This window comes from Alexandromys fortis, unplaced genomic scaffold (assembly GCF_014885135.2).
Source record: "Alexandromys fortis isolate MF-2015 unplaced genomic scaffold, M_Fortis_MF-2015_v1.1 scaffold_72, whole genome shotgun sequence".
NCBI lineage: Eukaryota > Metazoa > Chordata > Mammalia > Rodentia > Cricetidae > Alexandromys > Alexandromys fortis.
In genome coordinates, this window is record NW_026067969.1 from 1,375,463 (window position 1) to 1,445,165 (window position 69,703).

Below are 69,703 nucleotides of genomic sequence, written 5' to 3' on the forward strand. Positions count from 1 at the left end.
TTGAGGTTTTCTTTCAGTCTTTCATGGCTGACCAGGTGGCCTCTGACCTTATACATTATGCAGAGTGAAGAGGAGCAGGAAGGCTGATGGGCAAGCGAGCCCCCCCCCCCCCGCAAAGCCCACAGTGGGGATGTGTTGGTCCTTGGCTCCTCTGGCTGGGGCAGGCCTCAGCCTACACTCCTGAGAAGACATATTATTACCTGGTACCTTACTAATGACCCCAAGAGGCAGACAGGACACTTAAGAGTAGTCATTCTGTTGGGCAATGGTAGCGCACGCCTTAAATCCCAACTCTTGGGAGGCAGAGAGAGGCAGGTCGATCTCTGAGTTTGAGGTCAGCCTGGTCTACAGGGTGATTTTCAGGACAGTCAAGGCTACACACGGAAACCCTGTCTCAGAAAAATCAAAACCAAAAACCAAAAAGAGTAGCCATTCCATGATCCGCCTCGCCCTCCCCCTTTCTAAAACAGACTGGCCTTGAATGTGTGATCTTTCTGCTTCTCTCTCCTGAGTGCTGGGGTCTAGGTAGTGCCCACCACACTCAGACTGTACAGTGCTGGAGATCAGAGCAAGGGCTTCATGTTCATTTGGCACACTCTGCCAGCTGAGCCACATACTCAGCTTTTTTTTTGTGTGTGTGTGCCAATGACGAAGACTGAGTAAGAAAGAATGCCCACCTGAAGAGGGACTCAGGGCCAGCAAAGGCATCTGGAGCAAGACTCTGTGAGACCAAGTCTGCTTAGGAGAGCGGACACATGCAAGTACCCACAACCCATGGCCGCCTTGTCCTAGGCTTGCCTGACTGTAGTGGGAAGGAGCCCCAAAATCTTAGGCCAGAAAGTGGGCAGGGCCCCCCAGAGCCCCTGGTCCTGTAGTGCCTTGCTATTACTTTAAATGAAGACAGATATGTCCATCTGGGTACATGGGAGGGTGAGCTAGTCCCACAGCACAACGGAGGCTCCCATAGCAGTGTGCTAAATTGTACCCCAAGATTTGTCCAAGTCTTACCCCAGCCCCTATTTAGGAAAGGCTCTCTGTGGATGAGATTCAGGATCAGGACGAGCTTTATCTGATGACAGCTGTCTTTAAAGGGACAGGCAGAGGAAGAAAGAGTTCAGAGAAGCACAGCGAGGCTGTCACATGATGACAGAGGCAGAGGTTGGGATGACCTGGCCAGAGTCAAGGGACAGTGGAGCCATGGAAATCGGGAGAGGCAGAACTCAGAGACATGGTCCCACCACACCTAGGCTTTTGACTTATGAGTCCAGGGCTAACATTTCCCTTTAGGTTGGGCCATAACGGGGGTAACTGTGGAGTTAGCCTCAGGATACTTCTATACAGACCTCGTGTGTGACCCTGAAACCCATGTCTGTCTCTTTTCTTTCTATTTTGATTTTTCAAGACAGGGTTTCTCTGTGAAACAGTCCTGGCTGTCCTGGAACTCACTCTGTAGACCAGGCTGGCCTCGAACTCACAGAGATTTGCTTGCCTCTGCCTCCCGTTAGTTAGTTGGGGCTGGGGTTGAAGGCGTGCACCAGCACATCCTAGCCTGTTTCTTGATCCCCACCCCCAGCCTGGCTCTGCCATCTGACTCACGCCAGCTTCACTCGGTTCCTTATCCCCGTTCCTGTCCTGACTTATGAGATCACACACAGACTTGTAGCCCCCTTGTGTGACCCCAGTGGGGTGAGCCCTGGGGGCAGAGCGGGCATGGAGATGGGTGGTCTCAGAAAAGAGCAGGTTTGCAGGGGTATGGGCAGTGCATACAGAAGAGAGACTGACACTCAGGGCAGGAGGAGCGTGCAGCAGGGACCTTGTAGTGTGCTGGAGACTTGCTGCCAGTTGTGAGCCCAGCTGCTGGCGCAGGCTGGCCTGATTCTACTTCAGATGGGAAAGACAGCAGGAAAAACCTGTGCTTATGGAAGCCGGGGAGAGGCCTTCCGAAGCCTCCCCTCTGTGTGTGTGTGTCCAGGTGGCTGGCTCAGGTAATAAGTGAGCAGGAAGTGCAACCCTGGCTCCCTGGAGTTTGAGCACAAAGTCCCCTGACCCAGGCTCTTCCCTGCTTTGCTCCTTCCCTGAGCGGGGGCCTAGGCCAGGAGACAAGGTGTGTCTGTTTTGTCCACTTGAGGATCAATGCCGATATCTTGTATGGCAATTAAGTGTCCATTGGCCTCTTCCTCCTTCCCACACCGACCCTCCCCAAAGCAGGGTGACCTGGCCCAGCCCCTCACTCCTCCAATCAAAGGAGAATAAATAGTCAAGACTTCTGAAGAGGGGCTGCAGGAGGGGCCGCCCAATGCAATCAGCCAAAGAGGCCAGAGCTTTGCAAGCGGTTAGATTAATCAACGTAATGGTTTTGCAACCTGAGTCCAGGAAGCTGGGGTTAAGGCTTTTGTGTCCGGTGCCAGTGCCTAAGCTCCTGCCCATCAAGAATGTGAGCTCCGGACCCCAGTCAATCCCACCACCTGAAACTGGAGCACCAGGGCACAGCAGTGTTGACTTTGGCTCCCGGACAGGGCCCCAGCTTCCTCAGACTCTGCAAGGCTACTCCGGACAGAGTGATTCGGGCACTTTCCTTGGGGGTCAGGTGTTAACTAGGGCCATAAATCTTTTTGTTCCAAAATGCAGACCTTTTGGTCGCTGACACCGATTTGAAGTTTAAACACAGTGGGGAGCTGTGTTTAAAGTCTTATATGATTATCACCAGCCCCCCAGCCCTCATTGCCCCTCCCCAGAAAGGCAGGGAGCTCAGCTCTGAAGGGCATGGGCTTCTCTTGGTCTGAAAGGAAGCTGACGGAGCTCTGCTGCTTAGCACCAACCTGTCCTGGGCACTGACACCCACTAGTGAGCTAAGGGCCAGCTGGCAGCAAGACCGGGAGGCTGGGGTTCATGCCTTCTCTATTCTCTGACAGCTTCATCCTTTTAGGTCCTAGCCTTAAACATGGCCCCAAGTGAGGACTGTACTTGGAGCACAGTGCCAGCTCCCTGGGTGGCTAGAGTGCTGGAGGGAAGCTACTGTTCTGAGAACTGCCTGAGCGCAGCATCCTCCTCCCCGGGCACCTGTCTGGCCCGTACCTTCTTTGCTGGCAACAACAGCTTACTTCATCTCTGGGATCGAGTTTAGAATTTTTAGACTAAGAACCAAATATCCCCTGGTAGTGAAGATCTAAAGGGGGACCCTAGACCTGTCTGGGGGTCCCTTGGTGTAGAGGACCCAGCTCTGTCCTTGATCTGAATGATTCTTCACCGCTCTTCCCTCAGGACCCAGAGTAAGCTACTCGCTTCCGGAAGAGCCCTGGCGGGTCGGACAGTACAGATTGGGCACCTTGCCTGCTTCCCAGCCCACTGACTTTGGACGAATACCGTGACCTGTGTTGAGCCGAGAGCGCCAACCTTTTCATCGAGAAAGATTTAATTTATTGGGAGCTCAGAGCCACAAATCACAGGCTTGGAGATTTATCGCCTCCGGGGGCAGAATGGACCACGGAGAGGGGGCAGTCTCCCCAGCTCAACCCACTCCTTTAATAAAGTTGAAAATGTAAAATATGCCTGCTCCACCCCGTACGGTGCTGTGGGCAGTGGGCAGGGTTTATAGACGGAAGTACAAGACAGGGCCCTCATCTCATTATACGGAGGGAGAGACGCAGCCAATGGCTCCCAGGCCACTGCCAGAGCGCTTGTGATTAAAGTGCTACCAGCCGCCTAGAGAGCCCAGCGCTGTGTGGGGGTGGGGAGGCACCGTTCCCACACCTCAGGGGCTTTGGAGCCCGGGGCTGCAGCGCAGCAAAGACAGCAGCTGGTCACCTATAAACAGTGCCAGAGAGGAGGTGACATTCCCAGATGCAGGAACCTGTGGCAGGTGGCATTTGGAGGAAGGATAAAAACAGCACTGTGGGTTTCTATGTTGTTGGGAAGATGTGGGTTGTATTCAGAGAGTCAGCTAGGTCACGTGTGAGACGCTGCACTCAAAGCATGCCCCTTGCAGTCCTGGGACCCAGTTGTTGTTTGGGACACTCTTACCACCCCTACCCCCATTCTCTTCCTTGACCTGCTGTCCTGGGTGCCTGCAGGTCACACGTAGAGTCACCTCTAATCATTGGGGCAGGCTGGGAGAAGGGGGCAGAGGTCTTTGTGTGGTAGTGAGGGGTCCACTTCCCAAGTGTGGATGCAGACTTCCCTGCTGGGCAGTTGAAGTGGGTACCCCAACCTGAGAAAGTGGTCAGTACTTGCAGGACCAAGGATAAGCTAGGCAGGCAGCGAGTGGCCTCTTCTCAAGTTGGAGCTGAGCTGAGGGTAGTTCAAGTCGAGCTACTGCCTCCAACCCAGGGCTGGACCTCCCGGGCTTGCTCTTTCCTATGGTTCTGTAGTTTTCCTATGAGGTGTGAGCGCTGGACTTCCCTTTTAGTTCTAAGTGTGGCAATGAGGTGTGAGCGCTGGACTTCCCTTTTAGTTCTAAGTGTGACACTAACAGAAGACAGTAGGTAAGTAAGCAGGTTGGGCCTAGACTTTTAAAGTGGCTTCTGGGTAATGAAAGAGATTGAACTGTGGGTGCCCTGTCTGTGGGTGCCCTGTCTGTGTCTGCCCTGTCTGTGTCTGCCCTGTCTGTGTCTGCCCTGTCTGTGTCTGCCCTGTCTGTGGCTGCCCTGTCTGTGTCTGCCCTGTCTATGACTTCCCTGTCTGTGTCTGCCCTGTCTATGACTCCCCTGTCTGTGTCTGCCCTGTCTATGACTTCCCTGTCTGTGTCTGTCCTGTCTGTGTCTCCCCTGTCTGTGTCTGTACCAACCTCCTAGGCGCAGTTCTTCCTCACTCAGGCTACTGTGGGTCCCCTCTGTGAGGTATCGGGCTACGGTGAGATGATGGTCTGGTCTCTATGTTGTCCTGGTAGAAGTCTGCTCCCTTCTGAGGCAGCACCATCCCTAACAGTCCACTCCTTCAGAGGCCTTCAAAATGGCACTTGGTTCCAGAGCCCAGGCCCCTTTCCTAGAAATTTGTCTGAAAGAGAGCACTGAGGTGTAACATGAGGTCCCTGAGGAGCAGCAGGAGAATGTTCAGACCCAGAGGATATTCAGGCAAAAAATGGGCTCGTGATTGTGTTTGTGTGTGCGTGCGTGCACAAGTGTGTGAATACATGCTTAACTGCGTATATGAATGTCTTTTTGGGTGCTCCTGTGTGTGTGAGCATGTACTTGGGCACACACTCAGTGTGAGCACATGTCTGCGCATGTGTGTATATTAGAGCATGTGTGTCCATGCATGTATCTATACACATGTATGCATGCAAATGGACAATCTGTAACTATGTGCCTGCACACACACACACACTCACTCACACTCGAGATGGATGTCAAGTGGATGTCTGCACACTCACAGATATATCGGCATTGTGTGTGTAAGAATCTCTACAAGTGGGCTCATCCTCCAAGGTCTGCTGTGCCAGGAATTCTGGGGTTGGAGTCTTGAGACCCTAGGAAGGAGATACCTGGGCTGTTCTGTCACTTGACCTGCTGGCCCTCACCCAGCCCAGCTCTCTGAGCCCGCCATGACCCCATCTCTAGCTGCATAGGTCTTGGCAGAGATGGCCTCCTGGCCCCATGCCCCAGGCAGCACTCACTCTGGCTCTGGCCCACCCACTTGTCCAGCCCCTCCCCCCCACCCAAGCACTCTACTTAATGTCTTTCTCATCAAGAGTTTTAAATTATAAGCCCAAATGAGGTCTATAAATTTAACTTCATAAAATCCCACGCACATCATTCTCCAACAGAAACAGCTCTCTAAGAAATATTTTCCCGTGACCCCCTCCCCCTGTGCAATATAACATTTATTCTAATATTAAAATGGCAGGTGTTCTATAAATCGTGAGTCTTCAGCGCTCTTCATTGATTTTTCCCGCAGCCTCCGGCCCGTGTGGAGGAGCCAAGTGTGAATATCAGTCTATTCGATTGAGATTCATACCCTATTTGGGGGTCAAAGAGCGAGACCTTGTGAGCTTGAACTTCTATCAGCCCAACGCTGATCAATATTTGGAGATATATTGGGGGCCATCCACTCAAACAGATTAAGTGGCTATAAGTACAAGACAGGGGGCCATTGGTGTCTCCTGAGGGGCTGCAGTCTGGGGGCCATGGACCAAGATGCAGGATAAGGGCCATCTGAGGAGCTGGGCTAAGCCTGGAGTTTCTTCTTGTTCACCTTGCCCAGCTGGGACATGTGGGAGCCCAAAGAAATGGCTATTGAGGCCTGCGAAGGCTGGAAGTGTCTGGGGGAAGAGAGCCAGGGCCAGACTGCCTCTAACCCAGAAGGTGGTCTGCATCTGGTGTGTGCTTCAGGACCCTTAACCCTGCCCTCCTTCTTCCTGGCTGCTCCCTTCCAAAGCCTCTGCCTCCTCTGGGCTCAAAGGCTGTCTGCCTTGGGTGTCTTTCCAGTCTCCCACTGATGCTCTCTGGGCAGCTGTCTCCCAGGACCTCTTCTGATGCTGCCGTGGATCCCACCTCCTGGCTGGCTGGACCTCATGTCCCTGAGGGCAGGCTTCCCTCCTCCCAGAACTCCTGCCCTGCTCCTGGGCTGGGCCACTTCCTTCATTGCTCATTTTCTGAGCACCTAGGCAGGGAGCCTGTGGATACTGAGCCATGGTAGCTCCTGGCAGCCTCTGGGGAGCCCTTGCACTCAGCAAGGGGTGCAGGTGCAACCCCCCACAGGAGGTTCGATCCCTATTCTATGCTGTGGAGCTGGAATTCAGGGACCCCTTCTCCCAGCCCGAGTGGGGGGGGCGGGGGTGCCACTTCCCGCTGTGCCCTGGTGCTGACTTCCACTCCTGCCTCCGCACAGCTTGCTGCCAGGGCTGCTTGAGGCCCCGACAGCTGCCGGCCTCTGACACATAATACATGTGCTCTGTTAAGTTATTGGGGAGATAAATAATTTGAACTCTGACTTTTTACCTTTTCCCCCGGTGGGCGGGCCGCCCTGAAGCCCACCTCCTAGCCCGCCGCAGGAATAATTTCATTAGGAACGCCGCGCAGCTGGCAGAGGCAACCCCATGAAGCTGCAAGTGGAAATTCTTTATGGAGATGAGAGATAGGAATATGAAAATTTAAGCCAGAGCGGATGTAATTTAACTCTGCATTATTCATCAGGGACACAAATCCTTTGTAATATTGTAGGATTTGGGAGGCCAGAGCAGGGTCACTGGGGCCAAGGGCCTCATAGCCCACCCCTGTCAGGTTATGAGAAGGCGATGGATGGTTGGGGGGGGCATTGCTGGCATGAGGTGCAGCAACAGACCATGCCCAGGCTGTGGGGCAGGACAGCTGCAGGAGGCAGGGGAAGGTACCCCGGTCTTAGGAACAGGGGGACTTCTAGGCTTGCTCTGCACCTGTGCTGGCTCACTGAGAACTTGTTCTACCATGTTCTCAGTACCAACTAGGGACCTGCATGTCCCCACACTGCTGTCCTGGGAGCCTCAACTCTAGCAGGGAGTCAGTCTGGGCAATTCAGTTATCCTGGAAACATGAAGGCTACAGTAAGAAAGGGCCACAAACTCGGCAAGCTGGACAGTTCATGTGTATTCCAGCCCAGGCTCAGGTGCGGTAAGCCTGCTCCCTCCTTGGCTCAGAGGGAAAATCGGCCCAGGCTCTGCTATACTCTGTGAAGCCCCGGGGTGGTGTCTCACCCCACTTCTGTCTCTATTCCGTGCAACTGTACCTCACTGAGTGATGGGGATAGCCTGAGACCACCCACTCGCGCTTGTCAGCTTCTGAGTCTAGCAACTGTATTATATCTTTAAACAAAGAACCCAGATGATTAAAAATGCAGACATTTTCCCCGTGGGCTTGGTGGTTCTGCTTGTAATCACTTGGGAGGCTGAGGTATGAAGATCAGGGGCTCAAACCCAGCTCAGTTTGAGGATAGCCTGAGCTACATGAGGCCCTGCCTAAAATGGGGGTGGAGTATTTAATTTCAACCAACAGATGTATTAAAAAATGTTTTTTTTTCTCTTAGATGAAAATTTCCTATTTGGCTCCTGTGACTTAGGACCCCTCCAATCTGGGGGCCAGAAATGGATGCTGGGAACTAAATTCCAGCACTCTGCGAGAGCAGCCGGCGCTCTTAGCCACAGCTCTGTACCCCTAGTTAGTGCTTGCTTCCAGAACTTAGTTGAAACTATCATAGAAGCTCATCACTTTGTACGCTTAAAAAGTTAACTAAAAATGGAAAAATATAAAAACAATAACAAGGGCTGGAGAGATGGCTCAGCGGTTGGTTGAGAGCACTGGCTGTCCTTCCAGAGGACCAGAGTTCAATTCCCAGAACCACGTGGCAGCTCATAACTGTAACTCCAGTTTCAGAGGATTCAACACTTCACAAAGACATACACACACAGAAAAAAAAAACATGAATGCACATAAAACAAAAATAAATTATGTATATATAAATAATAATAACACTGAAAAAACAACCCTCTAACCTCAGCGTGGCAGCCCAGACTTGTAAGCTAAAGGCTGAGGTAGCACCTAGGACACAGGCCATCCTGCATCACAAAGGACTGTCCCACACAGACAAAGGAATTCTCCTTTAAGGTTTTAGATTTGAAGAACAATGATAAGGAACTTTTGTAGCAGTTAAATCATTTGTTTTCTTGTTTGAGACAGGGTTTCGTGTTACCACAGGCTGGTTTCAAACTTGCTATGTAGCCAAGGATGGCCCTGAATTCCTGATGTTCTTGTTTCTGCCTCCTGAATGCTGGGATTATAGACATCGCCTCCACGTCTGCCTATTATTTCTGCACTCCAAAGAAAAGGCTCTTGGGAGGCTGAGGTGTGAAGATCCTGAACCACACACATAGAGAGAGCCCTTCCGCCTCTAAGAAACACAACTGTCAAGCAGGCGCCTCTGCTGTTGCTGAATTTGCCCCATCATTTCAATAAACACGTTAGTGGGATCTCAGGACGGCCGGCTGTTAAAGGACAAGTTCCTTTAACCCAGACAAAACTGTAAAAGAAAAACAAGCGAGGGCTGAAGAGGTGGCTCCATGGTTAAGGACACTTGCTGCTCTTCCAGAGGACCTGAGCTGGATTCCAGCACCCACATCAGGTGGCTCACAACCACCTGCAACTCCACTTCCAGCAGATTCAACGTCTCTGGCCTCTGCAGGCATCTGCACAAAGGCACACATACACACAGTTAAAAAGTAGTAAAAATAAGTCTTAAAAAATTAAACTTGAGCCAAGCAGCCAGCCTGGTCTACCAAGTGAGTTCCAAGACAGTTAAGGCTACACAGAGAAAACCTGTCTCAAAAAACCAGCAAGCAAAATACAGATTCTTTTAACCTTAAACATACAAACACCCCTATATATAATTCCTAACTTTTAATTAACATTTTTGGAGTGTAATTGTGCTTAACATTTTCTTAAGGCTTATTTATTTTTATTTTACGTGCATGAGTGTTCCGCCTGCAAGCATGCATGTCTACTTTTTGTTTGCAGAAGCCGGAGGAGTAATTTGGATCCCCAGGAACTAGAGCTGCAGATGGTTGTGAACCACCCTGAGTGCTGGGAACTAAATCTGAGTCTTCTGCAAGAACAGCAAGCACTCATAACTGTGGCATCATCTTCCCACCCCCAGAGCCAAATCACACAGCAATATTGTTAAAGAATCAATACAGAGTTGTGCTGTTTCCCCAAGATACAGAAAGCAGAATTTCTCATTGCTAACCTCCAAGGCAATATCTGACTTTCCTGTTGTAGTCTTTTCCTTGGACTGCCTAAAGGCTGGGTATGCTTAGTGGGGGCAGCCAACCCAGATTGTAACATAGCGGGGGGGGGGGGCGAACTGGGGCTCCCAAGAGCATAGAAGGAAGTCACAGTAGGGCCTTCTGCCTCTTGGCTATCCTGTCCCTCACAGCTGCCTGCGAGACTCTCTCACAGCCTGCCTGAGAGAATACCTTTTGAAAATTCCTCAGTGAGTTTGTTAAGGACCAGAAACAGGAGTCAGGCTGCCAGACCTGGGGAAGAGTAACCTGATCCTTCCAGACTAGACCCTCCTGTAGGCTGCACTCTCCCCAACTACCCACACACAAAGGGTCAGATGGAAAGCCAGATGCAGAGTGTGAGGTGGTGGCCACTACATGAGTGGTGGCAAACAGTGCATGCCTTAATCCCAGCGCTTGGGATGCAGAGGTAGGAGGTCTCTGTGAGTTCAAGGCTAACCTGGTTTACAGACTGAGTTCTAGGACAGCTAGGGATATTTCACAGAGAAATCTTGTCTCCAAACACAAACAAACAAATTGCTCCAGCTTGGTGCCACATTTCTGTCCCCCTAGGGACTCTGCTGCCTTATTCAAAGTCACATCTGGATCTAAGAAATACATTGTCCCCATAATTGCACCAGAGGACCAACACGGTTGAGCCCCTATATGTGCCCAAATTGCAGGAAGGGCCACCAGATTCCTGGACGATTCGAGCTCTGCCGCCTTGACTCCTGGTTCTAGATTCTTTAGAGAGCATCGTTCTCGCCAACTTTTTATTTTGACAAATGCAGGAACTACAGAGCTGGGCTAGGAGGTGGGGCACACTGACTACTCACCTACTTCCCCTTTTCTTTCCAAGCAATACTGGTCTTTTCAACCCTAGATCGGGAGGCCCTTTTAGGCCACCTGTTATCCACCACTAAGAAGTCTCTTCGTGGTTTGTGCAGCTTTTAATTCACCTTCCTGCAGGGTCTTTCTGAAGCCTGAGGATTTCCCCTCGGTGGCCTCAGACTTGTGGTCCCCAAGTGGCCTCAACTCTGCCATCTACTTCGAGCTGTTCAGGTAGTCCCAAAGCCAGGTGCTGTCAGACATATCTGGAGGGTCACTGACACCGACAACCAGAGACGTGATCATACTGAACATTTCCTTAGGAAGCAGTTTTGTGTGTGTGTGTGTGTGTGTGTGTGTGTGTGTGTATGTGGGGTTGTTTTTTATTTGTTTTATTTGGTTTTGTTTTGTTTTGAGACAGGGTCTCCCCTTGTGGTCCTGGTTGTCCTGGAACTTGCTTTGTAGCTCAGGCTGGCCCTAGACTCATAAAGACTGGTCTGCCTCTGCCCCCGGAGTACTAGGATTAAAGGCATGCATCACTGAGGGGGTGCCAACTCCAGGGGACTACAGACACTGAGCCCCGCCCCTTTCTTTCTGCTGCTGCAATTTGGAACTGTAGGGGAGGGAGCTGAGTGAGAGTCGTAGGCACAGAGGCCACCTGGCTCCTCAGTGTTTTGGTCCTGAATCCCTGCAGGTGGGGGAGGGGAGGGGGGAACACTACCTACCCCACCCCACTTCTAAACGCCTTGTGGTGTCTAGACTCCATGACCCTGCCAGCCACAGCGTCATCTGGGGTAGGGGTCGAAGGTCCTAGACACCAACCTCTTACCACCTGACAGCCTGACTCTGTCCTGAATGTCCTACTAATGTCCCCTGAAGGACATCAATTCTGTTCTGACCATCCAGAGGTAGCCAAGGCCTGGGATGGGTGAGAAAGGGGTCTGCCTGCTCGTAAAGCTCCCTGCCAGTGACACACCTCAGACAAGCCGGCTGGCTTTAGTTCCGCCACCGCCACCCCGCCCCCACCAGCCTCCATTTTAACTAATGGGACACTTAGTTTAATGAGGAGAGTTTGCATAAGAGAAACCTGCTAATTAAATTTTAAACCTTGTCATTCCCAGGATTAGCTAGAGGTCTGAACAAAGCCCTGAGGGGTAGGAGGGGCGGGAGGGGCGGTCAGTACTCCCCAGAGGAGCGAGGTGGGGGCTCACTCCATCCCACCAGACACATGGAAGAGGACATGGATCTTGGGAGCAAACTTGCTTGGAGGATTAGCTCAAACAGGAATCTTCTGGAAATTATAGAAGCCCCACATCCCCCAATTCCTGAGGCAGTTTGGGCCATGCCTGGCTACAGGTGCTATCCTGGCAACAAGATGGTCAGAAGCCGGCTGACCAAATCCTCAATCCCGGATGTCCAGGTTCAGGTTCCCTTCCAACGAGATTGGCCCCATGGTTTCCGGTGTCTTCAGTGAGCATTCCATGGTGAGGGTCCAGGGAATGCCATCCCTTGGAGCAGGTGGTTGCCATGCCCACCCCTCCAGAGGGTGGATGCTACCTGTTGTTCCCTAAGCTAAGAGAGAAGATAGGGAGGCAGCAGGTGAAAGAGCATGCGTCCCCATATCAGAACTCAACCTCTGACCTGTGAGAGGTCAGATAAGGTTAGTGACCAGGATAGGCCAGCAGGGGGACAATACCAGGGGACAGAAAAGAGCCACTTTATAAATAATCACTAGGCCATTGGCCTAGGGGTCCCTTGGCCCTCCTCACCAAGAAGGGCACTCCAAGGTCAAGGCAAATCTGTGGGGACTCTAGCCTTCCTTTGTGAGAAGAGTGTATATCCCTTATACTAATGGCTTGGAGCCTAGGCCCAGGGTGATGCCAAGCAGGCTGTGGGGAGGGCCCCTGAAATAGGAAGAACGAGTCCCCTGTCTGCTTCCATAGGGCCCAGGTCCACCTTAAGGAGAGGCTAAGGTGGACTCTGCAGATCGCAGTCCCCCCAGTTTGCCCATCTGTTGGGGGCCAGGCTCCCATGGCAAAAAGAGGGAGCCTTCCTTTTAAAAGGAGGTAAGAGCCATGTAACAGCATCAGATGCTGTAAAGTGAATGCTAAACTCCCTCCCCCACGCCGGGTTCCATGAAATCCCATCACCCAGAACAGAACCTATGTCCCTTAGCCTTTTTTCCTGATCTCAAGTTTTACTACCCTGGGGGTCCTCCTTGGACATTGCATTAGATCTTTTGATCATTTCATGCTCTCATGTGATGGGGGTCATGTGCCTTTTCCTCTTCCTAGGTGGACCCCAAGCTGCATCATTCTCTCTGTGCAGCTGGGAACATCCCCTCGGAGATGAGGACCCCGGTTTGAGTTATCCATTCGTTGACTGGTGGCTGCTTCTGTTTGCCCACAGTAGATAGTGCTTGCTGCATCTATGGGCAGGTATCGGCTAGGGTTCTTCTTTTTCAGTTCTTCAGGTGTGAACCTAGCATGGACGAGACGTGACTTACTTGTTTTTAAGGAACTTCCATACTGTTTTTCCCGGTGGCGGCACCATCTTTTTTTTTTTTTTTTTCATGGCAACTGCACACAGGGGCTCAATTTCCCTACATTTGTGGTGGTTTTGTTGTTTGCTTTTGCAGTGTTGGGGATTGTACCCAGGGTGCTGAGCTTACTGAGAGAGCACTACGCTGGGGTGGGGGTTGGAGAGATGTCTCAGTGATGTCTAGCTGCTCTTCCAGGGGTCCTGAGTTCAATTTCCAGCAACTACCTGGTAGCTCACCACCATTTGTAATAGGATCTGATGACCTCTTGTGTGTATGAAGACAAGCATTCTTGTACATAAAATATGCAAACAAATACATCTTCGGTGTGCTACACTTTAGAGAGCTACATTACATCACTGGGTACAACCTCCACAGGTATGGATAGCGTCCTGCTGTGGTCTAGTTTGCTACCAGCTTGGCCCAGTGGCTGCTGGGTCTCAGAGAGGACCAAAAGCGAGCTGAGACCCAGAGTCCTCCATGAACTACTTCCTCTCCTTCTCTAGGACTTCCCCTGATCACACATCTGCATCCCCTCCCACACAAGGGAAAACCTGTCCCAAGGTTGCACCCTGCAGCTGTATGTCCAGCTCCATCAGTAACAGACCCTTGGACATGCAGGGAACCCAGGGCAAGTCACCCTGCATCTAGCACCCCACCCCACCCCTCTTGCCCTGCTCCAACCCTGAAATTGTCTGACTCTTGCAGTCTTGCAGAGATACCCCCCACCCCCATGACAGCGGGGTGGGGGAGAATTCGTACTTGAGGACTCTGACTGAGTGTCCCCTGTGGAATGCATCAGGGTAGCTCCACTTCCATTACCTTTGCAGGACAGCAGAACCCGCACTTTTTCTCAGGCAGGATCTTGGACTCAACCCATAGCCCCAGATATGGTGGCTGCTTTCTGGTGTCAAACACACTTTTGAAATGCCAAGAGGGGGGATCACAGGTCAGGATGGAATATTTTTATGATAAAAAATGAGCCGCAGTTGCATCTGCTTCGGGAGGGTGGGAGCCATCACCTGAGGTCGCCCAGGCAGATGGATGAAAACTCTGCTTATGAAGTCACTGCTCCCCTATTAATTAGGGGGGAGGGGTCCTCCCACATTGAAGCAGACCTCACCAGTGGCCAAGAGCTTGTCAAAGTTTTCCACGGAGAATGAAACTGTGAATAACTTTCAGATCATTCACTGTCACCAAGGTATGGAAGAAGGTGGCCATACTGGGTGCCATTTATCTCGTGGTGGATTTAAAGAGCTTTTTTCTATTAAATTCCCTAAAATTAATGTTTTATGTTGCTCAGAGTAATTTGAACAATTATGGGCTTAAAGAATTGATCATTACAGCCCCTGGGACTCAGCACTCCACACTAGAGCCTTTGAAAACCCTTCTGATTTATCGTGGTGGCTGCTCCACAGGGCCAGCCCTGGAGCTGGACTCTCCCCACTATACCCATCTTGAGCAGCCTGGGGGTTGATCCAGAGGCAGATGGTGGGGAGGGAGAAAGGGGAGGAGTATGTCCCCAGGTGCCCTAGATTGAAGGGGTCCTAAGTCATGGGAGCCAGTATGAATTTCACAATGTAAGAGAGAGAAGCATTTTTTTTATGTGTCTGTTGGTTGAAATTAACTGCCCCCACCCCATTTAGGCAGGGCTTCACGTGGTTCAGGCTATTCTCAAACCGAGCTAGCTTTGAACTCCTGATCCTCATGCCTCAGCTTCCCAAGTGCTAGGATTACAAGCGGTGCCCAAAACCAGCAGCTAAAACAGCTGCTTTCCCCTACCCCAAATCATTTGGGGTCTTCCATTTAAAGAAAAACTACAGGTGCGAGACCAAAAGTTAACAAGCCCAAGTGGGTGATCTCAGGCCACCCCCCACTATGCCATTCCTTTGACACCCCCCCCCCCCGCAAAGCCCATGGGACTCTTGTCACGGCTGATGAGCAGATGGGCACGGGGCTGACCCACGCCATCCCTGGGCAGGGGCGTCTCTGCGATCAATCAAGAGATACATTCAAAAGGCAGGCGGGGATGCACAGGCAGGGATGCGGGGACCCTGCACACTCCCTTCTCGGTTCCCTCAGTCTAGTCCCTGTCTGCAGCTTTTCCTCCAGCAGGGTTCTCAAAAGCCCCTAAAGCCAGAGTCTCCTAGATGACAAGGCCCTGGGGAGATGGGGTGCAGGGATCCCAAATTTCAGATGAGTACCTCATACACTACACTACCCACAGTAAGTCCCTGCAGGTCTATGCCACCTGGAACCACCAGTCAGGGCTTCCTCTCTTCCTGCCAGGGCCTGAAGACAGCTGGTAGCCCAAGCTCTCTCTCTACCTCAGGTCTGGAACTTCCCGGGACACCTGTTGGGCTGACAGGGTGAGTTGGGGTTTAACTGTGAGGTCTGAGTCTGGATTCAAATCACTGCAGTTTGATGAGGATGGGGTGTTGCGGGGGGGGGGGGAAGAGGGAAGCATTTCGATCCTGGCTACTGCGCTCTCAGTAGCTAGCTTCCAAGCCTTTGGGGGGCTGGGGAGGATAATTAGATAGCAGTTCTGATAGGGATGTTCAGGTAGGGAAACTGAGGCAAGCAAGATTACTCAAATGAGCCCACTCAGGACCTGCATAGGTGGGCCATACCTCGGCCGTTGGCCCTCAGCACTGCCCCTTTCCTGCTCCTCCGGCGCTAAAGTTATCGACAAGGCCAGCTGGAGAGAGCCAGCGGGGTTCAGCAGACGAGAGAAGGGCCCCCAAGGGGACGCTTAGCACTTCATTAACCTGTCAACGCCTAAAAGGTCCCAAGCGGCCCTGAGAGAGGGGCTGTAGGCTGGCCAGATGGGCGGGGCTTGAGGGTCTGACTGGAGAGCAGCCTCGTTCATCTATCCTTTCCCCGGTCCTGGTCTTGAATCAGACCTGGGCTTTGAGCTGCTGTCTCTTCGGTGGGCATCATCCTAAAAAAAGAATTTAATTTTTTCTCTTCCAAGCACCTCAGTTTTCTCCCTCCTCAGGCCAGCACCGACCGGCTACTATGCTCTGCAGGATCCCGGAAGTGTGTGCCCCCCCTCCCTCCTAGGACACAAGTACTTCCTTAGAAGCCCTTCTTTCAAGCCAGGTGTAGTGGCCGCGCACCCTTAATCCCATACCTAGGGAGGCAGAGGAAGGTGGACCTTTGAGTTTGAGACCTGCCTGAGCTATAGAGAGAGATCCAGGACTGTCAGGGATACACAGAGAAGCCCTGCCTCCGGATGGGGGTGCGGGTGTGGTGGAAGCCTTCTTTCTTGCAGTCTACTGGATGGCAAGGTGATACAGCCTCTCCCAAGTCCCAGGCAGTTCAGGCTAGAGCTGCAGGGCTGGGGAGTTCCACTGGGTAGGGCTCCCTCTTCCCTCACCACAGCAGGTGTCCCACCAAAATAAATCCTTTCCACTCTGGGCCTCAGATTCCCTGTGAGCCTTGTGGATCAGTGAGAGGAGGAAGGGTTCAGGTACCCAGTATAAGAAGAGTTCCCAATCCTGGCTCACGACAGTCTGTGAATGCCCTGTGAATGCCAGAGGCTAGCCCTTTAAGATTCTTCTCATCCCCTTTGACCCATTTATCAGGTCACTCCCCATGCCTGTCTCTCCGTCCCTCCCTTTTAGGGCTGTCTCCTTAGTGAGAAGTATGGGTGCTGGAGACACAGACAGGGTGCCTTAAAACACCCAGTCTTGACAGCTTCAGCTGATGCCCCTTCAAGAGACCCAAGGCTCAGGAGTGAGGGAGCCTAGCTAGGGAGCTCAGGTCTCCAGTTTCAAGCAGCTCCCCCTGACCACACACACCAATAATTTTCCATACGACGACAGCCACTTGCTCAGCCCTCATAACAGCAACCAACCTGGCTTCCTCCTCCTCTGAGAATCGAGGACGCTGTCCAGACTCCAGTCCACCTCATCTGGAGTGTGTGTTCCCAATGCCGACCCCGCCATTAGCCTCTGAGGAACATAACCTGACAGGCTGGAACACCAGCCTTGATCCTTACTTGAAATATCTCTTTCAAGAGTTTTGTCAGTCAGGTGGTGGCGGCAGCGGCGGTACACACCTTTAATCTCAAGAGGCAGAGGCATGCGGATCTCTAAGGCCAGCCTGGTCTACAAGACCTAGTTCCAAGACAGGCTCCAAAGCTACAGAGAAACCTTGTCTTAAAAAAATAAACAAACAAACAAACAAAAACCTTTGTTATCTCTGTTTAGGGTTCCTAGAAGTCAAGTCCCTGGACTTGTAATGTTACACAGCACATTAGCGTTACACAGCACATTAGCGGGGCAGTTAGGATCGAAATCCAATTCCCTGATGAGGCTACTTGGACATCCCAGCCTGGCCTGAGATGGTAGAGACCCTAGGGTTCCCCACCAATCCCACCACAAATGGACAGACAATCCCATGCCTATTTCCAGGGAGACAAAACTCAGGGAGAACAGAGGCCAAATTCCTAGCGAGGGCCAGTCTCAGCGAGTCCTTACAGCCCCTCCTCAGCCCCTCCAGCATGGCCACACTTCAGGTTTCGGCGGCCATCCTGTCCTCTACTGCTGCAATGCCCTGGGCTGTACCGTCCAGGCTCACCAGAAACACAGGCCTTCCAGCACTGAAACTGACAAATTTATTGAAGTCTTGGAAAGAGCGGATCACCAAAGAATAAATAAAAGTCACAGGACATTTACAGAACCAACAGGTGGCCAAGGTCCTGGTTGGTTTTCAGGAATGATTTTGACTTACACACGGCCAAGCTTTGTGTCTGAGACAGACTGGATTCCCAGGACCCCCAGCCCAGCCTCCTCCAGTCCAGGAGACCTCCCAGTCTGGGCTGGCAGAGTCATCCCACCCCATCCCGCTGCACAGGGTCACAGTCTGTTTGGCAATGATATCTGTCATTGGCGCGCGACTCCCGTTCTGCTCCCGAGAGAGGATGTGCCTTAGGAGAAGAGGGAACTGCTCTCACATTTAAAGACTCCACCCTGGAGAAGGGACTTCAGAAGGATCCTCTTCCTCGACGCATTCCAGAGTAGAAAGATCTGGAGACTCCAGGGAGGGAGAGCTGTCAGCCGAGGTCTGCTCCCAGTTTTTGTCAGTGGCAGGGGAAGACACAAGCAAGTTCCATCAAAGCAATGAAACAAGTTGTCACCATTGTTTTCTGCCAGGACTTTTAGGGCCAAGGCTTGGGTCTCCCACCTTGTCGGAAACAGTAGCAAGGGCCCGGTTAACTGGTTCATAAAGGGAGAGAAATGCTTACAAAATGTGGTCAAGAGTCACTGGCCTGTGGGCAGCCACCAGGCAGGCCACCCTTGTGGCCAAGGAAGGGCTAAGGAACCCCTCAGGCCCAGGGAGGAGCCAGGGAGCCTGGCAGTAGGGCAGTCCCTAATCTCCCTCTTGGGAACTCTGTCCTTCCCTCAGAGGTCCCTGGGATGGACAAGATGAGGTAGGGCTAGCTGCCCACCCAGAGCCAGCACCAAGACCCCTGGATTAGAGCCAGGGGAACTGGGGGCCTCGGTCAGAACTGAGCGTGATCTACCTCATCCAACCAGGAGGCAGGGCTAGCGGGGAAGTCGGGGTAACCACCGCTGCTCTCTGTGGACAGATCAGAGCTGGGTCCATTTCCAGCCAGCACCCTCATGGGTGGGGGCCCACCTGGGGGCCCTGAGGGGACAAGGCCCAAGTTGGTGTCTGGGTATACCAGGCTAGAGAGGAGAGGCTGGGGACCGGAAAGATTCTGGGGGGCTGCAGGAGATGGGGGGATGCCATAGGGGCTTCCTGGGCGCAGCTCTCTGTACTGCTCTGGACCTGGCAAGCCTCCGTGTTCCAGCGCAAAGTTGCCGAGGCCTCCTCCTACAGGCCGGCCTAGGGTAGGGGTGGGCTCTCCGAGGCTGCTGTACAGGCCATTGGCAGGCCCCATGTCAGCCATGGACGGCTCATCTGCAATAGAAAAGAGAGCTCGGGTGAGAAGCTCAGCCCTTGGTCTGAGGTTCCTGCAGTGTGCTACCCGGATTGAGTAAGGGAGACTGTCCTAAGTAAAGAAGGTAGCGGTCAGAAAGTCTCTCCAGCTCTGTTGAAACTCCGAACAGCCTTTGGCTCCTCCTCCACCCCCTACCAGGAGCGCTTTCGGTTGCACTCTCCAAGGGAGGCTTTGATCTCAATCAGAGGCTTGCTATACCAGCCAGAACCCAGGGAGGAAATTTAGGGCCCCAGGGCCTGTGTTAGTAACCCGAGGTCACAATACAGCCCCAAACAGAAGGGGATATTAAGGGATAGGAACAGTGTTCTTGGTGTAAGAAATAAGGTTGGGTTCCACAGACGAGGGTGGAAGTTTCTGACCTCCAAAGTTGCAGTCCGTTGCTTCAAGAACAGCTTAGATCCTCCCCAGGAAGACAGCCGAGGGGTGGGGTGAGAGTCCCAGCCCACAGCTAGTTAACGCGGAGGGCTTACCAGTGAAGGAGACCTCCGCATCGCTGTCCTGTCCCTCCTGGAAGCTGTCCTTGTCGGACTTAGAGCTACCGCGGGAGCGCTTCATATTGCGGAAATACTGTCCCCAGCGCTGCCGGCCCGCGTCTTTCTTCAGTCTCTTTTCCTTGGCTCGGCGGTTCTGGAACCACACCTGGGGGGTAGGGGTGGTGAGTGGCCGCCCGGCTGCCCTTGGAGCGCAGGTGGCTCTTCTCTCCTGCGGGCCCGGGAGGGGGGTGGGGGACTCGGCCGAGTGCTGACCTGCACCACGCGCATGTCCAGGCCGGTCTCGGAGGAGAGCTGCTCCCGCACGTGGCGCGCCGGCTTGGGCGAAGTGTTGTAGGCGCTCTTCAGTGTCTCCAGCTGCTTGGCGGTGATGGTCGTGCGCGGTCGCTTGGCTGTGGCCTCGGCTTCTGCGCGGGACAGACGGTGAGGCCGGCCAACCCTCTCCGGTCGGCCGCACCAGCCTCACCCCAAGAGCCCCGCGTCGCTCTCCGGATGCCCATGGTGCCCTGGCTCCCAGGCAAAGGCTGCCGGTGGCCCCAAGTGCTTCGCTGAACGCGGAGCGCCAGCAGATGGGTTCTGTAATAAGAACCCGCCGTGGCGCGCATCGCAGCCAGACAAGGTCCTTACCCCCCTTATTCTAAGAGTTTGTGTGAGTTAGGCCTTCGTGGTCAATGCTGCTAATTCTTCATGGTCAAGGCTGCTAATTCTCCCAAAGCGGGCAACCTCCTGTTCCCGCCGACGCGATTGCTACTTGGGCTCAGGGAGCCTCCTGCTTAGTGCCTGGGACTTCAGGTCGCTCCACCTCCCAGCCTCCAAACCAATTCCCGTTTAGCCTTGGGGACTGAGAGTTTCCCTCACCTGCAGTGAGGGCCATTCCCGCCCACTGACCTCGCTGCTTGGCTGTTTCGTAGTCCGCCTTGCACACCAGCCGGCTGTCTTCCATGAGGTAGAACTCGTCCCCCGTGGCCAGCTGCCGCTTGCAAACCACGCAGGCAAAGCAATGCAGGTGGTACACGAAGTCCTGGGCGCGGCGCACCACCTGCGTGGGCGGGATGCCCATCTGGCATGCAGCGCACTTGGTCCCGAAGCGCCTGCGGGATGCACAGGGTGCGGCTCAGTGGAGCTGTACAGCAGCTCCTTCGTCCGGAGCGGGTCGCAAAGCCGCGGACGGCCAGGAAGACTCATGCATCTTCCGCGGAGCCACAGCACCCTGGGTAGCCTAGCCTGCTCCCTGCTCTTGGGAAAGGTCTGTTTAGAGGGCCATCTCCTTACCTGGGTCAGTACCCTCGGCTCCAAGAAGCCAGAACTTCCAACTCCCCAGATATTTAAAGAACAAAACCACATTTTAAGAGGGAGTATGTCTCATACAATTCTACAATTGTATTTGAATTATTCTATTTCTTTTTTTAACTTAACAACTGCTTTTCAAGATTTGCAAAACAAATTACCCTAAAAATTAATGCTGGGGTTGGAGGTTCAGCTGGGCTGGGTTAAGAGCACTGGCTGCCTTTCCAGGGGACCCGAGTTCAGATCCCAGCACCTACACAGCAGCTCACAACCATCTCTAATTCCAGGTGCAGGAGATCTGGTGCCTTCCTCAATCTTCTGAGGGCACCAGGCATGCACGTAATGCATAATTCGTACATGTGGTCTGTTACAATACAATAAAATAAAAAAGATTTTTAAAAATATCACGGGGAGCCCCATCCTGAGCTGAGCCAGACCGCAGGGTGCCCTACCTGTGCAGGGACCTAGTTATCGCGAAACTTGCTCCCAGCCTCTTTTCTGCCAGCAGTGCCTCCCTCTCCATTCCCCCCATGCTGAAGAGCAATTCAGCAGGCAGCTTACTTGAAGAAGTCATCTTTGCAGTAGACGCTTTCCCCGCGGCTGAAGCAGCGCTCAGCCAGAGGTATGTGGCAGTCACTGCACTTGAGACACTTGCTGTGCCAATGTCGGTCCAGAGCCTTAAGGATGAAGCGGTCCAAGATGTGCTGATCACAGCCAGCACACATCGGGATCTCTGTGGGTACAAAAATAACCCAGGTCATGGGACCACAAAGATGGGTGATGGCCCCTTCACCGGCTGGAACCAGCTGGCAGAGCTGCAGACTTCAAGGGCTGCACACCTTCCCCTACAGGCTATCCAGGGCAACAGAAGGATACTGTATCCTGCGGCACCCCTAGGCCTTGCTGCTGTCAAAGAAAACTGAAATAGGCTTAGAAATGTGTCTATAACAGGAGAACTGACCAAGCTGTCCCCTAAAGCCGAATGACCATTCCTCAAGGTGTCCCCAGGACCAGACAGGGGCATGTCCATCTCAAATGAAAAATCCTGCCCCTTGGGTGATCTGGAAATCTGGGACAGAAAATAGGAAACATTCTTACTAGCAAGGGCAAAAGGCCACCCACGGGACTTTATTGTCTTTGTGACTTTCTCAATGAAGAGCCTTGGCCTCACTCCACAGAGTTCCAGCAAGTGAGGCTGTCCAGCCCAGGCCCCTGCCTGCAGCCTCTGAGGAATAAACAAACACTGGCATCACCCTGAGTGGCTGCAGGTGTTTAGGAGTGACTGGCTACGTTTTTATGAGTAGGTTTGCTGCTCTTCGGCTCAGGCGTGAGTTAACTTGCATAAGGTGGCTTCACCCTCTACACCATCAGTTCCTCCAACACCTAAGTTCTCCTCAGTTCTGATCCCCGACCCCCACCAGACTTCCGGCCTCAGGAGAATCGGATTGGAGAAATCCAAAGCTGCTTTTCAGGAGCCAGGGAAACCCTGCGGGTGTGTGTGTGTGGGGGGGGGCTTCTTCATTTTCATGGGATGAAGAGTCCCTGATAATTTAGGAACGGTTTCTAGAAGGGAGAACCATGTGCAGGACCTAGGACCCACTCATAGAACCGTGTCACACCACCACGCCAGTGTCCTTACCTCTCTGACTACAGACAGCTAGCTTCAGACTGGCCTCCAGCTGGTGGGAGGGCTTAGAAAAGGAGGAAAAGTGTCCTACCGCCCTCCAGCACTGGCCACGAGCCTGCGACGGATGCTGTCCCGCATTAAACAAAACCACATATCCAAGAGTGGACATGGAGATCGTCTATAGTATGTCAGAACCACCACCACGAGAACCATCATAGGGCAGCAAGGATACCCAGAAAGGAGTGGGGGTGGCGGGACAGGCACTGCCTATTCAGCACCCAGGGACGGACAGCGCCTCGGCCGGCCAAGAAGCCCACGGCCCCGCTTCCTACAAAAGCCATCGCCCACGGTCAAGCCCCCCAGAGAAGCCACCCTGGACCTCCGCTTGCTTACGTTGCATGGCGACTCCAGCCTCCGCACAATTTCCTGCACAGAGCTGGAGGGCCCTGTGGAGCCTCCGGAGCCACCAGCGATCTAGCAAGCCTCCCAGAGCTTGGGAGCCTTGCTTACCAAGCTACCCTCCCTTTCTCTTCCTCCCCTCCCACCTCTTCCTCTCAGCCCCTGCGGTCAACCCCTCCCATAAACCATCGGAAAATAAAGAAGCAAGTAGGTCATATCCAACCCCCAGACGGGATAGAATCCTTTTCCCGCCTGCTCCGACCTTCTGCCAGTCTAACTGCCCCTTTCCCCATCCTGTATCCCATTAACCCGAAAACCCGGGAAGCGCTCCTATTCCCCAGAACCAAAGTCCTGCGAAGAGATTTGGTACCACCAAAAAACTAGAGACCCGGACAAGTCCCACTCTCCCCTGTAAACAGGTGTTGGCCACCTGCCTAATTTGGTAAGCTGCGGGTGAAGCCACCAAGACCCAAATCAGGGGAGATGTGCGGTTTAGCATGACCTGGCCTGATCCCTCTGAAATGTGGGGAGGGACTGGGTGAACGCAATTCCCTTGGAGACACTCTTGCTCCTTTATTCCAGGGCTTCTGGAAACTGCTTCATATGCTCTCTCCAGCTCAAGGGCCTCAGCCAGCTCAGAGCTGGGTTCTCCTAAACTGTTTCTGAGTCATCAAGGCTCCCGAGCCCGAGGACCAAATGCCAGGACAACACTGTACCAGGGGGCCCCACACACTTTGGAGGTTGAGGAGCCTTTGCCTAGCCGGGCCAGAACCCTTGCCCGAATGCCCTGGCTTCTTCCGGCCTACCCGCACAGGCCAGAAAAAAAGAAAAAAAAAAAAAAAACGAGGACATCTGAGCCTGTCGGTGCAGCCGCTCCGTCGGGCACCCACCTCGGCGCAGGTCAGCCCTCCGCGCCAGCAACGCCAGCAGCAGGTCACCGCTTGCCGATTCCCGGGCCGGGTCCAGCTCCCCTCGAGCCTCCATGGGGCCGGGGCCGGGTGCTGCTGCCTTCCGACCCTGAACTTCTCTTGGGTCCGGCGAGGCCACCGCTGCAGAGACTCCGAGCTGGCGTCGGAGCGACTCGTGTCGCTGCTGGGCGCTGTGCCCACGGGAGGCCTCGGGGCGCCAAGCCACGGGCCCGCGGAGGGCGGAGCGGCGGGGGGCGGGGCCGCGGGGCGGGGCTGGGCCGGGGTCGCAGAGACGCTCCCGAGGCCACTGCAGGCTCTGTGTGCCTTTGAGCCCGGAACCCGAGGTGCCCAGAAGCCGAAGGGCTTGCACTTCCCGAGGATGGACACAGCGTTGTGACCCAGTCAAGGCTGCTTTCCACAGATGCTCGTCCCTGCCCCGAAGCAAGTTCACTAAGGCTCCAGGAGGGCTGAGGTCCTGAGAGAAGGGTCAGGGGGAAAACGCATTCTCCTATTGCTCATGTTTAGTCTCTCAGCCCGAGTTGGAAAGCATTGGGGACCACACCTGGTCAGCCGAAGGGCAACCTGATAACCGCCGAGGGAATAAGGCTACAAAGAAACCACAGTAGAGCTGCCAGGATCCCGACTTGACGCCCCCTCTCCACCTCTGACACTTCCGGACCCCACCTCTGGAACTGCCGACCGGAGCTAGTGCAGGGAGAAGGAACGAATTTTAGGACCTCAGGCCTGGTGTTCCCTGTGGGAACACAGAGCCAAGGCTCTAGGAAGGAAGAGAGCTGAGGTGTGGAAGCCTCACTGCTTAGAACAATCCCTGCTGCTGGATTTCCACATCTTGCCCCATCAGAACAGGTGAGCCCACCAGACCCCATCCTCTCCTTGCATGTACCCTCACTGAGGACTCACAGGACCTAGTCAGGAGACAGGGCCGTGCAGTCACCAGCCATAAGTAGAACCCAATAGGTAGTAGGACCCTGACGACTGTCAGGGACACCCAGAAAGTGTTTGAGGAATCAGCAGGTTCCTGCCACCCTCCAGGTTCCTCAGCTTGCCCTGCTCTGTCTCTGTCCCTTAGACTGTGAACTCTAAGAGCCCGGGGTAGGAAGGATGAGTGCAAGAACCCAGGATTTCCCACCTGCTCCCGGCAGCACACCTGCTGCCGCGGCAAGAGCCCCATGCCTGCATTCACCCCTTCCTGTTGCTCCGTACTTTTTATTCCAAGGAGGTCAGAGACCACCAGCTTGGAGTAAAATGGGCGCTGGGTGAACTGGGATGTGAGCCATTGAGTGTCAGCTGCTACAGAGGCTGTGGGGCGGGGGCCTGTGTGGCTAGACTAGGGAAAGGGCGGCCACACTGCTGGGCATCTGGCTTGCCTCCAACAATGCCTCCATTATTTTCTAACGTCCATGGCAATGAAATGGCCCTTGGGGATCAGAGTTCAGGCGGAAGACTTGGCCTGGGGACCCCTGCTGTAAGCCAGAGCAGTTCTGGGAGCTGAGAGACATTTGATCTCTAGGGTCCTTGATGTTCTTTATTCTGCCCCTCTTGACATCACTTCAGACCAGCCCCAGATATTCCTGGGTCACTCTTTACCCTGTGGCCTCCCTGTACCCCCTGCCAGTTATCACCTTGTACCTTCTTTCTCTGCAGTCACTCCTATGCTACTCCCTCCTAGCCCCTCTTCTGAATTCTGTCTCTTCTCTCCTTCCCGCCTCGCATGGAGGCCTCTAGGTTGCAATGACTCTTACCTCGAGCCCTGCTGAAGGTACAGAGGGCAGCAGCTCCGGGGGCACCAGGCTGCTCTCGGTCACAATCAAGTTCCGCTTCTAGCAGCATGGCAGTCTCTAATCCAGAGGTTGATGCAGGGTGTTCCCTGGAGGGCTGGATTTCTTTAGGGCCTTGGCCCACGCACTGGAAAAGCGCTGTCCGCGGTGCTGAAGGAGGCATTAACGTGCTGGGCCCCCTCTCCAGCCTGCCCCGCCCCTCCTCTGTCCCCGCCCTTAGCCCCTTTCAGGTCTGGGCAGGCGGAGTCAAGCTGGCGTCACTCCAGGGCTGGATTTGACCAGTCTATGATATGTGGTAACCCTTTTCCAGGACCTCCCTTTACCTGCCACATAGTAGCTTAGCGGCTCCAACTTGCTCTGTTCTATGCCTTGGCTGGAGGCACAGAGTTCGCAGTATACGGGTTTGGGATCCTCAGGGCTGTTAGCTTGGAGCTTTGTCCTCTGATGGAGTAGACTCTAGGCCCAAAGGCTGTCTGCTACAGGCACAGGTCAGAGGCCTCCAACTGCTGCTGGTGGCCTTTTGAACTTTCCATACTCAACCACCTGTATCCAGTACTCTGCAGGCAGATTTTAGACCCTCCTCTCCAATTCCCACCTCTAGAAAACGGTCTTGTGTGCAAACCCACCTGCTACTGCATGGCTCCTCACAGAAGCTCCCAGATCCCTGCAGGGCAATCTCCTATCCACAAGCTGCCCCAGGATGACAGAGCAGGGACAAAGAGCAGAAGGGAAACTTGGTGAGAGCCTCAGCAGCTCCTGGGTTGGTTGGTCCCCCCAGGCTCTGGCAGCTAGGAGCAACTCTGTGGGTTCAGAATCAGCGTGAGGGTGTACATGCCCTGATCTCTGTACTTTGTTAACAAGGATGCAGGATCCGCAACTCTCAGCCACAGTACATTCTCACTCTTCATTTCTTCTTGGCCTCTGAGCTGTCTGCCCCAAAGCCTCTAGCTTTTTTACACAAGAAATTCTAGAATTTCAGAGTTGGGACTGCAAACTAGAAGGGAGCAAAGGGCTTAGAGCCCTCCCTGAATTCACTTAACATAAAGCTTCTCAAATTAAAAAAAAAAAGTATAACAGCTTCATTAAATGTCAGATTTCTTTATTCTTAAAATGTGCACAGTAGAGTTTACTTAAATACAAAATGTACCCTTTCTTTACAGGTAAGAAATTTCATTGACATTTTCATGCCAACTGGCTTTTTAATCAAAATCTTTGCAATAAAAATAAATAAACATTTAAATTACTGAACTACTATATCCATTAATTGCAATACATCTCTTAATACTTCAGACCGTAGAAGAACAGACCGTACACCTGGTCTAAAGGTAGATCCCAGGGCTGAGCAGGGTCCTGGAGGAGAAATGCAAACCTTCTCACTGCAGAATGGACAGTCCAAACAGGGATGTATGTGGCAAGTTTGTCCCCCAGAAGGGATGACCTGGGACTCTACAAGAGCAGCTGAAAGTAGGCTCTGCCCAGTGTGGGCTTCTTCAAACATCAGCATGTCAGGCCTTGTGTGGTACTGTGGCAGCCCTGGGGTCACAGTTAAAGAAGTCACCCTCAGCAATGTCCCCAGATGCAGTTTAACATGGACTCAAAGTATTTCTCTTTGGAGCTGTGCTTACACAGGCCTGGTTTTAAAGCTGACAGACCAATGGTGTCCCAATAACCTAGACACACAGCTACCAATACGGACAAGCTCATGTGTTTTTTTTTTTTTTCTTTTTCATTTGTTTGTTTTTTTAAAAGCACAGGATTCCAGGTTTCAAAGAAACCTCCTGCCACAGGGAAGTGAAGCAAAAGGTTCAAGTGGCTGGACCTAGGCTATGCCTGCCCCAACAGGGAGGCCTGGCTCTCAGAACTGATTCTCCCATGTGATGGAAGGAGGGTAACAACAGACCAAGGAGACAGCTGTCCAATTTTTTTTTAAGTGGCAGCAGGAACATTGATAATACAGGGTCTTAAATGATACCCATGTGATCAGCTGTCATTGGGGAGGACGCAAATATAAAATATAGAATATGCAAAGTGGAATGTATATTTAACTAACCAAGTCACACCCTTGTGGGTTCACAGAGGTACACACATTCATCAAACACACACACACACGCACACACAGAGCTAGCTTGCTTTATCCAAATAAAAAGAAACTCCTGAGCCATGACGGGTCTCAGCAGGAATGTCTCCATAAATGTAGTCTTAGTCTATGTTTTTAAAAAAGTCTTTAGGCACAAGTTTACCTTTCAGTGTTTTGGGATTTTACAAATAATATATTTAAATAGTTTAATTTTAATTGGTTTGTTTTAAAGTCACCCTAAAGGCCAGGAAGCTTTGTATGCAGGGGCCATTGCATGTGCCCAACATCCTGTGCCCCCACCAGTGCCTTCTGCAGTGTACATGAGACATGACAGGGGCTCTAGAGGCTTCCCAGAGATGAAAACTCTCCCAACAGACCAATACTCACCACTGTGCTTTGGGCAGAACCCCACCATGTAGGACCAGAATTATACTACAGCCTGATTGAGACGGCCCTCCTATCTACTGTCACCACCCTTCCCTTTCTGAGCTTCTAAGTGTCTCACTCCCAACCTTATTTCGTAAGAAACAGAGAAGCTACAAAACAACTCAGTGGCATCTAGGACATGAATCCCACAAGGTGACCAGACCTGGAGCACCCTGAGCTCCCATGAAAGCGCCTGAGGCTTATGAAGGAAAAGCTACACAGCTCACATCTGTGGCAGGGTGTGTGAAGTCTGGAGGCCTCTGTGCTTTGGCTGTTCATCACTGGCCACTGTAGATGTGAGGCCTCATGAGAGAGCAGCAACGTGGATGGCTATGTGCTGGACCTGCCTCCTTCCGGCCTACAAGGGCAAATACACACAAGGCTGACATGGAGGCTGGGAAGGTGAGGACAAGGTACCAGCAAGGCAAAATGTTCCAGTCAAAACGAAACGAAACGAAACGAAACGAAACAAAACAAAACAAAACAAAACATGCTCCTCCAGGCACCATGCTGGGCACATTTCCAAAATCCCTGATCCCAACATTAAAGCTGCAGGTACACGGGTGATTTCAAAGGCTTCTTCTGTGTCCATGGCTGTCCCAGGTGCTCTACACAGCTGGGTGGTAGAGCCGAACTTTCCATCGCTTGGACCTCACTCGGAAGAAGAAATACATAATCATCAGGAACAAGGAGGAGGCCACATAGAGCACCACACAGAGGCTCATGTCCAGGCTGGAGAAGCCAACCCCAAGGAAGGGCACAGCTGCCTTGGCTTCTTCAAGTGCCTGGAGCCCCTGGGGGCTTTGGAGTTTTAGATCCAGCCTGTGGTGCAGGCTCTTGGAAAGGTCAATTCTGGGGCCCAGCATGTGGGGTGGACGGAGACTCTCAGCATCCTGATGTCCCCAGGGCTTCCCTGAGGGGTTAAGACCTTCACCCTCTTCCTGCTCCCTGTCACCAGGCCTGCCCTGGTCCACAGAGTAGGTATCTACCAGGTTGCCCCTGCTGTAGTGCTGCTTCAGGAACACAAGCACCTGGTCCTCATTCCAGCTGTCCAGACCTTTAATTTCCTCATGGCAGGCTGGGCAGAGGTCTGGAGTAGGCCATGGAACCTTTGGGAACTTGGGATCCTCGCTCAGATGGCCTAGGTGGGAGGCAAGGAGAGAACCACAGAGAAACCTTTCAGCCATAGGATGCTAGGCCTCACCCTATCCACCACTAGCTGTGTCCCTGTTTCCCTCCTTCCCCTGCTCCTGGGTACCCAATGCATGCCTCTTCTCTCTGGCAAGTGACCACATCTGCACACAAAGGAGGGACCCTGCATTCTGTTGTAACTCGCCTAGACCCTCCCTCTTTCATGGGTCCATGAAGTTCTACCTTGTGTGTCTTCCTCCCCAACCCCTTTGGTATTTTCAAGACAGGGTTTCTCTGTATAACAGCCCTGGCTGTCCTGGAGCCCAAACCCCAGGCTGGTGGTGAGACCGAGGAGCAGGTGAGGAATTTTATGAGCAACATCACATCAGACTACACAGCCCCTTTCCACTGTGGCCTCATGATGTGGGCACTCGGGGTTGGGGACAAATGACAGCAGGGCCCTGGACTGGGCAGGCCCAGCTGGTGGAGGGGTGGGGGGGGGGAGCTGGGAGGGCTTAGGGAGAAATCCCTTTACAAGGGCCACGCAGCAGCGCCTTGAGACAAAGCAAATCCGCCACACGAAAGGCACCGTCTGCTTCTGGTGCCAAGAAAAACCAATTTTCTTTAGTGCTTTAGTTGTAATATGTTTTATAATACAGCGGATTAAACAAAAACCAAGAGTTTAGCGACATTTTCCGTTCATCTCTATTAAATTCATTTCTCAGTAGAATTACTCTTAAGTCTAATTTTAATCTGCCACTGATTTTGGAATAGAAGGAATTACTTAACTCTGACAGACTACAAGTGCCCTCTATTTAGTTTTCTTAAAACAAAATCACTTTGTGAGGTTTGCTTAACAACTTGAGACTTGTGTGCACATAGACATGACTGTGTGTGTCAGTGTGTACACATTCTGGTAGAAGGTCTTCCTCAACTACTCCCTGAGGATCTTAGGTTCTGACACAGGGTCTTTCACTGAACCTGAAGTTTGCAGATTTGATTGGGCTAGACTGGCCAACAAGATCCAGGGCTGTCTCCTCCCTAACTCCAGAATTATAGATGTGCTGCTGCGCACAGCTTTTAGTTTTGTGAGACAGGGTTTCTCTGTGGAGCCCTGGTTGTCCTGGAACTCCCTCTGTAGACCAGGTTAGCCTTGAACTCACAGAGATCCTCCTGTCTCTGCCTCCCAAATTCTGGGATTAAAGATGTGCACCACCTGGCGCAGATATTTTAAGACATTGACTAAGATCCTCGTGCTTGTATAGCAAGAATTTTACAAGTTGAACTAAATCTCCAGCCCCTGGAAACATATTTTAAAGACACTAAAAATGTTTAGTAAAATTTCTATAGCTTTCCCCCCACCCCAGAGTTCAGAATTACTGGTGGTAAAGTTGGGGAGGGGTAAAAGAGAGGGGGAGATATGGTTGAAAGAACCCCAAAGCCAACAGGACACAGTGGCATGAGACGCCCAGAACAAGCAGTGGCGAGAGGGAACCAATCTTACTCTACCCAAATACGCTGATCAGGCACCCTTGGCAGCCTTGAAGTGGGCTGGACCCTCCAAATCCAGGCTCAAAGTATGTGCTGGCTAGTGTCGGAATAGCAAGGAAGTGGCAGGCCTCGTACCTGCCAGGCGGCTGTTCACCATGTTGTGCTTTCTCCAAAGCCAGAGGACAGCTTGGTCTGGGGTTTTCACAGAATTCATGGACTCCTTAGCCATTTCCTCAAAATGCTCACCACATTCTTTACACCCAAAGAACGTGTGAATGTATCTCCTTATGGTCTGCAACACAGCCTGGGGGTCATCTTCAAAACCTGAAGAAGGAAGAAGGCCATCAGTGATGCAAGCCTACAGATTACCAAACCCCGGACCTGTCACATGGCTCAAACAGGAAGACTCAGGTAGCATCCAGGAACATGGAGTGGCTCCAAGTGTCCCCACAGAGGACCCATGGCATGGGTTTCCCGATACCAAAAGGCAACTGGGAGTGTGAAGTCTGCTCCCACTGCATGAGGAGAGTAGAAATCACACCGGGCATACAACGCTAGTATGGGTGCCAATATCGAGAGAAACAAGCCCCAATAATCCAGACGTCTCAATCCCCATAAGCCTTAAAAGGGATATTCTAACATTCCTCTGCCATGCCTCTGGTTGTCTCTGCCCTTGACCTCATGACCAAAGAGCAGCCTAACTCCAAAGAGTATGTTTCCCTTAGGATCTGCCGAGCTGACAGCTGTCAGCACTTTCCTGCTTTGTAACCCCTCCAAGAGTTGCTTGTGGAGATGAGGCTGTCACTCTGAGCCCAGGGCCATCCTGCTTCAGAATCCACAGAACCAGGCCCAAGAGCAAATATGGCTAAGTACAATCTTCCTTCATCAGATGGGCAGCAACAGTTACCAGGTGGCCAGCTGCCAGGGCTCCCTTTTGGAGGACGAACAGGGAAACAGGCTGGCAAAAGCTGCACTCTTTCCACAGTATTGAGCCTCTCCAAATGGTGAGTTTTATTCTTTTGTTTGTTTTGATTTTTTGGAAACAGCATCTTGCTATGCCACCCAGGCTGGCCTAGGACTTGCAAAAGAGCTCAGGCTGGCCTTGAATTCAAGGCTATCCCCCTGCTTCAGTCTCCTGAGTATTGGAATTAGAGGATTATAAAACCACCACATCTAACTGGTAGAGTTTTTTGTTTGTTTTGTTTTTTTTGAGACAAGATTTCTCTAAGTAGTCCTGGCTGTTTTGGAACTTGCTCTGTAGCAGGCTGGCCTCAAACTCAGAGATCCTCCTGTCTCTGTCTCCCAAATGCTGGGATTAAAGGTGTGCAACACCACCACCCGGCTGCTGGTGGCTTTAAAATACAACCATCTAGCATCTAGGGCCATAGTTCAAAGCGACACAGGGGTTTCTAGACATAGATAGAAGCAGCAGATATGAAGGGTATACAGCATTTTCAGAAAGCAATTCATCCTAAAGGCAGAAACAAGCAGCCTGAGCCAAGCAACCCAACTGTATAAGGCTGGGCTGCATCCCAATGCAGATGAGCATAGAACTAACAGACCAGTATCACAGACAGGAAGGACAGTGACTGAACAGAAAATGCATTTCCCACTACGGAGGGAGGCTTTCCATCTACAGCAGCCTGCATGGATGTCTGCTTCTCAATAGGCGCTGACCCAGGTGTCTGTCAACAAGAAGCTCTTGGACAACGGGGAGTTACACTAGAACCTTTGTATCTGGGATGTACAAATCAGCATACCACTGTTCGTGCTGGCTCTGAATATGCCCATGGGTAGCTGGGCAATGCACGGTGTGAGAGCCATTACTGCTCTTGTTTCCTCTCCCCACAGATCTCCAAACATCTGCCTCACATCACAATAATCCCCCCTCTTCCCACCAAACCACTGCTCACTCCAGTCCTAATCTTTAAAGTGGACAAGAACCATAAACCACTACCTGGGGGAGGGTTAGACCATGTAGTCAGCACTTTAGTAGACGGGTTTAAATCAGCAGCGAGAAAAGAAAACATCGAAGACTTAATCCTGCTCCTCAACTGACCCAATTCCATTGGCAGGAGACTACTCTCCTCAGGGCTGCGTCAGGCTGTGTCAAGAGGAGGAGAGAGTGCTGCAGATGCCTGCCTGAATGTGGTCTGTCATGCAGACATCAAGCGTGTGTCTAAGGGCCTGTGTCTCTGGCTGTCTCAAAATGTCTTGAAGCATCCTTCCTTGAGCAAACATCAGCAGTGCTCTGAGGAGCTAGCATAGCAGGAGCACGACGGGTCAGCACTCACTTCCTTTTTCCACAGAACTTTCTCCAAATAGACAAGAGATCTCTGGAGTCAGCCCGTTTTAGTAGTCCTGAAGCATTAAATTACATAGTGCCCTGGGTCTGACCTCAGTGTCTGGACTGCTTCTGGGGTTTCTCCCTAGTGTGTGTTCCTCTTTCTCCTGATTCCCATGGGAATGTGACTGAGACTAACCAATCCTCTCCTCTCCTGGACATACCCTTTTGCAAAGTGATTTAGATGCCTCTGTGATGAGGTAGGTCCACTTCCCTATCTCTGAGTTCAGTCTGTACAAACAGGATATGGCTCAATGACAACCTGCCAAGGACTTTAGGGTCCTTCCTGATCTTGGCACCACCTGCTAGAAAGCTGAGTGTAGGAGAGAGGGCAGCTTGTTCATCCTGGCCACCCAGAACCAAAATAATCACACAGTAACTGTATCAATGAATTACTGCTTGGCCCATTAGTTCTGGCCTCTTATTGGCTAACTATCACATCTTGATTTAACCCGTTTCTATTAATCTGTATATCACCATGAGTTCGTGGCCTACTAGGAAAGATTCGGCATGTCTGTCTCTGGCGGCTCCATGGCATCTCTCTCCTGACTCTGCTTTCTTCCTCCCAGAATTCAGTTCTGTCTTCTCCGCCTACCTAAGTTCCACCCTATCAACTAGGCCAAGGCAGTTTCTTTATTCATTAACCAATAAAAGCAACACACAAACAGAAGGAACTCCTACACCAGCTGAGGGTGGCCTTCAGGAGTGAGTTAATCCCAGCCCCCTGCCCTGGATGGCCAACTACCACTAGACACCCACACAAACAAGCCCATGCCTAGAAATAGAAGACCCATTCAAACATGAGCAAGTAAAACGGTGGGTGTTTGACCACACCGCAGTTTTAAGAATTTTATGAAGCTATTAGAAGGCATATTGGAGCCAGAGCCCACTAAGGTTTAGTATCAGCATGAGTGACAGTGTGGACCGAAGAGACTAAAGCACCAGGGCTGAGAGGCAAACACTGCTCCACAGCTCCAGGGCTCGATCCACAGGGGATGTGAAGAGAGCAGATGTAATTCTCATCTTGCTCTGTTGTCACTGACAGCTAGCAGTCCTTATCCTCAGGTTTGTAGTTTTCAACTCCGTGTGGCAGGCAGCCTTTGGGACTGTCCCTGGTCCCTGCCTCTGAGACTCAAGCTCACAGGTTCTTGTTCCCTGGGGAGCAGAGTGGGCCCAGTGAGACCAAGATGACAGAAGTGCTGAGTGTCACTTCTGCTGGCTCCCTTCTACTAAGCCAGTTGCCAAGATTTGAGCGGACCTCAGAGGAGCAGCCAGCAGGCAGGCACTGAGAAAGCAGGGTAGGACCGCTATCCCAAGTTGAAATGGGTCTTATTATCCTGAAGCTAAGGATCCAGGTTAAGCCACAGTCAAATTTCCTGACCCACAAACTATAAGACTATGATAGTAGGAGTTTGTTTGTTTTTAAGATTTATTTATTTAATGTGCACTGGTATTTTGCCCATATATACTCTGGAACTGGAATTACAGACAGTTGTGAGCTGCCATGTGGGTGCTGGAAATTGAACCCAGGTCCTCTAGAAGAGCAGCCAGTGCTCTTAACTGCTGACTCATCTCTCCAGCCCCAAAGTAGGATGTTTTAAGCTGCTAAAATTGAGGCTAAATTGTTCTAGAACAAATGACAAATAATATACCGCACTAAGCAGGGTTCACTTGCCTAATTTTCCTGAGTAAAGTAAGGTGAGTTTACATACAAAGATTCCTGGCTGGTCTGTCTTCTTAGTGGCTTCCGTTTATTTATTTATTTATTTATTTATTTATTTATTTATTATGTATACAGCATTCTGTCTGCATGTATCTCTGCAGGCCAGAAGAGGACACCAGATCTCATTACAAATGGTTAAGAGCAGGCAGTGCTCTTAACCTCTGAGCCATCTCTCCAGCCCTGGTTTCTTTTTTATAAAGCTGTTGTAGCAAAAGGTATAGAACTCTCCCTACTGCCTTCCACACAGAGGCAGGTTGTGCTCATGGTGTCTAAATTCTGAGATGCTCACCTCCAGACTTGGCATGTTCTCTGCCCCGACATCTCATAGACAGCAAAGCAAAATCTTGAAGGTACTTATGGTAGCACATGCCATGCACTGGGACTAGACAGTGAGTAGAGAAGGCCACTTATGCTAGCTCGGTTAGGCAGATGTTACCTGTGCCAACCAGCGCTTCTGGATGGATGGAGGCCTGAACCGTCAAAGTGTGAAACAGTTTCCAGAGGGAGCATGGGTAGCCCCTCAACTCCAATCGGCTTCCTTGACATCCCACCCACTTTATGTGGCTGGTAAGAAAGATTCCAGAAATCTAAAGGGAAAACATCCACAAAGAATACAAGACAAGTGTTAAAATTAACACCAGTTGCAGGATGCCTTGGGCCTTGGTTAGGGAGATGATCATACAAGGGTATGTATTTATCAAAGCTTCTTGCTGCATGCCTACAATCTCAGCACTTAGAAGGCTAAGAGTGGAGAATCTCAAGTTTGAGGCCAGCCTGGACTACATGAGACACAATCTCAACAAACAAAAGAATCAAACAACAACACAGAAACCAAAAGCCCTGGGTGCTGCACTGCTTGAGGGCAGCACTCACAGTGTGTTCTTGGCGAGCTGCCCTAAAACTGAAGCCTTCAGAATAACCTACCAGTATTACTGAAGTAAGAAGTGGACATAAAGTCATCACAGAAACGGGAATAGCAAAAATCATGAGGCATCTCTACCGAGGGATGGGGGCTTCTTTACCTAGGGACATGAGGCTCTCCACACGGGCTTGTCTATACAGGGAGAGGGGCTATCTCCAAGCAGAGAGACGGGGCCTGTGCTGTGGAAACAAGCACTGACAACAAAGCCAGGGAGACCCCACAGGTGAATAGGTTTACTCTTCCTTTCTGTAGACTCTGGGTCCTAGGCCAGAGCAGGAGGAGGAGACTTGCGAGGTGAAGGAAAATGGCAGGATTTATAATAGCCATGGCCAGGGCTGGGACTTACCCGCATTTTGTTGTTGACTAGGTCTAGGATGGCATTGTACGGAATCTTGTCCAGGGGGAGGTTGGCCAGCCACTCCTGTAGTGTCTCCAAAAGCTTCTTGACTGGTGGTCGGCCGGGGAACAGCTAAGAGAAGAAGAACCCATCCTATAAGATGTTGAGAAAAACTGCCACTACCTCCCAAAGTTTGAAAGCAGTATGGCGAGCTATGACCTTGTGGCAAAGTCCACAAAGCAGGGTCAAAGCCCCACACCACACATGCCCTGCCTCAGACAGTTCCTTAAGGAAAAGGATTCAGCCTGAGGGCCAGCCGAGAATTGGGGGTTCTTCAAGAACTAGGGGGACAGCAGATGGCTATTTCACAATGCCAGACAGGGGGTATGGTATATTACCAAGCCATCAAGGGCTCAGTGGCCCTCCAGAAGGCACCACCTGCATACTTATCCTGTCTTTCTGCAATTCTTCAGTTCCAACAGTTTCTCTTCTTGTCTCTAACCAACTGCCCTACAGATGTGTGGGAACAGAGACCCACCACAGGCAGTGATGACATACAGGAGCCTGAAAGAGAGTAGCTAAGAGAAACCTGGTGGTTTTGTTCTCTTTGGATAGTATATTGTTCCCTTATTACATGTGCAAAGATAAAGGCTTCTTTGGCTATACTTTATACATTGTTTACAAAGTAACAAGATCAGTGAAGCAGCATTGAATTTGTTCTTAGATGTTAAGTAAATTTTACAACTGTAACTTTTTGTCATGATTTAAGGAACTGTCACCATCATACCACACATCTTCAAACACCAGAGCTGGCTGAAAGAAGGGCAGAAGGGCAATATGCAGAGAGGCATACCCATTGAGACAAGGTTAATTCCTGTAAGCCCACAACTATATGCCTGGGTGAGTCTTCTGGCTGCAAGTCACTCCAGGATAGCAGGTCTAGTGAAACACACAGTTTAGCTTTTTGTTTTGAAGACAGGGTTTTCTCTATGTAGCCCAGGCTGACGTGGAACTCAAAAGTAAACTATCCTTTTTAGTTTTTTATGTTTTTTTTTATTTTTTTATTTTTTGGTTTGTTTTTCAAGACAGGGTTTCTCTGCATAGCTTTGAAGTCTACCCTGGAACTCACTCTGTAGACCAGGCTGGCTGCAAACTCACAGAGATCCGCCTGCTTCAGCCTCCTGAGTACCAGGATTAAAGGTGTGCACCCCCACTGCCCGGCTGACTAGACTGTTCTTAAACTTGCATAGATCTGCTTGCCTCTGCCAACCGAGTGCTGGGATCATAGGTGTATGCCACCAAACCTAGCTGGACACACTTTTAAAGAACAAAGTCATCCAGTGCCATCTCAAATCCTGAGCAGCACAGTGGGCTAAATACCTAGCAGTATTCACCGAAATATCTGACCCATTATTCCTTGAAATAGAAACCCTACTTCCTTTGTTTTTCTGAATTACACTATAAATGTAAATGTTTACAATCTAACTAGCTAGACAAAAGCAGTCCTATCAGGGACTTTTTTTTTTGGTTTTTCGAGACAGGGTCTCTCTGTAGCTTTGGAGCCGGCCTATGGAACTTTTCATTTAGTGAAAGAAGGCCTATAAAACACCTTGCTTCATCTGTACACAGTACAAGGTAAGGTGGGTCTAATACTGCACTTGTGCCAATAGTGGTGGTGGAGGTATATGAAAGGCCAGAAAGCAGCAGGACCACAGCCAGACCAGACGGGGCTGTTACAACCAACAGGAGGACTCATGTTCATTCCCAAAGGGCAGGGCAATCCTCCTCTCCAGCTCTGGGCACTGAAGATGAACATTTGGCAGGGAACTAAGCCTGACACTTCTCACCCTCCTGCCAGCTACCAAAGCATTAGCCTGTACTACTCAACACTAAAGGTGGAGGTGGTCCCAGCCCATCTAGGAGGTCTTCTGAGAATGTCAAGCATGCTGCCCTGTCTTCTGGAGTTCTACCTGCTCCTTCCCACCCCGTACAACATGAGTCCTGTTCTTCAGGAGCCAGTCACCTGAAACTAGTAGCTCAGAATCTCTCTTCCAACCCCTTGGGAGCCCTCCTACCAGGGCTGAACAGCCACAGAGTACACACCTAGTGGCCTTCCTGCATTAGCTCTGTTAGGTGTCCCTTCATCTTCTCTTTAGTCCTGTTCAGCACCTATGCACAGAACAAAGTTCCTCACATGACTTCTGGGAGACTATGGCTATGCTGGCTGCTCTTCAACCTGACTCTGGCATGGCAGGACCTAGGCTGTGTTGTGTCATGACTTTCCCTTTCCCTAGACACCTGACTCTCCTAGAACCCCATTCTGAAGCTGCCTAGTAGCAGGTACCCACCTTTGCTGTCTGTACAATCCACCCATGCCTCATGTCTCACCTACTGTTTCCCTCAGCCTGCTGACTGCCCCAAGCTAAGTGGGAAAGTCGGCACTCAGTGTGCTCTGCTCCTCTTCTCAGCCTCTTTTCCCCTCCCTCACAGGCAAATACCAGTCAATACCAGGGGGTCTAGGCTAGCCAACCATAGACAGATGACCCAAGTCCATACTAAACGGGACCTCGTATTACCGGCTGAGCAGAACTAGCCGCACCTTGGCAACAACAGTCATGAAGTCCTTGAATGTCTTTAGCTGAGTTCCAGCCAGGGACTTGTGGGCAGCCAGCTCTACTCTCAGCAGGTAGTGAAGTCCTGACTCCAGGTCTGCGGAGTACAGCTTGGCCCTGAGAGGAACAGTGAGAAGTGAGGAAGGATACGTCCTGATTTCCTGCACAAGGCCTCTCTTGTTTCCACCACCATCCCCAGGTGGGAGGCAGATTAAGGGAGCGGCCCCAGAGGGTAGCCTCTCAGCTGCACCCAGTCCCACCCATACTTGCCTGTCAAATTCTTCCCAAAACATAACCTCTGAATTTTCTTCTTTGTTGGGCTTCTCAGGCAAGGAAAGTGACTTTTTCCTCACATCTGGCAAAGATTTTAGATAAGAGGAGAAAAATGATCGAAGAGGCTTTGCGCTGTGAAAGGAAGGAGGGGATGATTTTATGGCTGTCCTCTGAGACCTTGCAGTCTCTCCAGGCCATAGCTTGGAGGAGAGCTGTTCAAGCCTCACATGCTATTCACCCTGTGCATACATTGACAGAGGTGGTGAAGGACACTCACCTCAGCTGGGCCTCAGGAGCTACCCTCCCATCTGAGAAGACAGAACACCAAATCCAGAGAATCACTGATGTAGCTACAGTAAGTACCATAGCTCATCCACACTTTCTGGGACAGCAAAATGCTTGTAAAGCTGTTTGAGCATCTGCCAAAACGAGTTTCATCCCAGCTATGATTCCACTGTGCCTGAGGGGCCTTCATGACATGCTTGCTCAGCCAGCTGAACCATATCTGGAGGCCAGGCCTGGGATTGGCCAATCCCAAGCTCTCTGCCATTCAGGAGCCACCCAGAGCTCAGTGTCATTTCCACAAAGAATGCAGTCATGTTACCAAGGCTTTGTGTGAGAGGCTACACATGTGACACTCTTGGTGCTACATGTACATACATCTGTCTTCAGAACCCAACTGCAGTTACTGGGTAACTGTGAGGGCAGCCGAGCTGCTCAGGGCCCATCCCAAGTAGCTCCATGACCTTGGGTGCCCTGGGTTTCTAATTTTTTCTTTTCCTTTTTGAGAGAGGGTCTCATGTAGTCCCTATGTAGCCAAGGATGACCTTGAACTTCTCATCCTTCTGCCTACCTCCCAAATGCTGGGGTTACAGGTATTGCCACCATGCCTAGTTATGCAGTGATAAGATCAAATCTAGGCTTCCTGCATGCTAACCAAGTACTCTGCCACACAACCCTTCCTTCGCACAGCTAAAGAATTATGACGCGTAACTGAGACTTTGGGAAGGCTCTCCTGCAGCCTCAGAACTCTGGTTAACTTTCTCATCTATTTTGCTTTCTGAAGCTTTGTTCATGGTCACTTTATTGACTGGGTATCTAGTGCACACCCCCACCTTTCACTCTAAAAGGGGTTTGCTGGCTACAAAAGACACAACCCAAAGCCCAGACTAGCATAGAAGGACACCTGTTGCACTTGAGGTCTGTGCAGAAACCCACAGAAACAACCAGAGGCAATGACCACCCAGATCCTGGAGTCTGGAACATGGTCACAACAGGTCAGGAAAGGTGGCCTTGCATCTTGGCCACCTAATCTGTCATGTGGACTCTGGGCCTTTATTCAGTATGCCAATGAAGTATGAGTCTCCACAGACCTTACTGAATGATCATCTATTCATTATATAAACTGGCACTTACACATTAACCAGTCCATGAGACCCATTTGGGTAAATCAGGTAACAAGAAGGAACCGAAGAAATGCCAAGTGTCCCCAGAAACGCTTTGTCCCTATCCAGTGCTCGGCTCACCACGATGTTTTCATATGGAATCAAATCTAAGATCACCTGCGGAACAAGAAGTCATGTTACCTTCATGCTTTTCCTGGAAAACATCCCAGAGTATGTAGACCCACACTTCACAGGCCACCCCTCACCCAGCAGGTACTGAACTACTCAGAACAGACTGTCCACCTGGACACACAGCTAACAGCTGGGCGGTGTGACATGCGGTGCTGTACCGATTACACAAGGCTGAGGCACAGTACCAGTCAGTCTCATCCATCCCTCTGCAATCAAAAGCATCCTGCGCACCTTAACTGTTATTACATTTTAAGCAGCTCTTCAAGTCACACGCCCACTCTCATTTAGCAACTTTGCAAAATAATCAAAAATAACATTTGTTGTTTGTGTGTGTATGCATTCATGTATATGTATAAGTGCATGTGTGTATGTAGACACATGTGGAGGTCAGAGGACAGCCTAAGGTGTCATTACTCAAGTACCGTTCACTTTGTGTTTGAGACAGGGTCTCTCATTAGCCTGGAGATGTGCCTACCCTGGCTACTCAGCACTGGGATTACAGTATGCCTGCCGCTTGGGGATGGAACTCAAGTCCTAAGGCTTTCAAGGTAAGCACTTTATGGGCTGAATCATAAAGTTACCTAGACCCAAAGGTAACATCTGTTACCAGACTTTACCTTTCTGAACCAGTTTGTCTGCTATAGAATCTACATGAATTGAGTAAGTACTGCCACCACTCATCAGCTACAGCCCTGTTTTCCCAACACACTGGGTATTGTGTGCCCACATTTCTGGGCTAACTGGAAACTCAACATCACTCCAGCTCTGAGCCAGGAGGTTTGGGGTGGCTCCTACAGGTGACTTGTAACCTGTTGCTTAGGCTGAAGGAGCTGCAGTGGGTCTTAGTGACTGAGAGACCATAGCTATGGCATTTCAATGTCTAAAATGTGCTCACCACATGGCAAGTGGGTGGAGTCTGTCTCTACTGCTCTTAGATGTCAACAAAGTCAGTTCCTTCCAGGAATGAGGAAAGGATTACATGTGCAGTGGATCATAGTGGTGGTGATGACAGTGGTGGTGGCTGTCCTTTTGTTTGTTGCTGTTGTTACTGTTGTTTTTGAGATACTTTGTAGCCTTCACTGGCCTGGAACTCACATGTAGTCCAGGTTGATCTTAAACTCACAGAAATTTGCCACTGGGATTAAAGGTGCGTCACACCACACTGGTCACAATGGTTCTTCTTGATACTGATTTTTAGGACACCCTTGGTTACAGGTACTACCCAGAGAGCCAGGCCTTACTGATCCCAAAGGCACTGATGTGCTGGTACTTTGGGGGCAGGGTAACTGGCAAGAAAATGGGCCTTCAGCCATCTTCTCAGGGACGAAGTCCTGTTTTTGGTTTCTAAGTGTTTAAGTGTACATGTGTACAAAGGGCACAGGGGCACTGCCCGGAAGATCTGGCATGCAGTGGCTCTGGGCAGTAGGTAAAGGTGGTGAGGGAGAATTGTCTGTATTCTGTCTATCATGTTATAAATAAACGCCGATTGGCCAGGCAGGAAATATAGGCGGGAAAACTGGACAGGAAGTAGAAATGATGTAATGATAACAGGAGAATTCTGGGAAGGAGGAAGTTGATTCCTCCCACTCCTGCCCAGACCACCAAAGCAGCAGGATGTGATCTGCCCCACTGAAAAAAAGGTACTGAGCCACATGGCTAACATAGATCAGAAAAATGGGTTAATCAAGATATGAGAGTTAGCCAGTGAGAGGCTAGAGCTAATGGGCCAATCAGCTTATAATTTAAGGAGACCTATGTGTGATTGGGGCTAAACAATTGTGGGGACCTGGTGGGAGGACAGAAACCCAAACAAGCAGGCCCCCAGTTCATGTTACAGAAAGGAGCTGGGCATGAAGGAGTTCTGGGCTCCACTGCTTCTCAGTCCTTTGACCGAGAATCCTGCCAACAATTGATAAGATGTATCACCAAACGTGGAGGGAGGACAGTAAGGTCCTGGAGGGCAGCAGGCACATGAAGTTGCCACACTGTTGTCTGGAGCCTGCCTCACACCCTCCAAGGCCTCCTGAGGGTAGTACTATCTCCTCCTTCCTGAGCTACCCAGATAACCTGGAGAACTGCACTCAAGTGGCAGGAGGGAAGAGCCCAGGGGTCAGTGCTGAATTCCCATGTGGGCTGGGAGGCTTCCTTCTTGTCTTCAAGGGATCCTGGTATTACCAACTAGGTCTCTGGTACCTTGGTTTGATACTTAGCCAAAACCAAAGGTTTCTGAACTACCCACATGACACCAACATCTTACAGAGAAGCAAGGTCTTACAGACTCTTGATGTGGTAACACAGGAGATCTGTAACAGTGCACGGTAATGGCACTGATGGAAGACAAAGCTATGGCTGGACCCTCAAAGGCAAGCCCTGTCACTCCAGCATTTTTTGCTATATACGCCAGTGACTTGGGTCTCTATAACTAACAATAGCTCGAGGCTCACTGGTTGTTGCTATCAATGCACTAGCTACAGCCTACCCTCACCGCACTAACTACAGCATACCCCCACCACAATAACTACAGCCTACCCCGACAACACTAACTGCAGCCTACTCCCACCGCACTAGCTCCAGCCTACCCCCACCACAATAACTATAGCCTACCCCCACCACACTAGCTACAGCCTACCCCCACCACACTAGCTACAGCCTACCCCACCACACTAGCTACAGCCTACCCCCACCACACTAGCTACAGCATACCCCCACAACACTAACTATAGCCTACCCCCACCGCACTAACTACAGTCTACCCCCACAACACTAACTACAGCCTACCCCCACAACACTAACTACAGCCTACCCCCACCATGCCCCATGCTGCAGCCCCAGAACATACAAAACACAATACCTCTCGTCCAACATAAGAACCATTGCTTTCAAACACAACAGCGTGGTATTGGCCACTGTGGCTGTCCATGAGGGAAAGGATGTCACTGGGCCTGTCAGGAGAAAGCAAAACGTTCAGTGCTTTCCATAATATTCAGATGTCACAGCATGCACACACCCTGGTCACTTACACACAGATTTTAAAAACCATGCCCCAGTATGCACCATGCAACTTGGGAAGAGGTATGAACTTCCCACTTGCTGAGCTCTACCACCATGATGCTCTAGGCCCCATAGGCCATCTTTCAATGGAACTACTCACTGAATAGGGTCCAGGGGTGGGCATGCAGGAGGCCGAGTGCTCTCTGTATGGTTCTGCAGGAAATCAATCATTGTCTGCCTGACTGTCCGCAGCTCCCTGTCAGGTCCTACAAAAGCAAATCTAGGTCATGGTTGTGGCTGCGGGTATATGTACCTCAGCAGCCATCCCAAGCCCAGAGCCCAAGGACAGTGAAGGCAGCAGCACCATTCATGCAACCCTGTGTGTACAGCTGCTCACTGACAGGTTGTAGCGTGATCAGTAGTAGGTGCATACAATGGGAGATCACACAGTCCAGAGCAAGTGACAGGCAACAGGATACCTGGCAAAATGACAAATCTCATGCTCATGGTGGTAAGAGGTGGCCAGGCGCATCAACAACTTCATATACACTGCTAACACAGGCAAACACTACTCCTGATGCCAGAAATGGCAGGTGTCTCCCAGGGGACAAGCCTGTGAAGCAGTCACCTGGTCTTCACTAGGGCACTGCTTACCTGGCCAGGCTCACACACTAAAATATATGAGCTGAGCCCTGTACGTGTGTGTGTGTGTGTGTGTGTGTGTGTGTGTATGTATGCTCCACTAGACACTTTCTCAATAAAAGTTGTTACCACATGAAAGTGAGAAAAGGACTGTAAGTACCGGGATAGGGCTGGAACGTGCAGAGCCAGAATGGAGGATATACATGCGTGAAATAGCCAAAGGACAAGCTTAATAAAAATTGTAGTAAAAAATTTACTACTAAAAAAAAAAAAAATTTACTACTAGCTGGGCAGTGGTGGTGTATGCTTTTACTCTCAGAATTTGGGAGGCAGAGGCAGGAGGATCTCCGTGAGCTCGAGGCCAGCCTGGTCTATAAGAGCTAGTTCCTGAACAGCTAGGGCTGTTACACAGAGAAAGAGAAACCCTGTCTCAAAAATAAAATAAAATAAATAAGAAATAAAAAATTTACTACCACATTTCCCAAGAAGGGCAAAGCACAAAATGAAGAATTTTCTGTGGCTGGAGAGATGGCTTAGTGGATAAGAGCATGTACTGCTCTTCCAGAGGACTGAATTCAGTTCCTAAAACCCATAACAGATGGTTCACAGCCTCCTATAATTCCAGTTTCAGGGGGTCTGACCTCCAAGGACAGATAGGTGTGCACACACAAACCACACATATAATTAAAAAAATGTTTTTAAAACTTATTACCACACAAATTATTAAAACTCTGAGCTTTTAATAGAAAGTCAGGCAGTACTGGTGCAAATATGTTGACTGCAGAGAGGAGGCCCATGGGCTCCATCTGCTGGGACCATATTCAGTTTACCGGGTTGATGGAGTCAGTCTATGGGATGAGAATAGAATACTGCATATCTTACCTTTAAAATTTTCTCCAGTTGTAAACTCCTTTGTAAATGCTTTAAAATACTAAAGGAGAAACACATACAAAAATAAGAAACAGCTTGGGGGAATTGTGCATATACTTAAACAAGATGACTCAAACAGGAGCTCTGGTCAAGCCCCTCCTAACGTTACACTGACTGCACAAGACATGTTCTATGCTTCCATGGACACCAATGTTCCTGTGGATGCGTGAACCACTGTACTAAGAACCAACTGGCTTTCACTATGTCATTCTAGTCCAACAGGATCCGAAGCAAGACAACTCACTAGGGCGGGATCCTTACAAAGGTGGTATCCCTTGAAGAGCAATTTGAGGGCACAGGTTCTAGGGAAGAGGAGCTATCCAGAGCCTCTGAGAAGAGGAGAGCTTCCGACCAGGGCTGCCCCATCAGAAGCACATCACGACAGCAGAGGCTAGGTAGGATTCCCAACAAAGGCCACAGGAGAAACAGTGCAGAGATGCAGAGGAATCCTATAACAGTGGAGGGACGCAGACGCACTCAAGAGGAAAGTGACAGATATCTAACAGTTCCTCAAGAATAAAAAACACAGACGCACTTGTCACCAGGAAAACAGGGAGCACAGGCACTTTGTCCTGCACCATGGGCAGATGCATCATGTTGTGGGAAGGGCTGGCCCCATGGAGTCTTCTGGCCTTCTTCCCAGACCCAGCCAGGGAAACTTGTGTGTATGAAGGCGGTAGGGGCCCTCACTGGTCCATATAATAAAATCCAAGAAATACCTCAACACTCAGCAGAGAGGGCCATCACATTCAATGAGACATTACTGCACAGCCAAACCCAATGAGCCACAGCAGTGCCCAGCACCATGGGCAAATCTTGGCAAAGTCATGTGAAGTATAAGAAAGGCCCAGACATTTCCAACAGCACTGTTTAATAGAGGGTATGAAGTTAGTGTCAAGTAAGAAAGAGATACATGTGACATTATCAGCCCAAGGCTAGAAAGCAAGAGAACAAGCAGCAAGGGCCTGTGAGGTCTCTGGGGCTGGTACCACAGAGCATTACACTGGGAAGCCAGGTATAGCATAGGAAGTCATAGGGAAGCAAAGCCCAGTCAATGAATGGGTGGGGAAACACAGGGGACACCACTGGGCTGGGTCCTGCCTCTGAAAGTGCAAAGTACTAGCAGGACTGAAGTGCAGAGATGGAGTCAAAGGTTTTTTAGAAATTATCTCTGCGTTGGGTAGTGGTGGCTCACACCTTTAATCCTAGCACTCAAGAGGCAGAGGCAGGTGGTCTCTGAGTTCAAGGCCAGCCTAGTCTACAAAGTGAGTTTCAGGACAGTCAGGGATACACAGAGAAACCTTCTGTCTCCAAAATAAAGAAAAAAGAAAAGGAGGAGGAAGAAAAAAAGAAGGAGGAAGAGGAGGAGGAAGAGGAGAAGGAGGAGGAGGAATGAGGGGGGGCTATGTGGTTTTGGAGATGCCCATGAATTTGAGATGTTCAAAAGCAAGCATGTGGCCACACAGTCATGCACACACTAAGCAGACAGACCTTCGGCAGGTTCTCAGGTAGTAACTCTGCCCTCTAGTGGAAGAAATATGTACAAATTTGGTGGCAGGCCCAACTGCAGCCCAGGCAGCAAGGTGCTGAGGAAGCCACTTTCAACACTGATGGTGCCTTCTGCCAGTAACAGGACCAAGCAGCGTGATATCACACAAAGATAGGCACCCAACAGGCTTCTGTGTGTGATCAGGGGCTTCATAAAGCACCTGGCTCTTGATCAGAGCCTTCTGCGACTCAAGATGAGGAATAAAGGGGCAGTGTGCTGGGCAGTGTGAATGCAAATTCGCACAAAGTTTTTAATGATAACCTAGGAGTTACTGGTACAGGAATTCTGCCCCAAAAGCCCCTTGTAAAAAAAAAAAAAGCAGGACTGGAGCAGAGTCAAGGTTGCTGGGGGCTCACCCTGAAAGTGGGGTAGAAGTGGATGTCATATGTGCGGCATACGTCTTGGTTCTTTTCTTCTGCACAGTCCAGAGCAGCGACACGGATGGCAGCACTCCAGTCTACAAGGCAAGAAATGGGACCTTGAGCACCACGTCATCCCATCCTAGGCAGCATCTGCATGAGCACCAGTCGCCGCAGTGAAACCACCTGTGTACCTCCTCCCTTTAAGTGTTTGTGAGCCTGTGCTGAGCTGGGAAAACAGAATAACATTTTAACCAAAACAAGAGGTGTCTTCCACCACTGTTCACTGAGAAAACTGATTTTCGTTGAATTTTCAAATCACTCAGCAGCTTGCTATACACCATTTCCTATTAAAAGACACCTGATGGGTGGAAGTGTAGGAACCTGGAAGCATTGTCTGAAAGATGGTAATGGAACACTACAAGAGATACCAAGTATAGCATGCATGGTGATTAAATGCCCTACATGTGCCTTGTCTTGGTGTCAGTAATTACCAGCTCTTGTGAATGTTTTATCCCAATCCATCATAAATCTTCCTGTCTTTTTCAGTTCAACACACCACCATGGCCATAGCAAATGACGCATGCTCCTAATGCCATTAGGCACCTAGTTGAACATCTCCTCCCATCCTGCCCACATTCGACACTTTCCCTAGAGCTCCTTAAAAGAGGCATAGGTAGAGATTTTTATCAGGTTCTTTTGCTGGGATTAGTCTTAATAAGCAAAATGTAAGTCGAAATGTAAGTCAGGTGCGCCTTTAATCCCAGCACGCCAGAGACAGAGGCAGGTGGATCTCTGAGTTTGAGGTTAGCCTAATCTACAGAGCAAGTTCCAGGACAGCTAGGAATTTAAAAAAAAAAAAAAAGCAAAGTCTGCTTCTGCAGGAGCATGGGCGGGGGGGGGGGGGGCTTGGCACTTCCATCATTTTTAGAATAAATACACATTAAATCAGGGCTGTAGCCTCTTTTCTCAGCTCTCACCCAGGGGAGGGACATACAGAGATAAGTGCCTAGCTCTCTGCCTTGCCCTCTGGTCACTAGCATCAGGTGTACCTTTAGGTGACTGCTGGGGGTCCTTCTAAGAGCCGTGCATTAATATCTCCAGGGTATTAAGTCACATCATCATGCATACTTCCCAGCATCTGGTCCTGCAGGGGTCCTGTCTAGGCCCAAGCCCAAGAAGTGCTGAGCTTGCTTGGTGGCCTGTGCATGGTCAGCAGCACAGCACAGTTCACAGATACACAGTGCTGGCCGGGGGAACAAGCATGAGAGACAGTCAGAAGAGCCACCTGGGTGACCTTGTATAAGCTGCCTGGAAGTTGCTTGATTTCTGGGCAGGAGCTCATACAGTTCATACAGGCGATCAGCATGTTCTGTGTTGCTAGTGTTATTCTGTCACATGAAACCATTCCTCTGAGAACAAGTAATGTTCAAAAGCCTCAGAGGCTGCATATGGGGATTAACTTGAGCTGAAGGGACAGTGTCAGAGGACACTTACACCAGGTGCCAGAGGTCAATGACTGTCTTCTTTGTGAGCCACCCCAGTGTCCTTCCTACATACCACCCTGACTTGTATTACACACCCTTTCTTTATCTTATTAAGAATAAGAAAGAAGAATAGGTCATCACAGATACTAACCAAATAAATACTGTTGGCTATGGAAAGCCAGCTCTGCCACAAGGCCACTTTAAAAACGTAGAAGAGAACTCCAGTATTTCTGAATCACAAGCTTAGCTTCCTTGGAGTCTCAAATGGCACAGAACTGAGGAAGAACAGTTAATACTCCCATCCAATTAGGGGCAGATGGCACAGAAGGCACTCTGAGGCTCAAGGTGCTTTGAGGGCAGATTCACGCCCTGCATTTGGCACAGCAGCTCACTCCCACCACCCTGATTTGACTCACAGACCCAACCAATTCACTCTGCACACTGAGTGTTCCCACCCACACTTTCCTTCAGTGTTCTAGAAAAGCACCTTCTGCCTGGAAAGAGTGTAACAGTGAAAAATCTCCACGAGTAAAATGCAGGAACCAGTCTCCCAGCCAGATGAAATACCAAACCCACCCCGAACTGGGATGGATGCACCTAGCATTGCATGGTGGGGTCTGGTCCTGTTTTCATTTTTCAGATTTTTCTTAAGCATGCATACTCAGGAGAACTAAGTGTAGGTGCTGGGGGCTCAGGGGCAGAGGACATCCCTAGGCTGATCCTGGCACTGCAGCAGCTGCTTGCTGGTACTGGGTATTAGCTTTGTGTTTCTCAGATTCTGCCTTCCAGAATCTGAAGCAGAAGGCCACTCCAACACAAGGCACAGGAAAAGACAGTTTCCCAGTGCTGCAGGGGACAGTGCTCAGCAAGACAAACTACAGAGCCAGCTTTGCAGTTTGTCTGTTTGTTTTGTTTGCTTTTGTCTGAGATAGGCTCTGGCTAGGTAGCCCAGGTTGGGCTTGAACTTGAAATGCTCCTGCCTCAGCCTCCTGAGTGCTGAGATCATAGAATGGCTGGTTAATATGGGCCAGCGCTAGAGACCGAACACAGGAGCCCTCCTGATATGGCTCGGCATCTAGAAGACTGAAGGCACTGAGAGCCTAGTCCATTAGGAATGCAGAGCAGCGTTCGCTGACAACTGCACCCTGGCTCTCCATCAGAGCAAGGCCTCATCGCTAATTCACAGATTTCACCACCACAGTCGGCTCTGTCCCCAAACACACGAGCAACCTCCTTGCCTTGCAGCATAACCAGCACAGAACACTGCTGTGGGTTTTTGATCCACACTGTCTCAACCCGGCCCTACTCTGTACTGAGGACACTGAATTCTAAGTACCCACATGATAAGGAAGAAAGAGGGAACTCCAGAACCAATTCTGACAAGGATACCAGGACAGAGACAAGGAAGGAGGGCATGTGGGGAAGCTGATGCTTCTGAGTGCTAATCTACTACCTGGGCTCTGGGAAGCAGCAAGGCACAGTGAGCCATACTATCAAGATGGAGGGAGACTCTTAGCTCAGCTGTGCTCCTGAGAACAAGTTTGTATAGCCTTGTGCAAACAGTTGTAGGAGCTGACGCAGGACCTCACAGAACTCTGTGGCTTCAAACCACAGTCTTTACAGGTCCCCACGGTCACACAACACTCTGTCAGATCTCTCGTCCTGGGTTTGAACCCCACTTGCTCCCTTGGCTGGGTCCTCTTCCTGTCTCCCTCCAGGTCCCTGAGGGGATACCACTAAAGCATCCACGACACTCAGGTGCATGAAGGTGAAGGTGAGGACCACGAGCAGAGCAGCAGTCATCAGCCGGTGAGCGCCACAGACTATCCCAAGGCCATGGAAGCAAGGCTGAGACCTCTCTAGGGCCAGAGAAAGGTCTTCTTACCAAGCATCTGTAGAACACTTACTAATGACAATGCCCTCTGACCTCAGAGATTCAGAAGAACAAATTCTACCACACAGTGCATGTGCATCACAGACAAGGGCCGGGAACAAGTCCTTCCCATGTTGCTGGGGCAACGGGACTGACGCACCACAACGTCCACTTCTGGCCTGGCCCGCTCTGAGCCCTGCCTCTGTGGTGACTGCAGCTGGCTGTCCAAGCATTTCTCCTGAAATGCCCTGTCTTCCTCCTCAGTTCCAACTGTCACGCATAGTTACAATGAAGACACCACTGGCTCTCTCTTGTTCAGCCTCACAACAATCATTTCAATCATATGGGATCGGCTGCCTGGCCCCACATGGGGCAACTGTTGGCTTGAAATGAGAAAGCCCTGGGTGGCCCACACTGTCTCAGCAGTCTGGTGACTCATCAGCATGGTAAAAAGCCATCGCTGCAGCACTAAGGAGCAAATGAGCGTGGAGCTTATCTCCTTCAGACAGGATCAGTAACAAGGTCATCTGCCAGTGATGGAAATCTTTGCCATGAGTCCACCCTGGAGCACCAAAGCATAATTTCCAAAGAATAAAAACAGACTCTCAACTAGGTGTGCTGGTGCATGCTGTAATCCCAGCATTTGGGAGGCAGAGGCAGGCAGATCTCTGAGTCTGAGGCCAATCTGGTCTACAGACTGAGTTCCAGAATAGCTAGGGCTAAAAGAGAAACCCTGTCTCAAAAAAACCAAGAGAGAGAAAAAAGAGAGAGATAAAGAGCAGATTCTCATTGAGGGAACCCATGTCACCATGCTAACAATGTCCTTTAGTAGATCACTGAAGGTGTGGGCAGAGGAACACTGGAGGATCAATCTACAAGACTACTAGGGACAGTGCGTGGCTAGGACAAAGCTGTTTCAGTGCTGACCTACCCCATCAGCATCTTACTGACTGGGTATGGAGTTCACATAAGTAGCCAGGGCTAGTGATCAATGAACAGCAGCCACACAGACACCCTGAAGTCCTAGTATGAGATGGGAAGGATCCGAGGCCCACAGTGGCTGAGGATGAAAGCAGCCAGAAGGCGGAAGCTGACCAGGCGGGGAGCATGACCATACCCTGGGCTCAGATGTGATGGGTCATTAAGTCTCCTTGTAAGAATCACTCCTTACTCTTGCCTCAGGGTAAGCACTGGCCCAAATCTATCTATACAGTTGGTTGGGTATATTGGTACACACCACACCTGGAATCCCAGCATCAAAAAGCAGAAGCAAGAGGATGGCAACTTTGAAGACCTTGCCTCAAACAAATCATCCCTCCCTCTGCGATTAAAAAGTGCAAGGGACCGTCACGAATGTGCCTTGCCTCTGCTCTGTCTACAGGGAACATCACAGGCCTGAAAGGGCTGCAAAGCCCCTGAGCTGACCTTAGAAGGTATAACTTTCTTCTGTTTCCCCACCACCAACCAGACCCTTGGCTGTGGGGGTCAATGACCCTACTGGCCTCTATCAATAAGGGTACGAAGAGTTACTTTGCCTTTCCTAGGGTTCCAGTTTTTTTCTTTTACCCAGACCTTCTCAGCAGTCTGCTCTGCAGTATAAAACCATGGTTTGTTTTTGGTTTCTTGTCATTTAGGAGAAGGATGGGCAGTTGACCAGGTTACCACCCTTTTAATGTCCTCTGGACCTGGGGTCCTGCCTGGGCTCTCTGTCCTTGCTGTGGCCAGTCAAAGGGACAACTCCTCAGAGGGCACCAGCCTTCCCCAACTGCCAACCCAGCTTCTTTAGCACGGACAGGTTAGTCCTACAATTACTTTCTCGGTACTGCATGTCCCTCTAGGAACAGGGCCCTGCCTGCACTCCCTTCAGTCTAGCGGTGCTGGGTGAAGAGTGTGAGAGTTAGCTCAGAGCCAGCACTGCCAACTGCTAATGCTGTAAGTCCAGCTCTGTGCTTATGCGAGCACCACCTGCCCAGCTGCTTCTCCAGATCCTGGTGAGCCGATAAGGCACCTGCAGAGCCACACTTGGGTAAAGTGCCCCTTAACGGAGGGCATCCAGAGAAAAGGGCCTGTGTGCTGGTATCTCATGAGGGAAAACCCAGCTGGGCTTGTGCACCCTGCGGAAGCTGCAACAGACGGCAGTGACAGTTAGAAACAGTGAAGCCTGAAGCCTGAGGCTGGCAGATGGACAGTATTCACAGCAAACAAAAGACACAGCACCTACTTCACCAAAAATGGGATTCAGAACCCTGAAAAGGCTGGCTATGGGGTGTGTGCCTCATTCAGCAGTGCCTGCCTTGCCTAGCCAGGACACCATACTAAAAGAAACCGAATGCAAATTGCTTGTTTGCACCAGCCAGGCTGTCCCTGTCCCCTCCATTCTGTGGGAACGGGGCCCCCACTGGAGGGCAGAGGTTGTGAGAGGGAAGGATAACTAAATTACAAGTGATTTCTGGCTTGTACTCAGCTTAGCTATTTTAGTACTACAGGCTTAGAAATATCTTTGAAATAATTATGATACACAGTAGACCAAGTTATTTCAAATTTATTTGACAAGTAATTCTACTGCTGAATGAACAGATTTAACTTTCCCCATCACTTGCCATGTCTCAATGGAAAAGCAGAGGAAATCTTGATTTGTGACCAAATATCATTGGTTCTAGAAAATGATTACAAGTGAATTAGCTCCCAGGTTCAAATACAAGGCAGGACTGTTTTAGCTCTCTTATGGCTTCTTCACCCTCACAAAATGCTGAACAGCCAAGTCTCCAAGCCCACATTCCAGACTTCCTAGAACCTTCTCTCTGATACTTGCTACCCACCAGTACCCAGGACCAGCGTGGGAACGAGGGCATCACTCTTCCCCAGCCTCACTGGGAGTGGCTGGATCTCAAGGTTCTGCATTCTCAGCACTTGGTTTATTTAGTCTTGGTAAGCTGGAAAACGATGTGGCCCTAAGCATTCAAGGGTGTACGGGGATGAGGGCAACAAGCCCTGCTGGTGAGATGGTAAAGCACACATTGGAGAGACAAGGCAGGAATTGCTGTGATGACTGGGTCCGGTCCACGGCCCGGGACCTGACATGCAGTGGGGACAGCCCTCTGAGTGGATGGCCAGCCTTGTTAAGTAAAACCCACTTGGTTATTTGAAAACACACAAGCAGCTGAGGCCCCTGACATGCTAACTGCAGCTGCCTTGGAGAGGCACATTCTCTGGCCAGCTGGCAACTGGCCCTGGCTAATGGTAAAGTGACCAGATGGCCGTGACATACACCAAAGAGTGGTTGCCCTTTGTAGTTTCCAGGATTCTGGGCCCTGCCAGTCCTGCCACACCCCTCAGCAATTACTGTCGCCAGTGTCCCTCTCTACTTGTTCTCAGTAAATGGGTAACAGGCACCCCATAAATACTAAGCAGTCATCTTCAAGAGCCTGTGTTCTAAGCAAGCAGAAGACACCTGACACCATGGGAATGAGGAACCTCGGGAAAGCACAAAGGCTCAGCTACTGCTGGCAACAGTGACAGAGCACTACTCAGTCCTCTACCTGTGGGTGGCACACTCTGTGCCCAACTATCTGCCCAACACCTCCCACTCTCAATTCCCAATGTCCTCTTTAGAGACACAGAAGTGTGCCAATGGGGTTCTGGAATCACCTGTGCCTGGACTTAGACCCTGGCCTGTCACCTAGGTACCATCACCTGCAATATAGAGACTGACCAACAGTTCTAGACTCATCCTAGATGCTGTGATGATGACCTGCCAGGTCTCCTGTTCCCCTTCAAGACCTTCACCAAGAATTTTAGGGCCAACACAGATCTGCTCTGCTCTCCAAGGTGTACTGAAGGGGAGAGAAGAGCTCAGAGGGACACAGGCTCATTCTTCAGGCACATTCCTGTTCTCCTAGGCATCTACACAAATCCTTCAGTGGCCAGGAGAGAAAGCACAGGTGCCAACTGCCAATCCAGACTGAAACAAACACAACAGCCTGGGATAAATGGTTTCAACAGAGCAGGTTTTGTTCTGGGAAATACTTAAGATGGGATAGGCCTAAGCCAGGGCCACATAAGTACTAGAACAGCCTTTGGGCCCAATGAACAGACCTTTTGTTAACCTATTTCTCACAAGGAAACCCACTATTTCCCCCTAAAAGTCAACGAAGAAACACCTGCGTAAGTTTCTGAGGAAGGGAAAGGCATCCTGAACCAAAGACACATAGCTGGGGAAGCCCTCCCTCTACAGACCTCCCAGCTGCTTACTCCAATTGGATAAGCTGAGGGGCAGGAAAGCAGGCGTAGGCCACCATCTATCTAGTTCCAATCCCCACCATGGCAGCAAAGCCAATCCAACCAGAGTCTGGGGTAGGGGCTGCGGGGTAAGGGGACGACGGACCATTGGGTGCTATTTCAAGGGGACAGGAAGAGATACCTGGGGAGAACCCAAAGCAAGGCCCATAGACTGTGTGGCTAAGCATCCTCCCTGCTGCTGGATGACCCAGGCAGGGAGCCCTGGTAGGAACATACCAAGTGGCGGCTGGGGCAGAGGGTCTAGTGCTTCTCATACTCTGCACAGAATCCCACAAGACAAGGTACAGAAGAGGAACTGAACTCAGTATCCCAGGAGGACATGGCAGACATCACAAGGGACACTGTCTCTTCTGCAGGTATCTAGCAGTTACGTAGGATCCCTTACAACAGGTGACCTGACATCTTTGGAGCTTGTGCTGACAGGATATTGGGACCCACCCAGCAGCCTAGGCTGAGCCCGATAACAAGGGTGTCTACTAAACCCCCAGGTGACTTGCTTCACACTCGAACATACTCTGAGGGCCCTGCTTCCCTCCTTAGGTTCTCACCTGTTCCTGCCAGTCAGCTCTTTCCCCAGACCTAAAGTCAGTCTCAGGCTCTTCTTGGCAGCCAGCCACTCTTTCAAGGCAACTCTACTTCATTGAGTCAACCACAGCACTAACCGTGGGTGTTTATGTGACACTTTCGGAACGGTCTTCCTTTCAAGTTCCAGGGGCATCTTAACCCCTTCTGCTGCTGGTCTGGTTACAGAAGAGCCCGCTTATAACATCTGGTGTGGCTTATGACATCTACAAGCCCTTTACTAGATTGAAAGTCAGAACCGAAATAAACAAAAGAGCTGCCAACAAGTCTTGCCAGGGTCACCCGCATGCCCACTGACAAGTATCAAGAACAGGAAAGTCCTCTCTACTACTCAGTGGTTTTGAAAAAAAAAAAAAAAAAGTGAAAAACAAAACCCCAATATAAACTCTGTCTTTTCAGTCACTGGTCTCAGTTTCGGCTAGTGCTTGCCAGGGACTTAAGAAAACTTGAAATGGTTTGGAGGTTAAAAACACATTCTGTACTTGCAGGGACTGGGAATTGATTCCCAGCACCTACATCTTACAGCTTAGGAGGATCCACACCTCCGGCTTCCATGAAAAACTGCACACATCTACACCCACATAATTCAAAACAAAATAAATTTTAGGAAGAAAGAAAAAGAAAACCTTCAGACCCAAGAGAACAATTCCATTAGATTCTACATAAAATAAAAGCCTAGCATTCAAGAAGCAGGAAGTCAGTGGATTCTAGGCCAGCCTAGATTACACCATGAAACTCTTAAAAAAATAAATAAATAAAGTGCCCCAACAGGGAGGAAAGATAAGGTAAACATCTTAAAACAGTCATTTGCAATTGTGTACTTGGGAAAGGCTCTTTGCAGATCTGTTGAAGAAAAACACAGTAGTGTTCAACAGCAGACCTAAAGGCAAAGGTACAGGAAGAAGAGCAACAATTTGTTGTCTTGCCCTGAGAGATCTGTAATTAGAGGTTAGTTCAACAGTAGTAAGCGGCGGGAGCCAAACCTCAGCCATTGCTCGAAAAGCTACTGCACAGTCACTTAAATCCCACTTTCGGGAGCTGCTGGAAGAGGTCTGAGGTCTGCAAACGTAACTCAGCACTAAGAAAGGCAGGATTTCTCAAAAGCTATGGTTAGTGAACGAGAAGCCCAGCAAGAAGACGCTTTGCAAACTTTCTGCTTCTGCAGAGCAGTCCCCAGAGTGTCTGGGTTTCTAAGTTTCTCGGCCCGAAGCCCACCATATGGCCGGTTACCTAGCAAACCAGGTTGGGGTTTGACAGGAACGGGGACCCTTCCAGAGTGGAGAAGGTGGCAGGCTCTGAAATGCAATTGCTGGGGACGGGGAAGGTCAAGGCTGGCCAGGGAGGGGCCAACATAAGAGGCTGGGGACAGGATGAAGTCGGCGTTCTGAGAGCTGGCGACCTCAGGCAAAGCCATCGGCCCCCGCGGAGGCTGAGACCCGCACAGCTGTTGCGCGGGAGGGACGTCGGCCGGCGCGGGACCCTCACCTCGCACGTCTGCCGCCAGCGCCCGCCAGGTGGGCGCGTAGCCGATGCAGTGGCCACACCACGACGAATGGAACTGCACGAGCCACGCGGCCGAGCTGTTGCCCGTGGCCGAGCGCACGCTGCCGCTGTCCAGCAACCACACGGCGTCCACGCCCACGCGGTACAGCCGCGCCGCGCCGCCCTCCCGGGGCCCCACCGCCGCTACCGCCGCCAGCAGCAGGAGCAGCCGCGCGGCCCGGAAAGAGGGCGGCCGCCGCGCTTCAGCTTCGGGACGGCGCGCCACAGCCCAGGCCGCCGCCATGTTGGGAGTGCCGCCGGCGCGCCGACCTTTCACCCTGGCAACCGCCATCACGTGCTTGCGCGCGCCGGCCCCGCCCCGGGCATTGGCCCCGCCCCCAATCAGCTAGTCCTCTCAAGGACCACCCCTCGTCCTTTTCACCCCGCCCCCGTGATCTGGCCCCACCCCGAGCCCTGATCTCTTTTTGCCCCGCCCCCGTCCGGTGGCCCCGCCCCAGAATGTAGGCCCCGCCTCGCTCCCTAGGCCTGCTCCGCCCCCGTATTTCTGGCCCCGCCCCTGCCTTGGGTCACTGTTGGTCCCGCCCCGATCTTAGTTCGCTCCCAACCACAGGTACTTCTCACCCAAGGGACTGTGAGGTCTAGGGAGCCAAATTTAGCAGGGGGACGTAGCCCATGCCAAGATGAATATGAAGTTGTGTAAATACCACGCCAGAAGTTTCAGCCTGAAATGCATTTTTAATTAGGCATAAATAAGACTCGGAAACTAGTCTCTATGTATCTGAAATTCATGCGTAACATGAATCCTGGATTTTATAAGCCAACTGTGATTTTAGCTGTCAATTTCAAACGTCCACGATGATCACCTTGACCCCTTTATAACCCAGAGGATATGGTAGAGTCACAGGGCAAAATCAGATGGCCTTCTGCTAGATTGTAGAAGGGAGACATAAACCTGACTCTTTTTTTTTTTTTTTATAGACAGGTTTCTATGGCTGGCATGGAACTGGATATATAGCTGACTCCTTGTCCTCCTGCCTCCCTAGCCCTGGCCTTACGGATGTGTACCACCATGCCTGGCTTCCACAGCTACTTAGTCTATTTCCCTGTGCTAACATTCTGCACTGTGCCAAACACTGGAGAGAATATATAGTCCAAGCCAAGCCCCAGTGCCCAGGGTCGTATAGATCAAGAGAGCGAGTGGGGGCTGTTGTGTATATGTGAGCATGCAGGCATCTCTTTGTACAAAGTTCCTGAGGTGGAGGCTGCTGAGCCCTTGTGAGGCAGAGGGAGTGAGGGGGGGGAATTGGGGGGGGAGAATTGCTTGAGGCAAAGGGAGAGAGACGCTTGCCAGGAGACAAATACAGAGAAGCCATTTGGTGTTTAATGGCCCCCAAAGGATGAGTAAGCAGACCACTGTGGAAACTGTCTCGGGGAAGTAGGCTTGAGAGGACTGGCTGCTTAAGCCTGGGTTGGTGTGTGGGAATGATCTGGACAAGGCCTGTCTGAGGCAGAAGAGCTTCAGGAAGAGCTTCCAACTCTACCAGAAGGCACAAAAGTCTAAGGCAGGATAGGATAGGGAAACGCATCCCGGATATGAGGAAGTGACTCTGGCTGAAGTCTGTCTCAACTGATAAGAATTCCAATATGCAATTAACCTTCTTGCTGACACACAGACATTTTCAAATAAGGATGTTAAAGTAGCAACAAGCCACGTTTGGACTTCTCAGTCTAAACCTGCAGGTTTCTAGGACTCTCACTAGGAACCCCATTTACAAGAAAAGCTGTGTCTCAAACCCCTTGAGGCCCAAGGTTTTGTTTTTAACAGATTGTAATCCCATCCAATGCGCCACCAGAACCACCCTATAATCTCACTTGTTGAAAAGGGGAAAAGGGAGAAGGGGAAAATTCCTTAGGAACCTGCTGAGCAAGAAGTTCTGGCAGCTTCCGAAATCCTATACATGGCATTGCTAAACCACTTGGCTATGACTGTCTTTGAGAAGCCAACACCCTGGCTGAGGTGTGCCCTGCTCTTTCTCTGAGCAACTCTCTATTAACCGCTTCGGCAAAATTTTGTTGCTTTCTTCCGACTCCGCTACCATCTGGCTAATCCTGAAATTCTTATCTATGGCAAAGTCTGGAGTTATCTAGATGGAAATCCTGGAAGGATAAGGAGAGTCCTCAGCTTGCTAGGGACCACAAGGGCTGTGTGTCTACTGATGACCAGCCCACTCTTCTCCCAGTCCACAGATGCTAGACACTTGGGGCAGGGTTCAGACAAAAGGCACAGTTAGAACACTCTGCGATCCAGGGAGTACACGGCTCTCATCCTCTTGTAAAAGCCTGGTGGCCTTTGGGTGTGTTTTATGAGAGTAACTGTCACGGTGGAGCAGGGCGATGGAACCCTGGGAGTTTGGGAAAGTCGCATGACTAAGTCATGTGACGGGTTGGTGTGGAAAGCTGAAAGCGCAGTCTAAGGGAACTTCTTAGCAGGTCCCTGACAAAGACGGACGACAGGAAAATCAAAAGTACGGGGTTAACTGAGAAATAATCATTTTCTATGAAAAATAATGACTTCTCCTGAGGCTCGTGTCAAGATTTATTGACCCAAGTGGTTACAAAGGATCAGAACCAGGGCAGGTACAGCCTGAAACCTTGGAGGGAGGGTCCTTGGGCTGAAGCTCACCGGGGTCAATACACATGAATGCCAAAGCGCTCTGCTCGCGCAGGTTAGCTAGATAAAATGTGTCTAGCACTTTCTGTGGATATACTTTCTCTCCGCCCACAGGAGTAATTTTACGGCTTGGCTCCTGCATCTACAGCAGTCTTCAGAATGCCTGGCCTGATTCTCATTAGTTTCCCGTCACCAGCTTCCCTTCAAGGACACCGTGCCAAGGCTATAGCCTGCTGCACCTGCTCTGTACCCAGGGAGGGTGGCTCTGGGGCGGTCCTGGCTGTACGGTGTGTGTAGTCCTAATAGGCCTAGGTTTCCCCACCAACCCCCATGAAACTAGGCTGGGCAGGGACATGGGGGTGCTATGAAATTTGAGGCAAATTTGCAAGGTTTTAATGGGGGAGATTTATTGCCATGCCAAACATGTGTGTGTAAAATACATAATTTCTCTCACTCAGCCTCATAAATCCAAAGGGGTTAGTGATAATTAGGGGAAAAAAAAACAAGTAAAAAAAAATACAGACCAATTCATTCCAAAAACCAGAGGCAGTCAATAGGAAAGCTGAAGGTCAAAAACGTGTCTTAAAATTGTGTACACAGGCTGGGCGGTGGTGGCGCACCTAGGAGGCAGAGGCAGGTGGATCTCTGTGAGTTCAAGGCTAGCCTGGTTACTCTGGTCTAAGAGCTAGTTACGGGACAGGCTCCAAAGCTACAGAGAAACCCTGTCTCATAAAACCAAAACCAACCAAACAAAATTATATACACAGAAGAGTACATATTCCCTGACTGGGCCAAACCTCTTTTGTGCTCTGGTACCAGCTGGGAAGCCTGGTGCAGGATCTTAGCTGGCAGATCCCTGGAGCCATGTATCTACTGGGTGTACTAGACAAAAGTTAACTTACAGAGCAGCTCATTGGAGTTAAGGGGCTGGGATGCCCTCGAGGCCAGGTTAACTGTGAGTCTGCAAGGGACTGCACAGCAGGGGCCCAAAGGAATTTAAGTGGTCTGAAAACCAGCACCTAAGTGTGCAGCAGAGGCAGGGCGAGTCTGATGGCTTGGCACCGAGGGGCTTGCCCGTTCCACCTGTTTGTTAAATTTGGGTTCACCAGAGACCTTAAGCTGGTCAGAGAAGATCATACCTTACAGCTGGGAGTCTGAGCATGGGTGGGTGGGAGAGGCCAAGCCCTGGATGGATCTGCACTGGACTCACGTCCCTAAGGCTAGCAGGATGCTCACCTATCGGGAATCCACACCCACAAGGGGCCTTCTTCTCACCCAAGAAATCAGCTGCACAACTCTGTGACAATACTAATAGTCACTAATACGTACATTTTTAAAAGAAAACTATGGTATGTGAATTTTAATCCATAAAATTTGATTAGCAGCCCAGTAGTTGTGGTGCACGCGTGCCTTTTTAACCCCAGCACTTCAAAGGCCTGATAGAAAGTGTGGAAATACAGACAGTGCCAGCCTGTAATGGGCATGAGAGAATCTCACCCATAACTGCCAAATATAGGTGATCATTGGGCATTTACAGGTTGAGACAAAGGCAGATCTCTGTGAGTTCGAGGCCAGCCTTATCTACAGAATGAGTCCTAGGAGAGTCAGAGCTATTACACTGAGAAACCCTGTCTCCAAAAAACCAAAAAGGCAAAAAATGAAAACCATTTGGTTAGAAGAGTCCAGAGAGATGGCTCAGCAGTTAAGAGTACTTGTTGCTCTGGCAGAGGACCAGGATTTGATTCCCCAGCACCCATGTTGGTGGCTCACAGATGTTTGTGACTCTAGTTCCAGGGACTCAAACCCTCTTCTGACCGCTACAGGCACCAAGGCACACACATGGCGCACATACATCCATGCAGACAAAACAGACACACACTAAAATCTTTTTGTAAAAAGTTTTTAAAAGAGAGTAGAAGGGTAGGGGTGGTGGTGGGTGGGGGATGGGACTCACAGTGGAACACTTCACTAGTTCTACAATAGGCCTTATATTCCATCTCCAACACTGGAAATTAGTGGTAACAATGTAAGCTGAGCACCGCAGGCCTGTGCTACTCAGAAGGCTGAGAAAGGGGGATTGGAGGTCGAGGGAGGAGGGAGTTCAAGGCCAGCCTGGGCGTTTCCTAAGAACCTGTCCCTCCAGGTCTTAAGTTTCTTTCTCCAGGTGCTGATAAAAAGTAAAAGGGGCTTTTTGAGATGGCTCAGTGGGTAAAGGTGCTTGCTGCCAAATCTGATGACCTGAATTTGATCCACAAAATCCACGTGGTAGGAGGAGAGAACTGACTGCCAGTTGTTCCATGACCACACACAGACACTGAGGCACCGATACACATACAAGTAAATGAATGCTAAGTAAGTGAAGAGGGGCTGGGAATGTAGTTCAGTGTTAGCACATTTTCCTAGCTTGTGCTAAAGCCTTGAGCCAGTCCTTAGTACTGGGTGGCAGGGGCTATCTTGGCATATACAGAAATATAAAGATAAGAAAAGATTTTCTGAAGATAATTTCTTCATATTTTAGACTATTTACCCAAGTAGTTCCTTTATTTTAAAAAAAAAAAACTATATACAAAACAAAAATACAATATTACCTGGCTACTGTGTTAAGTGTTCTACTGCTTTCACGCGTGGAATGTCTCACGATCAGAGAACGACATTTCCCATGGTCATGAGCTGAGTGCCAGGTCAGCGACCCAGCCTTCTCATGGGGCACAAGCCAATGTCATCGGCACAGATTACGCCTAAGCACAGTCGTTGGGGATTAAAGTAAGACGTGAGTGAGGCTGAGGGACAGAAGGGGAGTGGGGGAGGGAGGAGATCAGGGCAAAGGATGAATGTAGTCCAAGTACATGATGCACTTGGGAAACAACGCCTTTATGAGATCCAGCAAACGTCAATAAACAGGGAATTAAGACAAAGCAAATAGTGGGTGACACATGAATAGATATGCACACCCATGTATATACAAACATGTACACACCATACACATACGTGCGCACACACGTGCTGATTTAAGACACCGGAAAGTAACCTCTAGGAGTTCCGACCATTATGTGAGCCCCATCCCACGAAATCCTTCTCAACCCTGATGCAGAAAACAGAGTCAAAAGCTGCTTCTTCTAAAAGACTTCTGGGTTTGTGTAAAAGCCTTTGGGGTGTGTGGCAACTCATGCCCATAATCCTAGTACTTGGGAGGCTGAGGCAGAAAGATTTACTGACTTTGAAGCTAACCTGGGTTATAGAGCAAAACCCAGTGATATAGAAACGCATACACACAGTGCCACTTCCCCAGGGTACTGAAGACAAGACGACAAAGCTGTATGAATAAGATGTACCAGGACACCCCCACCTGCATGGGGCATCCAGGCAGAGGAGTCTACAGGGGTTTCTAGTAAGAGATCCTAGAATCCCTAAAGATAGCCTATGCCTCTAATCACTCTGAGTCCCAGAAAAGCCTCCGAGGAACTAATAAAGCAGAGAGGTTTCCACTGTAGTCTGAGGCTGTGTGCCAGCACCCAGCAACTACAGTTGGTTGGGACAGCACTCGGCTACGGGGCTGCTAGGAGTAAGTGGCAGGCAGGCTGTTCTCCCGCAGGAACACAGCAGAAACTACTAAGGGAGGAGGTTTTCCCTGACAGAAGTCACTGCTTTAGTGGCCTGTCTTCACCCTATACGTACCCCCAAACTGTTCTGTTCTAGGGGACTGACTAAAGGAGCCCATCCCTGGGCTACTCCACTTCCTGTAGAGATCCTGTATCCTAGACTCCTGGTAGGCCCAACCCCCAGCTGGATGAAGCCCTTGGGCACTGCAAACAGATTTCCTCCTCTTGATTAAACCGGTGACTTTTTTCCACACAGCAAATCCTGCAGGGTTGGATCAACAAGTCCTTGGATGTGTGTCCTGAGGGAAAGCGGCATTCTTGTGAAGAATGGTCCACTGCTCCCTTCTACAAGAGCCACCCGTGTCACTTGCCCACACTCTCAATCACCACTCTGGTCATTCTGTCCTGGAAGGGCCCCAGGGAAGAAAGCAGGCAGTCTAGGCCTTTGTCTAGTCAGCCAGGCCTATTAAGGGACAACATGTCTTTTCGGGGCCCAGTCACTGTGTTCCTGAGAAAATTATTGTGTCAGAAAGTCCCATGAGAGCAAAAAAATCAAGAGCAGGAGAGACCCTCGGCCCCTGGGGACAAGCTCTAGGCCTTGTTTGTCAGGGGTGACGAGGTATCCGCTCCCCATCTCCATGGGATGAACAAATGTCCCCCAGTCAGAAGCACTCTGTTGGAAACAGGAGACATAGCAAGCTCGAGATGGGACAGAAGAGCTGGTTCAGTTGATAGAGCTCTTGCCCTGCAAGTATGAGGCCCTACATTCAGTTCCCAGAACCAGTGTTTATAAAACAAACAAACTGGACATAGACAGCTCAGCCTGTAAAGCCTTTGCCATGCAAGCCTTGTGAGCTGAGTTTGATCCCTAGAACCCACTGCAGAAGGAACCAATTCCCAAAAGTTGTCCTCTAACCTCCACACAGGGACCATGGCATGCGCTTACACACACGCATACACACACACCCTGCTCTTCCAGAGTACTCATATCAGGTGGTTCACAACCACCTGTAACTCCAGTTCTGGGCTTCTGACTCCCTCTTCTGGGAATCCAAGCACACCTGCACACATGTAGCAGATACATACCACACACACACACACACAAACACATACACGTCAAAGGTAGGTGAACATTGGGCATTCACAGGCTGAGACAAAGCCCTGGACAGTTCCTCCATGCACTCTAGTCACTCCCCCCTCCCCGTGGCCTCCAACACTAATTTTCCCCCTTGGCCTCACTGACTCCCACATTGCCTAATTCTAGCTGGAGCCTCTGACCTCCTGGGCTTTCCTTGGCCAGCCATTGGACACCACCCCATGTAGCCTTTGATTGTACATGCCTCAATCTCTGAGGTTAGGACCGCTCAAGAGCCTGATAGAAAGTGTGGATACTCTGCCCAGGGAAATACAGAGCCAGCCTGTAATGGGCATGATAGATTTTCATAAGATCAACAGACTGCTTCAGATAACCATCCTGCCAGCCAGAGGCAGTGTGAACATTCTGTATGACAGTCCACAATGAGGAGACCTGATCCCTCAAGTCAGGTTCTTGTATAGAAAGGATAGACAGACTGACAGACAGACAGACTGACAGACAGACAGACAGACAGACAGACAGACACACACACACACACACACACACACACACACACCACAGTCGCATGTCAGATGGCTATGAGTTCCTATGGCCTAGGGGCTGTCTCCAGGGGCCAGCCCTGACAGTGCAGCCAGGGAATCACATAAGATCCTCCTGCTGAGCTGGGTAGACACCACATCCACTGGCCCAGCATCTCCTGTCCCTGGAAAATCAACACAGGCATCAGAGGCAGGGCCAAAAGCCCAATCTCTCCTACAGAGCTGCTGTCTGTCCAACAAATCCTGGAGCGTGGGCTGGTTCTCTGTCCAGCAGCTCTGGCCTTCTGTCTTCGCACTAGTGTGTTTAAGGGATTCAGCCTGGCCACCGACCACTGAGGGCACTGGGCCTGCAGGCGGGCTTTCAGAGGGTCCAAACCAGGAGGGTGAAGATGTGGCTGCCCTTCTGTCTAAGAGGTGTTCTATTCCTTGCTGGTGCTCTGCACCCTCAGAACACTGCACTGCTTCCCAGGGTCTACCCTGACTGCCTGAGGCCTCTGCAAGATTTTCTCTGGCCGCACAAGCCATTGGGGATGGACTCAGGGGCTGAGCTGACAGTCTTGGGGACATCTCTGGGGCACCGACCACCCAATTACTCAAGGGAGGTATTGAACTTAAGTCATCCAGGCTACCACCGCACCCAGATGCTCCCAGGCAGTGCCCTGACTTCTGGGGACCCTGAAAAGGGGCTTCCTCCAGAGCCCCCTCAGATAAGGAGGACATATCCTCAGCAGTAATGGACATATCCTCTCCTAGGGTGTCCAGTGAGTCACCTGGAAACATGGCCTCCTCAGGCGGAGAAGGGAAGTCTTCTGAGCTGGGGTTGGGCTCATTTATGTCATTCTTTGCTTGGGGAGTTGGAGGAGGCGGAGGGAGATGAGCGTCCCTGTGGATGGAGGATGGAAGGTCACCACTGCCATAAGACAGCTCCTCATCCACAGGAGACAGTATTTCTGTCAGGAAGCCTTCTACAAATGAGGGACTGGCTACCTCTGTGACAAGAGGAGCTTTGTCCTCAGAAGGAGCCTTTGGGGTCATGGTGGCCTTAGGATCAGGCAAGGCCTGTAGGGGCTTCTTTTGTATGAATGGACCAGTGTCAGCATCCTGTGGTTCCTCAGTAGCCATGTTTTCTTTACTGGGATCTGTTTTTTCCGAGGTGGACGTGTCCAAACAGAAGGACAGTGGCAGAGTCGAGTCATTGGTAAAAGGGGTCTGATGTGGGAACACTGTCAAGGTGGCCACAGGAGATATTTGCATGGTTTTCCCTGTATTCGATGTCCCAGTCGGGCTTCTACAGGTTCTGGAAGCTTCTTGTTCCTCCCCAGATCCCGGGGAGGTATGAGTGGCATAGGACGCTCCATTGTCTTCCATGTCCAGGGAACCACGTGCAGGCAAGGAGCTCCCTGAAGGTGGCTCAACACCAGGGCTAGGTTCTTCAAGGTTCTCCTCATTGTTCTCATCCCAGATTTGGCTGGAGGACTCTGACAACTCGGACCCCAGTCTTGGAGAAGGGGCACGTAGGAATGACAATGGCCAGCCTGCCTGAAGTAAGTTGTACCCTGGCTCTAAGTCTCCTGCCACAACTGCCTCCTCAGAGAAGCCACTCAGGAGTCTGGTCCCACTGCCTTCCAGTTTCTGTAGGGTCACTGGACCTACATCCCCAGGAGCCCCCTCCAGCTGAGGAAGTCCCTGGTGGCCCCAGAAGGCAGGCAGGCCGGGTTCCTCCCAGGAATCATGAGCAGAAAGCTCCCTAGACCAGCTGGGGTCTGCATGCAGGGCATCTTCAGCTTCCAAGCTAGACAGGGATGTGCAGCTGTTAGAAAGATGGACGAGGGTGGCCGTGGCTTTCTGGAACTCCTGGAGAGATGAACAGGAAAGGCTACTTGCTGAGCCCGCTGAGGGGGTGAGGGATAAGGCAGGGGCTTCCGAAGACCCTGAGCAGCTTCTAGAAGCAGACTTAGAATGTGTGTCCAAGATGGCAGCAGGCTGGGATGGAGGGCTGTCTAGGTGCCAGGCAGGCTGTGCCTCCTCCTCGCTGGCCACAGGAGCTGCTGAGATGAACTGAATTAGGGAGTGGCTCACAGTTCCCACACCCCTCATAGTAGACTATCCCGGAAGTGGTCCCAAACCAAAAAGATGGTCCAATAGAAGACACTAACAAGGGCGCTAGTACAAGTTACAGTCGGTGCTAATGTGCTCAGTCCTTTGATAACCCTTAGGTAATTGTCCCAGCCCCTTCCCTACTTGTGGGTCATCATGTACCGATCCCTGAGTGTCTGGATTCAGTCTATACCACCTCAGTTATTGCTAGATCTGGTGGGTGGCTCTGTTTGGCTTGTTTTGAAGTTTTAGACTCAGACTGGGGGCGGGGAGGAGTCAGCAGCTTCCCCATCCCACCCCAGGCTGTATGGAAAAGCCTCATTTTGATCTAAGAACTGGTTTTGAATAGCCTCTAAGTGAAGACTTAAGGATCTCTGGATAGCCCAGGGGTGGAGGTGAAGGAATGGGAGTCTCACCTGGGGAAGCAGCCTCCTGGTCAGCTTCCAGGTGGGTGGAGGGGATGTCTGGGTTCTCCTGCTGACAGGTTTCTCTCCTGCAAGCACAAGGTGAAGTCCTGGCTGCTAGGGAAGGAGTCTTGCCTTCCCTTTGCCTTTGCCCCAGGGCTCACAGTCAGGTGGGATGGGGGTGGGGTCTGGGCACTAAGAGGTCCCATAAGCTGACCAAGACTGTCTCTCTCCATGCTTCGGTGCCTTACCCTACCCACCTTTGCTGCTCTGACTTCCAGTGTGCCTCTTCCTGGGGTTCCCCCTTTGGGCTTCTGGAAACATCCAGGCCTTGACTTGTTCTTTTTTCAGCCACCTGCAAGAAACACATTGGAAAAGTACGATACCCATTAGGGCCTCCCCCACCTCCTCTGTTGGGGATCAAAGGCTGTGCTTCCAGAGACAAAAGGGGTCCTTGAAGAGGGCCCCAAAGATCCCAATCATCAAACACCTCCTTCCACGCTGGAAAGATTTTCTTTCCGCTCAAGCATTGAGTGCGAGGTGAAACCCACAGAACCTGCAATTAGCAGAACCGTATGGAGCACCTGGAATGTCCTCTGAGCCCTCATCCCATGACAGCCTCGTGTGGCGTACAAGGCAGCCTCTGGAGGCCACACAGCAGGCCAGTACCCCTAGAGCCTGCAGACAGCACATGGCCACAACCTGACTCACTCTGGCTTCTTCACTTAGGGACTCTCCACACGGTCCATGCAAGCTCCAAGCATGGCTGTCTGTAGGCTGTCTCTCCACTACCCAGGCTGTACTGGGCTTGGTCTGTAGGTCGCCTATGGGACAAACAGACAGTGAATACTGGCATGTATAGATCTTGGTGGGGGGGCATTGACTACCAGGAAAATTATCTGAAAATTCAAAATGGATGCAAGACTGGACTGTGGCATTTGATTAGTGTGAGTACCTACAAGATGTGCTCATGTGTTTCCCAAATTATCCTGTTAGATAGTTAGTGATATGAAGTCCTAGGGGGAGGTGAAGCACATAGAAAAATCATTTTAAATTTAAATCCAGTTGGTGGCACCCACCTTAAAACAAAAACGTGGGGGGCAAAAGGAGGCTGATCTCTATGAGTTCCAGGCTAACCTGGTTTATAAAGTGAGACCCTTGTCTCAGAAAACAAACAAGAACTGTGTATCCCTCTTTCCAGCCTTTGGGGACCTCCCATGGGTGGCTGGGAACCTTTGCCAGGGCTGTTCCTCTCCTTGTCTCAGCACTGTGCTGAGGCCCTTTAGTGCTGTGAGGGACATGGGCACTCAGGCAAGGGTAGGCCTTGGCCATGGCATGGTCTTCCATAGCAATCTAAAAGACCAGCCAAGTGGGCACAAAGCAGGGCACAGCAGAGTCAGGCTAGACCTCTGTATTCCTAGATCTGAGTCCCGTCTAGACCATGGTAGACTTTTGGGATCCTGAGGCCCAAGGCCACTGGCCTATGGGACCAGAGCTATGTTGCCTTAAACTCTCATCCAGAGCCTGGGATGGAGGCTGAGGTTGCAGGGTCATTGCAGGTAGGGCCATGGACTCTCGAATGGCCACACTGGGGTGCTCCCAAGAACCTTGCAGGAACCATCTTTTGACTAGCGAGCAGCTAGCACCAATCAGACAGCTGAATCCTGGACCATTATTAACAAGCTCACCATCCAGGTGCTTCCGTCCTCAGTCTCCTCTCCTGCAGGGTGGGTAATGAGTGTGCTCAGCTCAAGAGACAACTGGCTCCCTGGGTGTGGTATAAGTACTGGTTGGCTTCAGTACGTGACAGCTAGCCTATACATGGCCACAGGGCAGAAGCCAGTGACATGAACCACGGTGAGGGGACTAACAAATGTCCACAGAGCCCTGAACAACAGCCAACAGAGATGTGGCTTCAGCAGACAGGAAGGCCATGGAAATGTCCTCTGTATGTCCCCTGCTCACCTTGGTCACCTGTGGACCCCTGGTAAACCCCATCTGCCCCCACCCTCCTGGATAATCCTATTGCACTGGGAAGGGCTTGCTTCTTTCTATCCTAACTGACTTGGAATTCACTCTTTCCAGCCCCAGATACAAAGAGTGCCTTGGTGCTGCAGAGTCTGACAAGATTTGGATTCTGAGGGTCAATGCTGAATAGTGGGTGGAGGGGTGGAGCTTCTGAACCTAGGGCTGCAATCCAGGGGTGGGGAACTTAGAGGTGGAATCAACTCACAGAGAGCCAGCCAAGCCACGCCACGCTCTCAATGTCAGCCCTAGGGCAACCCCCCAGGGTGAGAAGTTGACTCTCCTACCCCCTGAAGATCAGTTCTGCCCTCAGGGAGGCCTCAGGGCCAAGTGCATGGTTCAGAGAGTAAAGAATTTGATATGGATACAACTGGCATCCACTAATGAAGACGCTTCTGGCGGTGCTGGTTTCTAAGCTCTTGGAAACATCTAGATAAACCAAGCTACAGCTGAAATAGCCAGACCAAGTATTGTCTTTAATGTCCCCAGAGGAGTAGCTGAGTCACCTCCCACAGGCAATGGAGTTGGCCAGTCTTCTAGCCAGGAAAGAGTC

At 50.8% G+C, this 69,703-nt stretch overlaps 3 protein-coding genes across 16 annotated transcripts in view; all 3 read right to left on the reverse strand.

Moving 5' to 3' along the window:
* Positions 1–18,618: 18,618 nt before the first annotated feature.
* Lhx3 (LIM homeobox 3) lies at positions 18,619–25,643 on the reverse strand. Of its 2 annotated transcripts, none has more exons than XM_050155347.1 (6): positions 25,556–25,643; positions 21,420–21,591; positions 20,460–20,662; positions 19,827–19,978; positions 19,551–19,719; positions 18,619–19,040 (listed from the first exon to the last, which is right to left on the reverse strand). In XM_050155347.1, exons 1-6 carry the CDS (start codon positions 25,641–25,643, stop codon positions 18,619–18,621), a joined length of 1,206 nt encoding a protein of 401 aa, XP_050011304.1. The 2 variants fall into 2 exon arrangements, with proteins under 2 accessions (XP_050011304.1, XP_050011303.1); XM_050155346.1 differs by lacking the exon at positions 25,556–25,643 and adding an exon at positions 23,775–23,868.
* A 1,653-nt stretch (positions 25,644–27,296) lies between these two features.
* Qsox2 (quiescin sulfhydryl oxidase 2) lies at positions 27,297–57,036 on the reverse strand. Its single transcript, XM_050155174.1, has 12 exons — positions 56,702–57,036; positions 46,973–47,073; positions 45,020–45,068; positions 43,656–43,761; positions 43,356–43,446; positions 40,344–40,489; positions 38,925–39,059; positions 38,642–38,771; positions 36,052–36,174; positions 35,220–35,370; positions 30,852–31,040; positions 27,297–29,235 (listed from the first exon to the last, which is right to left on the reverse strand). Exons 1-12 carry the CDS (start codon positions 57,000–57,002, stop codon positions 28,703–28,705), a joined length of 2,055 nt encoding a protein of 684 aa, XP_050011131.1. The 5' UTR covers positions 57,003–57,036; the 3' UTR covers positions 27,297–28,702.
* Positions 57,037–61,941: 4,905 nt separating this feature from the next.
* The window catches only part of Ccdc187 (coiled-coil domain containing 187), a 53,172-nt gene continuing 45,410 nt past the window's right edge, over positions 61,942–69,703 (reverse strand). For 12 of the 13 annotated variants that reach the window (XM_050155086.1, XM_050155088.1, XM_050155087.1 and 9 more), the window contains 4 exons: positions 67,837–67,949; positions 67,386–67,480; positions 67,138–67,214; positions 61,942–66,672 (listed from right to left, as the gene is read on the reverse strand). In XM_050155086.1, the coding sequence (XP_050011043.1) occupies positions 64,679–66,672; positions 67,138–67,214; positions 67,386–67,480; positions 67,837–67,949 (2,279 nt within the window). In that variant the 3' untranslated portion in view covers positions 61,942–64,678. The remainder of the gene's footprint in view (positions 66,673–67,137; positions 67,215–67,385; positions 67,481–67,836; positions 67,950–69,703) is intronic. The other variant, XM_050155081.1, reaches the window with a different exon arrangement.

What these genes read in the sequence shown, in the direction of transcription:
- Lhx3 (XM_050155346.1), bottom strand. Translation starts at nt 23,868, where the DNA reads ATGGAGGCTCGAGGGGAGCTGGACCCGGCCCGGGAATCGGCAAGCGGT. An exon ending in GAGGGCTGACCTGCGCCGAG is followed by an intron (nt 21,592 to 23,774) that starts GTGGGTGCCCGA and finishes TTGTACCCACAG; the next exon opens with AGATCCCGATGTGTGCTGGC. An exon ending in TGGACATGCGCGTGGTGCAG is followed by an intron (nt 19,720 to 19,826) that starts GTCAGCACTCGG and finishes CCTACCCCCCAG; the next exon opens with GTGTGGTTCCAGAACCGCCG.
- Qsox2 (XM_050155174.1), bottom strand. Translation starts at nt 57,002, where the DNA reads ATGGCGGCGGCCTGGGCTGTGGCGCGCCGTCCCGAAGCTGAAGCGCGG. An exon ending in TCTCATGGACTGGTTAATGT is followed by an intron (nt 39,060 to 40,343) that starts GTAAGTGCCAGT and finishes TTCCTTTCACAG; the next exon opens with CGCAAAGCCTCTTCGATCAT. An exon ending in TCATGACTGTTGTTGCCAAG is followed by an intron (nt 36,175 to 38,641) that starts GTGCGGCTAGTT and finishes TTCTTCTCTTAG; the next exon opens with CTGTTCCCCGGCCGACCACC.